Below are 72,089 nucleotides of genomic sequence, written 5' to 3'. Positions count from 1 at the left end.
CCCCACAGGGAATGGTTCTGGCTCCGTTCTTCACCAACTACACTGCAGACTTCTCCCACAACTCCACCCAGTGCTTCCTGCAGAAGTTCTCTGATGACTCTGCAATAGTCGGCCTCATCACTGATGGGGACGACAAGGAGTACAGAGGACTGACTCAAGACTTTGTGGACTGGTGCCAGCTGAACTCCGTCCAGATCAACACCAGTAAAACCAAGTAGCTGGTGGTAGACTTCCGCAGGCACAAACATCCATCACTGCAACCACTGAACATCCAAGGTATGGACATTGAAGCTGTGGATAGCTACAGGTACCTTGGTGTTCATCTGAACAACAAACTGGACTGGACTCATAACTCCGACGCCCTCTACAGGAAAGGGCAGAGCTGTACCTGCTGCGGAGACTCAGGTCGTTTGGAGTGGAGGGCCCACTCCTGAAGACCTATGACTCTGTGGTGGCCTCAGCTATCTTTTACGGTGTGGTCTGCTGGGGTGGCAACATCTCTGCTGGGGACAGGAAGAGACTGAACAGGCTGATCAGAAGGGCCAGCTCTGTTCTAGGATGTCCTCTGGACCCAGTGGAGGTGGTGAGTGACAGGAGAATGGTGGCTAAGCTGTCATCTCTGATGGACAACATCTCCCACCCCATGCAGGAGACTCTGACAGCACTGAGCAGCTTCTTCAGTGGCAGGCTGTGGCACCCACGGTGTGGGACGGAGAGATTTCGCAGGTCTTTCCTCCCCACTGCTGTCAGACTCCACAACAAAGACTCCAACTGATCAAACACACACATCCACACATGTGCAATAAGACTTTTCTGACAAAGTTGTATACAGCATTTGTATTCTATTTTTATCCTGTTGTATATTTTATTCTACTGTATACAACACAGAAGAGCTACCTCGTCAGGCCAGGACTCTGCAGTCTATTTACACCTACAGGCCAGTGGACACTCTTTCAAGGATGAGGATGTACACATCTTGGACAGGGAGGTACGCTGGTTTGAGCTCTGAGTCAAGGACGCCATTTACGTGAAAAGGGAAATGCCATCTCTGAATCGTTTCTCCCACAAAACGCCACGTCCAGATGAACAGAATCAACTTTTGGAGATTCACAGGTATATACACGTGTGCTCACAGACACAAACTGCACCTTTTTTTGGCTCCTATCTCGAAGCACTCTGTACGCTGTCGATCTTACGTGCTGCGCAATAATATTCAATATTTAGTATTTACTGGTATATTCACACTTATATTGCTCTCTCTTTTTTTGCTTGTTTTCTCTTTTTTCTTTCTCAACAGGTGATTGATATATGTATTTTTTGTCTGTTTGTTTTGTGTTTTTTGCCCTTTATCACTGTTCCCCGTTGTTTTTCTTTCCCTACCTCTTTCTTTCTCCCTTTTCTTTCCCCCAGTGAAAAATAGACTCAATACAGCAAGGCCAGGATGGTCCATTTGGTAAAGTAAATCCGTTGGTGATTGGTGGCAAAAATGATTCTGGTGGCAAAAAAACCAAACGGGACAGGCAGGGGAAAAAAAAAAAAAAAAAAAGAAATAAAAATATGAGGCTATGTTGTATGAAAAGCTGCAGGAACATCTGTTGAGGGATGGAATGTGTCTGTTGGATCTTCATATTGCAGTTAGTCGCTAGTGATGTGTCGGTCGCGAATGAAATGGCTCTTAGAGCCGGATCTTTGACGTGAACGACGCGAGCCAGCTCCTTATCGCAAGCTGTGGGGCTACACAAGCCAGTAGGTACCAATGACCGGATTTGGTGTGTGGTAGTAACAGGTAAATGAATATTGTTTTTAAATTATTTGAATATATATGAGTGCTTGTGTATAAATACACAAACAATACACATATGCTTTCAATTGTGTAATTTAAGTGATCTAGGTAGCTCTGTTTTGAAGTTCAGTTAATGGTAGAAACATGTTTTGGAGTTTGTTCGTGTTTTGGAATTTGTACATGCTTTGTCTCTAGAGGCCACCGCATATATTTATATATAAACATAAATAAAACCACTTTTTTTTACATTAGTAATTCCTTTTGTGTATAATTTTATATTATTGTTAATAATACATTAATTAAAGCAACAAAACAACCTGAAGAGCCGGTTCGGAGCCGAGCCGAAAGAGCCGGCTCTCTAAAAAGAGCCGGAAATCCCATCACTATTAGTCTATTAAACTTTTCTGCGAACGTTCGCATTATTCACAGACTAATTAAAGCGGTGCATCATCTGAAAAATGTGGCAAGTGACATTTATCCTCCTTCTCTAAATAAGATAGCCCACAATCTAATGACTGTTATTAAACCAGCCATCCCCAACAGAAAGACACAGACTATGATTGAGGGAAACGCGAGAAACTGGGCTCATACAGCCATTTTGATCCTTCGGGATCACTATACTGAGAGCATAGAGAAGGAAATAAAAGCACTTTCTGAGTTCCCTAAACAGGACTGGGGGGGCCCCATTCGAAATAGTAACGTCCTGGGCCAAGAGGAACCTGGGCCGTCGCCTGCAACCCGAATCCCTGGAGCAGGCCCGAGCGGAGATTGTGGTGAAGCTGGCTGATCTCAGGGCAGCCACTGGAACAGTGGAGGAGAATACTGCCAGCGAACCTGTGCGACAGCCACAGGGGAACGGGGAGATGAGGCAACTGGACGCTATTGAACCCCTTACTGAGGTAATACAACAAACTGTTCTACACACACAACCCGCCCCACCTCAGACCGAGGCCGGCCGGAGGATAACAGTTTCTGCACAGGTCCATGACCCACCTGCAACGAGCACCACATCTAAAACAACAACTGCAACAATGACAGATCACATCATTGGAGATTGGTCACCCTTTTCTGAGAGGGAGCAGGAAAAAGAGAGCGACTCGAGACTTACCTCCCTTCTGGAGACTACACAAACGGCAGAACCCAATCCGGCGGCACCGAGGGACCAGAGGGTGAAGAGAATCCTCATCGCACTCCAAGAGACTCCAATCCAGGAGATACCACCTTCTCCCTCCATCCACCCACCACAATCTGTGGAGGAGATGAACACTGAGGGGCTTGACCTCACACAGGGGGAATCCACCCCCAAAAAGACAAAGCGGGTTAACACAGTAACAGTGGCTAAACCACAACCAGCGACTTATCTGGGCCCGCCTCGCAGCAGCTTAGACAGACTAAACTCCAAATAAGAGCAGCAGAGGAATAGTCTTCTTCATCGTCTTCTCCTCCTTCACCAGCCTCATCAGAACAGCAGGTGCGGACCCCGACGAGACATCCTAACACTCGCAGAAAGCTGAAGGACTGGCACCTACATGTTAAGCAGCCCTGGATCATCATCATCGACGATTCCAATGTCAGCAGACTTCCTCCTTTTGCAGCTGACAGCCTACAAATTGGCAGCTTCCCAGGAGCCAAATGGTGGCATGCGGAGAACCTACTGGAGAGAGCGACCGCTGACACATCGGTGACAAAATTAGTCCTATCCTTTGGGATTGACAACAGGTCCCAAAGAGAAGAATGTGCCAGTAATGGAGCTGAAAAGGGCACTGAGAGCAGCTCGTGAAAAGTTCCCTGAGGCTGACATTTATGTGCCTGAAATTAACTTTTCTTCTGCCCTTCCTCAGGTAGAACAGGACACATTATTGCACCTGAACACTTTTATTGCAGGTTTAAAGGACCACATTCCGGCCCTCACTCCAGATGTGTTCACCACAGAAGGTGATGACCTTCATTGGTCACATGGAACTGCAGAAACAATGTTATAGCATTGGGAAATGTATGTAAATGGGGAATCCCCATAAGCCCTGTACAACAGGAGGGGATTAGTGATAAGAATGTGATTGATGGTGTGATGAACTTATCTAAAGTGTTTCAACCTTCCATCGCTCAGAGGACCCTATTAAATAGAGGCCTTACTTTTATACCCACAAAAGGTTACAGAAATTTCTATTAGTCTCATCATTCATCACAAAGATGCTGTTGACTGTGACACATGTGATGCAGCTGGCCTCGTGTTTGAGATTGGCATGCCAGTGGCCGTTTTCAGTTCATGCCTTGATGACCTGATACTTCAGGAAACTAAAAAAACAAACAAACAAACAAAAAAAAACTTTATGGATGCAGCAGTATCCTGTTAGCAGCATTTCTGTGAGGGTAGGACACGCTGATGTTGACAGAGTGGTACAGTGTTTGTGGATGTTGGCATGAATGTTACAGCTACACTTGATAAGAGATCTGTCAACCTTGGAAGTGATAATGCTGGCATAGGAGTTGGAGCAGAGGATAGCAGTTCCATTAGTAAGAGTGTGAAAGGATCATTTCACCAGGCTGATGATGGATTTAAATATGGAGGAGTTCAGTGTATGGCTGTAGGTTTGGCTAGCCTCTCAAAACATACATTTGATAGCGTCTTTTCAAGGGAGACAAAACGATCCGGATAGAGCTGTAGTTTTAGGTGACCATTTATACGGCGATTTGAGAGACCGCAACATGATCAGCAACTCATCCAGTCTGTTGTGTGTGCCTCATTTACCTATAAGTTCCTGTGTAGATGGGCAGAAGTTTTGTCAGCTGTACACACCATTCTTGATAAGTTCACCATCAACCATATCGACACTAGCCTACAGACATGTATTATACATGGCACAAAAGATGTGTGCCATGTATTGTGACATTGTGTAGCAGCACATGTGCAGTCATTTCTCAGAATGGATACTGTCCATTCTGACATTACTACTCGACTCTCATGCATGCAGTTCTGTGGCTATGGCCAGTGGACATGGAAGTGTTGTTTTGTATTTCAGTTCTCTTGAAGATGTGTTCAGTCACACCTGCCACCTGGCAAATGGACTGAGTCAGAAGCAAAAGCCTTTTTAATTAGCTTTTGAAAGTGTGAGACCCAGAGTGGGAAAATGCGTCGGTATCAGCCTATGTTGGACATTCTACTACGGACACAGGGGAGGACGAGCTAAATGCTAAAGAGAAACATTACACCATGATTTTAATGAAACATGCAAAGGTGACACGGGGACTGGCAGAACTCTTGTGAGTGATGTACTTGAGTATTTAGCAAGTGCAAGTGACTTGTGTCCAAATTTATTTGATGATAATATTAGATCATAATGTTGTATTACGTCTATTGGATATGCAACACTGTGGCCATATATGGTGGTGGGAAGATTAAGATTTTCTAGTTCCTGCTCATTTTATTTTCTCTTTTACAAACCAACATCCCTTTTACCACTCTTGTTCACAGCTAAAATCCCAGCCAGAAAATACCCCTGACATGAATTCTCAACCTGACATTACGGTGCACTTACAATTTGCAGCTTAGAAAAGGAAATCCAGATAATGTTTGATCAATGGCACAAGTACGGTATAATTTAGGATGTAATGGCACTCAAAGATGGTTTACGTATTGTTAATATTTGTCTGCTATATAATGCAATTGAGGACCAGCAAAGCATTCGATCTGCAGCAGGTAGCCAAAAGACTGGTAACAAGTCTTTCAACTAAAACACCTTAACTTCAGCAAGGCTCCAAAAACGTATAGCAACAATTTTGCAGGTTTTTAAATCTTCAAGAAAATAAAGCAGACCAACTATCAGGCCTTCTGGGTCATGACATTCGTTTGCACAGGCAGTATTACCGCTTGCTTCAGGAAACCCTTCAGCTTGCTTTTGGCAGTGGAGAATGGAACTCTTTCACATTATAAAGGCCAAACACTTGAAACACCAAAAATTGAAATTAGCGCCGAGTGTAAATTTTATTAAGATGCTCTGAAACATAATTAAAAGATTAGAATTTAAGATTTTTTTTTTTAATTATAAATTCTCTGGCTGTGTTGTGTTTTCTTTTAACTTTTAGAAAAGTTTGATCTGCAAGTTTCAGATTCCTCAAGGGATGAGAGTGAGTCTCCTTATTCAGGTATGGAGGCAACAAAAACAAGGGAATGAGACTGATCAGGATAAAGACAGGGGGCCAGGGACGTCTTCACATCATCCGCTTCACATTGAACACATTTGGAAGCAAAGTTCTTACTTTAAAGTTTGCTCGTAGCAAGCACTCAGTGGTAGAGATGTGCATTTTTTGTTGTTGCAAGTTTCTGTGCATACATGTATCCATGCTAACTCCTGAAACAACACTGTAATAAAAGCAGCAGAACATTTAAATTGTTCTATGGCACAACAAGTTGGACAGAGTTGTCATTTCTTGAAGATAAATAGAGACCGGAATTATCATTGTTAGATTGGGTAGTAAAAGATGGCTTTTAACATTGTGACACAGGATTTAACCGCCAAGAAATTATTATTATCTTTTTTTTTTTAAGAATGCTGCTACTGCTCGCTTGTTGGCCATCATTAGTGATGGGATTTCCGGCTCTTTTTAGAGATCCGGCTCTTTCGGTTTGGCTCACTAAAAAGAGCCGGCTCTTTCGGCTCCGAACCAGCTCTTCAGGTTGTTTTGTTGCTTTAATTTATTATTAACAATAATACAAAATTATGCACAAAAGGAATTACTAACGTAAAAAAAAGTGGTTTTATTTATATATGTTTATATATAAATATATGCGGTGGCCCCTAGAGACAAAACACGTACAAACTCCAAAACACATTTCTAGCATGAACTGAACTTCCAAAACAGAGCTACTAGATCACTTAAATTACACACTTGAAAGCATGAAAGCATATGTGTATTGCTTGTGTATTTATACACAGGCACTCATATATATTAAAATAATTTAAAAACAATGTTCATTTACCTGTTACTACCACACACCAAATCCGGTCGTTGGTACTTGCTGGCTTGTGTAGCCAGTAGGTAACAAAAGCTCAACACTGCACCTAGCATCCTAGAGCACTTGTGTTGTGTTTTGTACGTGTTTTGATTTTTTATGTGCTTCGGAGTTTGTACGTGCTTCAGAGTTCGTACGTGATTTGTCTCTAGGGGCCACCGTAAATATACTTTTATTTATTCACTCCACACAAAATGTAATAAATAAATCATATAATACAAAAATCAACTATTCACATTTCAACTTTTAACTATTTAAATTTTCAGCTTTTTCCTTTTACAAATTTAAAGTGAAACAACACAAAACACTGCAAACCACAACACAATTAAATATAAATTAAAATATGAAAACAAAAAGGTTCAAGGTTCTTTATTATTTGTCACATGCATAGTTATACAAGTATAACACACAGTGAAATGTAACCTGACACGCTCCTCGACAAGAAGATGCACATTCCTCATCATATGGACCTGCATGAATAAACTTTCTGAATCCTTTATCATCCTCTATCATCTGCAACTGAAAATAGTTGTGGATGATTACTATACCTTTCTAATGTGACGTCGTTGTCCCTGGCTCTCTCTCTCCCTCTGGCTCTGTTCCTGTGCTGAGTGTAACTACCGCCCCTTCCCCCTCTTCCTAGCGTAAAGCACACCGCTCGCCTGCGGAGTGAAGCGGGAAAAAAGTGTGAGAGAGAGGTTGAGAGAAAGGAAAAAAAACAAACAAACAAACAAAAAAAAAAAAAAAAAAAACATGTGCCGGCTCGCGTCGTTCACGTCAAAGAGTCGGCTCTAAGAGCCATTTCGTTCGCGAACGACCCATCACTAGTTATCATTTTTGCGCTCAAAGTGCTTAGCCCGAGTACTCACAACTGCTGTGAACTTCTCAAAGATTTCTGTGCTGCGTTCAATGAGCACATTTTGAGAAGCCACGAGCCGTCCAATCATTTCAATCACAGCGAGCAGCCTTGTGGGGTTTTGAACAGCCGTTTACACTTTTTAAATCTTTTAAAAGCCAGAGCCAAGCCAGCTCTGAGCAGCAAGAACCCTGTTATCATGGCTCCGAAAAGGTAGATGTGTTCAATGTCCTCGTTCAACAGTCCCGCCTGGCACATGACCCTCCAATTCCTCCACCTGTCCATAGTGTATCCGGCATGGAACGTCCCTCCTGGACACTCGGGCTCTTCAGAGCCTAGGCTTCTTGTTTAGAAGAGGTTGTCAATTGCATGGGTGTATTGGTTTTGTTTTTGCTCACAGGCTTTTGAGCGTTTTCCTTATAAAACGCAGTTTTTACTGTTTCTTCCTGCAGTAAATATGAACAACGACAGTATTCAGGAAGGAAACCAAACATTGCAGATATTTTATCATAACTCTGGTTTTACGTGGCCGATCAACACGATTTAAAAACTGGTATAAAGTCCACACTTTTTCCATCAATTGTTCCGTCTGTCCTGCTCACATCTCCAATGGTTGTACACATTGTCATTAACGTGGCTTCACTCCACATCAGCCGCTTTGCTAAAACACCGGTGTCGGCACATAAGGACGCTGTCATAGCCTGTCAGCGACGTTGATTAGCTGCGTATATACGAATGTGAATCGCATCATTGGCTGGACTATGGGATAAGGTGGCATCGTTCTAATCTCATACGGGAGCAGCAAGTCACTTACTGACTCACACTGCAAAACAGTTGTTAAAGTTTTAATTTTAATTCAGGTTCGATTTTTTTTGTGCGCAGAGACGTGCCAGCAGTGCGCAATTGCGCAGCTTAGAGGGAACATTGACTGCACAACTATTCCCCCCATGTCTCCATGTCAGTGTCTCATGCTTCTGTTTTATTTTAATCATCCCTCATCTAGTGTTCAGTGTGTCTAGTTTTGCCTTCTTGTCCCAGCTGGGTTTCCCCTACCGTTATCCTTTGTATATTAACCTGTTAAGCCCCCAAGTGTTTACTGAGCATTCTGCTCTAAAATGACATGCCCAAAATGTATTTCTCTACTTACAAAACTTACAAACTGTAAAGTAAGCCTTTAAGTGCTTCTGTCTGTCACTAGCAAAGTTGACCCCGACAGTAAAGCTAGTTACCAGTTATGAGCCAGACACAGAATCCGACGTATTAGCCAGATGTCTTGGTTCTGATGCAGGTGACAGTCTTACTGCTCTGTCCTCTGTTGGCCAAATTGAAATTTTGACATTTGACGACTTCCTGTGGTCACCTACTGCACATTCTGATGCAATTGGTAGTCTTGATGTTGTGTCCTCTGCTGACCATTTTGACACTCATGAGCATCCACCTTCTAGCGATGATTTTGATGCAGCTGTTGATGTATTAGATAACACGAATGAAAGTGACACTGTGCAGATTGGCGGTAGCTGTGGTGATGGTAGCGGTGGGGTTAGGAGTAGGGACATGCCTCATTTTAATTCCAGAGAACTGCGTCAGCGTCTTGATTTTAAAGAGATCGGTCTAGATAATCTGCAACAGGTTCCCGGCAGGGTGCGAGAGAGTTTAGCTAATTTAATTGACCAAGCCCTAGAAGATGCCCCATCAGGGAGCATGTTGAATGTTGTGTTACGAGGACCATCCCTAACCAGTGATGTGCAGTGTGTGTTACAATCAGATGATGATTATAATACAGATTTATTCCTTGAGGAAATCATGCAAGTGCTTCAAAGTAATGACGAGTCTATATCATCAGAAACTTGAATTTATCGCCACAGTTGCTCATAACAGGAGCGGCGGGGTTCGTTTGAGATTAGGGCTTGGCTACAGGAGGTGGTAAGTGACTCATGTTGTAACTGACGTCAGACGCCGGAGATTTTGGCGGAAAATTAAAGCGAATGGTAGTTTAGAATTGAACAAAGTTTCTTTAAGCTTCAGTATTACCAAATATACTAATTGATTGTCATATAACTAACAACATCTGTCCTATCATCTCTAACACCCTGGAGGACAACGGGGAGAGTTTAGAATTCTATTTATGCAACAACTATGATAATGCATAAATTAAATGTAATCTTAATTGGAAATTGTGCATATTGATATTGGCTGCAGCTTTAATCTTCTCTGCTTAACTTCTATATGCAAGATACATTTAAAAGATAAAGTGACTAGTTACTTCTTTATATTTGCATCTTTATGTAAAGTAATAAATGTTGAGGAGACCTTTAAGTATAATGTGTTCACCTATGGAAGTGTAAAAATGACTATACAAAAAATGATATGAGTCTTTGTGGCTTTCTGTGCTCAAAGCTTTATAATAGTATATTTACTTTTAAACATGAGTTATTATAGTTAGAATTTTCAGTTCATGTTTCACATGCATTATTTGTCTTTATGATTTTAATTGTAATTTAAAATGTGAAAATTTTAGCTGTCCTCCATTCTCCCTGAGGAGTCGAGTTACGGTGACTTTGTATCTTCTACAAGAGACGCACAAGAGCAAGTTAAAAAAAACTGTAGAGGAAAATATGGCAAAGTCCCAAGACTTACAAAAGGAAGCCTATGCCAGACGAGTCCAGAAGAAATACAGAAACCTAGCTGCGGGAAGTTTGTTTTTTTTTTGTTGATGAGTGAGTATAGGGGTGGGATTTAATAAGTTTTCTTCGTCCCACTCCTTTTTCAGGCAAGTTTTGTTTTTTGTTTTGTGTATTTTATGTTCAATATAGGTATTTGTTGTGCCTGAAAATGAATAAATAAATGAATGAATGAATGAATGAATGAATGAACGAACCTTGTGTACAGCGTTGGAGATGAAGTTCTTCTCCTGAACATGAGGAAACGTGGAAGGAAGGGAGGAAGGTTTGATCCAGATTTTTCAGGACCCTACACCATTCAAGACATCGCTGGCAAATGTGTGAGATTAAAAAACACGGAAGGAGCAACTTTAAAAAATCACTACAGCATTGACCATATCAAGCCGTACAGAAGAAGCCACCATGTAAATGTCAGTGACAATGAAAAATACCCAACTCACAGTCAGACAGTGAACAGCAACACAGACCTGAAGATGCCCCCCTGCCATCCTACTGCTAACCCTCAGTGCCAGCAAAGTCCAGAGGATACCAGACCCTCTATTATTCATTATGCACCCAAAACGGCTGACAAAAGTTGTTTCTCCCACAAGGAGTTTAATTCTGTTCCTGGACCGGAAACGCGTGAACAAGAACTTCCCTCCCAGACACGAAGCTCAGAAAATGAAGGTGGCATAGTGAACAACTCTTTTTGGCCCGTTGGTCATTTGTTGCCAGTTTGGCGTTGCAACATGATTGATCATTGCATGACTTTGTTTGCATTTTGCAGTCTTCAACTCATATTGGATGTAAAGAAACATGCAACATGCACTGAGCTTGTGGAAGTCTGGAAATGGATCTGCCTGTCAGTAATTTTCTCTTTTGCCCACCCGCTGTACCTTTCCTATTTCTCTGCGTGAAAATGCATGTTTATTGTGTTGACTTTTTTCCATTTGTGGCCCGTTGGCCTTTACCCGGCTTTTCCACTAAAAATCTCATGCATGCCTGAGCTAACTTATCATATTTTTCTTTTAGTAAAGAGGCTATGGCGTGCAAAGGATACTGGGCGCTTGGAGTCAGTTGTTGGACCATACAAGTTATTTGATTCCTCTTTACGAACACTGCAGGGGTCACGGTGGCTTTCTGATGAGGTAAGAGAACTTATCATTATTGATTCTGATTTTGAAGTGCTGCTCCTTCTGAAGCATCTGAAGCACCATTAATAGTTTAAAATGTGCAGGTAGGTGTGTGTGTGTGTGGGGGGGTTATATAGCAAAACTCTGATAAAGTTTCACCCACTCACTTCAATAGGAACGATTGTTATCAACAACAACACAGATGTTGTGACATCTGTGACATCATAATACCCAGTTTATGCAGAAAGAACCTTTATCAGAAATTATATTCCTTTCCAAGTTTTTGTGTACAGCACTCAAGCAGTTACTTCAGAATTTGTTGCTGCTGGTTTATAAACTCTGACTTTTCAAAACAGGTCATTGATGCATACCTGCACCGTGTCATTGAGAGACGAAAGGTAAGTAAGAAATGTCCTTTGCCCACTTATATTGAAATACAAAAAATAAATAAATAAAAATGTATTTACTGTTCTGTAACATTTTTGTATACTTCTACAGAATGCTGTACACCTGCTCTGTTCAGTAGTTGCAAGCTCGTTGTTTTCTGGGCAGTTCAGATGCCTCACCAAGATAAGTTGAAAGTTAAGAAGTGGTCCAAAAAGTTGACTCATTTCTATTTCTGAGGACAGAGTTCAGTTCCTTTAAACAACACTATATTTGAAAACACCCTGAGATGCATGGTACCCAAGTAAATCGAAATTACTCTGCACTTCCAATCCCACAGATGAAGTTCCCAGTTGAAGACATGTGGTTGTGCCCTGTGAACTTTGGTACGCACTGGATTCTTGTGGTATGTGTTCATATAGTTATTAATTTGCGTAATTTGTTGTGAAGCAGTTTCTTGCTCAGTGTTATTCTTAAATAGGTTTTCAGTGGCAAAAACTATAGTGATTTTTAATTTATTAACTTTTTCCTTTAGATTGTCAACATTTCTGCACAGAAAATACTGCTCATAGACCCCATGGGGAATGAAGGTGTTTATGACAGGAAAATTCTGCGCAACTGGAGGTATGCATGATACTGAGGTATTATTCTTAGATAAAACATTTCTTGTTTCATTACAAACATTTTTGTTCAACTAGGAATTTTCTGAGGATGAGAGGGCATGAAGACACCATGGAGTGGCAGTTACAGACTATGCAACACAACAACCAACAGGATTCCAGCAGTTGCGGAGTTTTGCTGTTAAAGGTAACCCTTATTCAAATGATTCCATTTATTGTTAGCTACAATTAGGACTTTATATTACAATAATGAGAAATCTCAGTTTGCAGAACACTACCTTGCTTTTGGAGAGAGGTCAGTGAAGTATTAACCACTACAGAAGCAGTTGTGCTGGAGCGAATGCAGATAGCTTGCACCCTACTTGAACATCGAGGTAAGTCCAGTAAAGTCCTTATCACGTTAGAGTGTGTACTTCCATTTTAAATAGTGCTTTTTAAACAGCATAGTACAAATAGTGCTTTTCAAACACTTTCAAATAAGTCTAATTAAAAAAAAAATTCAGGGGACTAATTTGCCATGAAGTATTTGTGGAACAAATTTACTACTATTTTTTAATTAATCAATAAATAATGTTTGAGTAAAACCTAACCATGAATGTGTTTCAGGGAACGCTGAGGATTACTGCATTGTTTGCTCTATGTTAGATGCTGACGCTGACCGCAGCATGATTGAAATGGTAAAACAAAACCAAACAAAAGAAACACGTAAGTCTTAGTATCATTACTTGCTAATCATGTTTAAAATGTTGACTAATAGTATTCACCAAACATATGAGCTATTTATTTTTCCTTTCCAGGTGCAGTGTGAATCTTGCCAAAGATGGGCACATTTTGCATGTGCAAAATATAAAGAGCAACCAAGAACATAAATGCAAAAATATGTAAGGAAAACACATAACAACTTCTAATAAAAACAGCTGTCTTTTCCCCTCTATGTCTCTTTGCATTCTTTGTCAACATTAGATGATTGTGTGCTGGAGGCACGTTTTAATAGTGTGATTTGGCCATCTGAACGTCCTACCCATACGACGGAGCCATTAACTACGTAAGGTAGCATATTCTGATAAGGTAGCACGGATTGATAGACAAGACCATAAATTTACGCTACGGTAGGACGTTTTGTCAGAACAGTGGATACAATCTCACTGCACCTAGCCGAATCCTTCATTGCCCTGACGAATTCTGTGGTGTATCTTCATTTACTTTAACAGATTTTACATAGTAAATAAAGTTTTGTTTTTCTGAATGTTCTTTTTTCTTTTAAAAAAATAAATAAATAAAAATTAGATATAGATCCCTCTCGATCTCTCTCTCTCTCTCTATACACACACAGATATTAATGTAGAACAATTATGTGTATATGTTAGTTTATAAGACCTATATTATATATAATTCAGAGGAAAGGGGATGTGTTGATATGTAGGTGTTCATGTAATGATAAGGTTTACCAGCAGGGGGGCGCTGTATTTAAGAAAGCTCATGAATGCCTCCAGGGGAGCACATAAAAGACTGGTCTGTGGTGTGAGAGGATGAATGGTGTTAATAAAATGTTTGGGGCAGTAGCTCGCAAGGCATAAGTGGATGCCGTGTTATTTTTAACAAGCGCTACGAAGACAACACATGACCCTCCTCTCCAAGGACAGAAAATGCAGAGAAGACTCACCACTCAGCAGGCCTTGGAAATGATCCTGAGTGAAGTCAACCCTTGTGACTCGGATGGAGAAGACCTAGAATTGAGCTGTCTGATCAGTCTTCAGGTTAGGAAATAATATGAAATGAAACCTATTTCATTTCAAACAAGTGAAAAATACTAAAAGAAAAGCAGAGCAGAGTGACAGAAATATCTACTCTACCTTTTTTTTATAGTTTCCACTTTTTGTGTGTGCTGGGTTAGGTGTTAAGGTTACTAGCTAACCCCATTTCATTTCAAACAAGTAAGTGGATATAGTAAGTAAGATATTTCAGACATTATTCCGATACAGAGGAGGAGATACTGGAATTATAATTAGTTTCTATGCATGCATTTGTGATTTCGTTTGACCTTCCCACTGCTCACAATTTGAATTTGTTCACACTGCAGATGAGGAGACTGCTTCTCAACCTAAAAAGAGAGCTTGTTTGGTGACTGAGACAGCGAAAGATGGCACAGTGTGGCGTGAAGAACAGGTGGGGACCTGTCTCCCTTTCACCCCAATAGAAGCGTACTCTGCAGATGGAGAGCCAACGGGTAAGGCCAAGAAAAGTATCTCGAGTCGCCTTCAGAGCTTCCTGTGTTTCATCACTCTTGACATGCTTCATAGCATTCAAGAATAGACTATTCAACATGCACAGCAAACGGAGCATGTTCATTGGTTCATGGACCTCCCTGAACTAATGGCATTTATTGCAATTGTCATCTTGCGGGCGGTTACTAGGGTTCCATCACTACGTGACTGCTGGTCAGCAAACCTGGGAAACCCACAGATCATTGGAACTATGCCGCAAAACCACTTCCAAGACATCATGCGACACCTACGCTTTTGATGACAGGTCCACCTGCGGTGATTGAGCAAAGACTGATAAGTTCGCTGCAATTTCCAGTGTGTGGGGATCATTTGTCACCAACTGCATCACGTGCTACAACCCTGGTCTACATATTCAATTCAATTTTATTTATATAGCGCCAAATCACAACAAAGGTCGCCTCAAGGCGCTTCATACATACAGAGAAAAACCCACCAATCATATGACCCCCTATGAGCAAGCACTTTGGCGACAGTGGGAAGGAAAAACTCCCTTTTAACAGGAAGAAACCTCCGGCAGAACCAGGCTCAGGGAGGGGCGGCCATCTGCTGCGACCGGTTGGGGTGAGAGAAGGAAGACAGGATAAAAGACATGCTGTGGAAGAGAGACTGAGGTTAATAACAGATATGATTCAATGCAGAGAGGTCTATTAATACATAGTGAGTGAGATCATATCACTTTGATGGGAAAAGCTGTTCATCAACAGACTCTGTGCTGTTTCCTGCAGTATATTGCAAGTAAACCTGACAAGATTGGGATTTAGTTTTGGGTGGCTTGTGACCTAAAATCCAAGTACATTTGCAATGTCCTCCCATATCTTGGCAAGGACCCCAATCGTCCCAGTGGGGAGAGACTGTCTGAAAATGTAGTGATGAGGCTGATTGATCCTAGACAAGGGCAGAAATGTTACCACGGACAATTTCTTCACATCGCTTTCACTTGCGCAAAAACGGCTTTGACGGAAAACCACCATCCTCGGCACAGTCAACAAGATTCGCTGGGAAATTCCTCAATCCGCTGGACACACAGATCGCAATGAATTCACCACTCAGGTATGTTGCAGGTCTTTTGTGGTTCTCCTCCTTGAACCGCTACCTTATCGTGGTGGAGGGGTTTGTGTGTCCCAGGGATCCCAGGGGCTATGTTGTCTGGGGGCTTTTGTCCCCTGGTAGGGTCTCCCATTGCAAATTGGTCCTGGGTGAGGGACCAGACAAAGAGCAATTCAGAAGACCCTTATGAAAAGAACATCGAGGGAACAGTTTACCCTGTCCGGGATAGGGTTACCGGGGCCCCGCCCTGGAGCCAGGCCCGGGGAGGGTGCCCGAGGGCGAGCGTCTGGTGGCCGGACCTTAGTCCATGGGGCCCGGCCGGGCACAGCCCGAAGAGGAGACATGGGCCCATCCTCCCGCAGGCCCACCACCCGCAGGAGGCACCATAGGGGTCGGGTGCATTGTGTGCCGGGTGGCAGCCAGGAGCGGAAGCCCTGGCGGACTGACCCCCGGCTGCCAAGACTGGCAATAGGGACATGGAATGTCACCTCTCTGATGGGGAAGGAGCCTGACTTGGTGCGTAAGGTTGAGAGGTACCGGCTAGATATAGTCAGGATCACCTCTACGCATGGCTTGGGCTCTGGAACCAGTCTCCTGGAGAGGGGCTGGACTCTGTCTCAGTCTGGAGTTGCCCCTGGTGAGAGGCGGTGGGCTTGGGTGGGTATTCTAATATCCCCTTGGCTTGCTGCCGGTACGTTGGGGTTTGTTCCCTGCAACTTACGGTCGGGGAACAGGTCCTGACTGTCATCTGCGCTTATGCGCCGAGTGGCAGTTCGGAATACCCAGCCTTCTTAGAGTCCCTTGGGGGGGGGGGGGGGGTGCTGGAAGGTGCTCCACCTGGAGACTCTGCTGTCCTGCTGGGAGACTTCAATGCTCACGTGGGTAACGACAGCGAGACCTGGAGGGGCGTGATTGGGAGGAACGGCCTCGCTGATCTGAACCCGAGCGGTGCTTTGTTATTGGACTTCTGTGCTAATCACAGTTTGGCCATAACGAACACCCTGTTCGAGCATAAGAGTGTCCATAAGTGCACGTGACACCAGGACGCTCTAGGCCGTAGGTCGATGATCGATTTTGTAATCGTATCACCAGACCTGCGACCATATGTTCTGGACACTCTGGTAAAGAGAGGGGCTGAGCTGTCAACTAATCCCCACCTGGTGGTGAGTTGGGTCAGGTGGCGGGGGAGGACGCTGGACAGACCTGGTGCACCTAAACGCATAGTGAGGGTGTGCTGGGAACGTCTAGCAGAGGCCCCAGTCCGCGAGATCTTCAACGCACACCTCCGGCAGAGCTTCAACAGCATTCCGAGGGAGACTGGGGACATTGAGTCCGAATGGACCATGTTCAGCGTCTCCATTGCCGAAGCTGCTGCATTGAGCTGCGGCTGCAAGGTGGTTGGTGCCTGCCGTGGTGGTAATCCCTGAACCAAATGGTGGACACCAGAGGTGAAGGGAGCCACCAGGCTGAAGAAGGAGTCCTATCGGGCTTGGTTAGCCTGTGGGACTTCGGCGGCAGCCGACAGGTATCGACAGGCCAAGCGGAATGCGGCTCGGGCAGTGGCTGAAGCAAAAACTCGGGTGTGGGAGGAGTTCGGAGAGGCCATGGAAAAAGACTTTCGGACTGCCTCGAAGAGATTCTGGCAAACCGTCAGGCGCCTCAGGAGGGGAAAGCGGTGCTCTACCTGCACTGTGTATAGTGCTGGCGGAGCGCTGCTGACGTCGACTGAGAAAATTGTCAGGCGGTGGAAAGAATACTTCGATGACCTCCTTAATCCCACTGACACGTCTTCCGAGGAGGAAGCAGAGTCTGGGGATGAGGGGAATGACCCACCAATTTCCGGGGGCGAGTTCACTGAGGCAGTTAAACAACTCCTTGGTGGCAGACCCCCTGGTGTTGATGAGGTCCGCCCCGAGTTCCTGAAGGCTCTGGACGTTGTAGGGCTATCCTGGTTGACACGCCTCTGCAATGTTGCGTGGAGATCAGGGGCAGTACCTGTGGACTGGCAGACCGGGGTGGTGGTCCCCATCTTTAAGAAGGAGGACCGGAGGGTGTGTTCCAACTACAGGGGGATCACACTCCTCAGCCTCCCTGGGAAAGTCTATGCCAGGGTGCTGGAAAGGAGAGTCCGTCCACTAGTTGAACCTCGGATACAGGAGGAACAATGTGGTTTTCTTCCTGGCCGCGGAACACTGGACCAGCTCTTTATCCTCTCGAGGATACTTGAGGGTGCATGGGAGTTTGCCCAACCAGTCTACATGTGTTTTGTGGACTTGGAGAAGGCATTCGACCGTGTCCCTTGGGGTGTCCTGTGGGAGGTGTTGCAGGAGTATGGGGTGTCTGGCCCATTGCTACGGGCCATTCGATCCCTATGCAACCGTTTCAAGAGCTTGGTTCACGTTGCCGGCAATAAGTTGGACTCATTCCCGGTGGGTGATGGGCTCCGCCAGGGCTGCCCTTTGTCACCAATTCTGTTCATAATTTTTATGGACAGGATTTCTAGGCACAGCCAAGTGGCGGAGGGCTTTCGCTTTGGTGGCCTCAGAATCTCATCTCTGATTTTTGCGGATGATGTGGTTCTGTTGGCTTCATCGGGTAAGGGCCTCCAGCTCGCACTAGAACAGTTCGCAGCCGAGTGTGAAGGAGCGGGAATGAGGATCAGCACCTCCAAATCTGAGGCCATGGTTCTCAGCCGGAAAAGGATGAGTTCCTACCCCAAGTGGAGGAGTTCAAGTATCTTGGGGTCTTGTTCGCGAGTGATGGGAGAAGGGAGCCGGAGATCGACAGACGGATTGGGGCTGCAGCTGCAGTAATGCAGACGCTGCACCGGTCCGTCGTGGTGAAGAGGGAGCTGAGTGTAAAAGCTAAGCTCTCAATTTACCGGTCGATCTACGTCCCTACCCTCACCTATGGCCAAGAGCTGTGGGTAGTGACCGAAAGAACGAGATCGCGGATACAAACGGCAGAAATGAGCTTCCTCTGAAGGGTGGCTGGCCCTTTCCCTTAGAGATAGGGTGAAAAGTTTGGCCATGCGGGAGGGGCTCAGAGTAGAGCCGCTGCTGCTCCACATTGAAAGGAGCCAGCTGAGGTGGTTCGGGCATCTGACAAGGATGCCACCTGGGTGAGGTGTTCCAGGCATGTCCCACCGGGAGGAGGCCCCAGGGCAGACCCAGGACACGCTGGAGAGATTATATCTCGGCTGGCCTGGGAACGCCTTGGTGTTCCCCCGGATAAGCTGGAGGAGGTGGCTGGGGAGAGGGAGGTCTGGGCCTCTTTGCTTAGGCTGCTGTCCCTGCGACCCGGCCTCGGATAAAGCGGATGAAGATGGATGGATGTTTGTGTTTCATTTTGTGTAAAAGTGTTATGGAAATAATTTCTTATTTCTTAGGTGTTTTCCACCACTGCTGCCACGCTGATGGCGTATGTGGCCAAACGGAAGAAGACAGTCTATATTCTTAGCAGCATGCACAGCGTGGTTCAGACTGATAACACCACCAAAAAGGAAGCCAAACACTGTCACCCTTTACAACACCACAAAGTGTGGCGTGGATGTGATGGACCAGATGGTGCGGGATTACACTGTCCGCAGAGGAACACGGCGCTGGCCAGTTGCCGTGTTCTATAACATGATTGGCATGGCAGCACTGAATGCACATGTGCTGTATCAAGTATGCACCGGGACGAAGGAAAGACGGGTGGACTTCCTGGTGGAGCTTGCAAGAGAGTTGGCTAACTCTCATATCGCTGGGAAGAAGGCAAGACAGCCTGTACATACTTATAGTTATAGAATATTCACAACATACTTCATACCGTGTACATTATAACATACCATAATAGACCCATTTCTGTAATATACTCACATATCTATATTATTGCTAATATATATTGTAATATATCTATATCACTAAAGCACTTCTGGATGGATGCAAACTGCATTTCGTTGCCCTGTACCTGTGCATGTGCAATGACAATAAAGTTGAATTCTATTCTATTCTAAGAAAAGAACAGTTGCTTCAGACAACCCTTTTGTTTTTTTGTACTATTTTTAATCAATGAATCTCAGCAACAAAGGAAATACACCCATGTGTGTTGATTTCTCCCTAAGATGGCAAACTGAAACACAAGTTTCCTTGTGGCTCAGCATGGCCCCACCTTATTTACATAACAAAATCAGCAGTTCACAGGTGATTAAGGATATTCGCTAAAAGGCTGGAAGGCGGGGGGGGGGTTTGGTAGAAAAGCCAAATGGCCGCTCTCTGATGTTAAGTATTTCCACATTTTCCCATTTAAGGTGAGTTTTTTTTTTTTTTGTTTTTTTAAATGTTTATTATAAAATTCCTTTCCTAAATCTGTTTGGAGTTTTTCCAGGCACCTAACCCATGCATACTTCAAAAAAACACATCTATGCATGTCAATAAATACCTAACATTATCATTATCCACAGAATATTCACACATGTCAACCAAATCAGCTTGAAACTGTTTGTCAATCCCGTTAACCAAAACTCCATTTCTGGGGAAATGTATCCTTGCAGGTTTATGAAGAGCCTGTTGCCTCACTGACAGCAATATCGAGTTTCTTTACACTTCCTAAACCCCCTGGGTGTGCAGGGTTGTGATATATTTTTCTCAGCGTGTATTCCATAATCACTTTGACCAAACACAAATGACAAAAAGTGTTAACATACGTTTTTAAATTTAATTTTGTGTAGTGCACAGTAAGGTTTTTATAACACATGTACATTAAATCTTGTCTCCCAGACCAGTAGTTTCCAATCATGTGGAGCAGCGCTGATTTAACACCGCGGGTGTGATGATTGGTATTTAGCAGGTATCCGACATTCTCATCAATGGTGCATACAATGTGCGGCACTGATCTCAGGTCACACAGAAGACACTCTGCAGTGCTGTTGATTTGTGCTTCAGCCTCACTGATGCTGTATGAGCACACAAACAGACTGATGGCTGGGATGAATCAGCCTCACTGATGCTGTATGAGCACACAAACAGACTGATGGCTGGGATGAATCGGGGCGTCTGGAGCTTTTCCATCACCTCATAGTAAGTCTTGAAGAAAAACACAGGCAATTCAAACAAGCAACTGTGCTGTAACTGGCTGGGGTGACCGGATTGGCATCCATAACATATCTCCTGCACATACTCATTCAGTGCCTCCCCCCACAAAAGGTGCCAGTTATATTCCTCTGAAAGTATTGACATGTTTTACTTCAATAAGAAGTTCACAAGTTGGTCTCGGTGCCAGTGTCATTTTGTAAATGGCTAAAGACTACTGATCTGGGCAAGATGCTTACTTTGGTTCTCTGAAAGCATAATCTAGCGTGGTGATTCAGAGCGGTTTTCCTCCAAAATCAGTTTCAAGCTGACTTATCATATCAACACGTTTAAATATCTGTTGACTGCTATTGATTGATTATCACTAAGGCTTTTGAATCAGTTTTGTTTTTCAAGACCCGGCCATAGCAGGTTTTTTTTTTTTTTTTTTTTTTTAAATTAAAATTTGTTTTGTTTTAACTTTCTGGTTTGAATCCATTTTCAAAACTTTATTTTTTTGTAGCTATAATTATTTTTCAGCTTAAACATGCTCCAGTTCAGTGCAAGGCAGTTGTATCAGAGCGAGGCGTGGCCAGATTTATGTCCTTTTGATGAGGGGCTGCAGCAGCCTTTGAAAATCTTTTCAGGTACAACAACATCTGATTCAGACCTGATCAGAACTGATTAATTCAACATTCAAGTTCATTTTATTCATTCGTTCATCGGGGAAACACTACCGCTTACTCCCCCTGTGTGGCCGTGAGCTCAGCCACCATTTAGGCCAGTGCCTCCCCTGGCTGGCCCAGTCAGTCCAGTTCACCATTATCTTTTTATAATTATTTGAACATGGAAAATGAGGGAGAGGATATCAGCCAGCCAAATTATGATTCACTTTAAGCAATAAACTTTGCTCTAGCTGCGATAAACTCAAATAGCTCTGATGAGTCTGAAAATGCACTCAAAAACAGTGAGCATCCTACTATGCAGAATTGTGATGACACTCTGGAATACCCAAATTTAGCCCTAGCCCAATTAGCTAGGGCGAGCTTCAAAAGTAAAATTAGGATTAAATTGAAGGTCTGCCTGATTCTTTTGAAGAGAAGTCTTTTTGCCGTTGCCACCTTCGAGTTGGATTATAGCAGGTTAAATTGGTACAGTGGGTTATGCTTCTTAACTGAATTACATTGCTGTACTGAAAACCCCATGGTAGCTTTGTGCAAAACTGATAAATGGTCCCTTTTATTTTCCGAGCAATGTACAGTTGTGATCAGAAATTTATACACAAGAATCGCCGTCTTGTGGTGGAGGGTTTGTGTGTCTCTGAAGCTGTGTTGTCAGGGGGCTTTTGCCCCTGTTAGCATCTCCAATGGCAAAAAATGTCTAGTCTCTCATCCAAGACCAGGCAGTGATTCAGAAGCAAGATTGTGGGGTGAGACAAACATACAGGAAAAGACTTGCAGGAGCTTTTAAGCTTAAGACCTCATGAATCATGCCACAGATCTGATTTCTTTCCATGCCGAAGTTGACACCTTTGTCCCATTTCTTTTTTCAGCACAAGTGAGCGCAGATTTGAACTGATGTTGAGTCTACCATTTTAGTTAGTTCTCAAAGAAGAGTCTCCCACTAGGTCTCCTAGTGACTGTGTGTCAGCCATGGCAGAGCTCAGAGACCTGATAACAGAATGGCAGCACAGCATGTTTCGGTACTGGGACTGGTTTTACTGGAAGATTATTTAAACATGCCTTAAAATGCAATAAGTTCTGCATGAGAACCCAGAATATTGTGGCACATGGTGGTTAACAGAAGGCAAGCCCTTTAATGAGCTGAGGAAAAACTAACGGGGGGGGGCACAAGCTCAAACAGTAGTAAACCGTGTGTGCTTGGCAGAGCAGCTACCAGGGACCCTACTAACACTGGGGAACTAAACAGGGTGCTCTGACAAAGTGTGAATGAGACTGAGACAATATATACAGAGGAGGGTGATTAGAGGAAGTGGAGACACATGGGGAAAAACACACAGCTGAACTGAATCCAACTAATGAGAAGAGGAAGCAAACCTCAAGACAACAAATCAGGAATACAATATCCCAAATAAAACAGAAAAAGTAAATGCGGACAGAGGGACTATATGAATCAATAAACTATACACAGACCAAAGGTCAACAAACTGAGACAAAGGCTGAATAAACACAGAGAAGAGACAAAAATTGATTGGACAGGTGAAAGGACTTGAAACTATTAAATAAACATTTTAAGAACTATGCATGTGCATGTTCATGTGAAAATAGACAAGCTCCTTTCAATTACTAATCAAGTTCATTTTACGCATCATTTGACTCCTTGCAAATGATATGTTCTTGTTTAACATCACTTGTTCTAAATCCTATGTATTTGCAAACAACAAATGATGGCACTGAGGGAGTGGTTAAGGTGTGCTTGATTGGCTTTTATCAATCAACTTATTTCAGTTGTAGGAATCTAAAAGAAATTAAAATTTGATGAATTTTCAGCCCTTTCAAAACCATTTTATTTCATATGTTACACAGACTGAGATTTAATGATCTTCTAGCATTGACATTTTCTTTAATTCTCCCCACAATACAGTTCAATTCAATTCAATTCAATTTTATTTATATAGCGCCAAATCACAACATAAGTCGCCTCAAGGCGCTTCATAGATACAGAGAAAAACCCAACAATCATATGACCCCCTATGAGCAAGCACTTTGGCAACAGTGGGAAGTAAAAACTCCCTTTTAACAGGAAGAAACCTCCGGCAGAACCAGGCTCAGGGAGGGGCGGGGCCATCTGCTGTGATTGGTTGGGGTGAGAGAAGGAAGACAGGATAAAAGACATGCTGTGGAAGAGAGACAGAGGTTAATAACAGATATGATTCAATGCAGAGAGGTCTGTTAACACATAGTGAGCGAGAAAGGTGACTGGAAAGGAAAAGCTCAATGCATCATGGGAATCCCCCGGCAGCCTACGTCTATTGCAGCATAACTAAGGGAGGATTCAGGGTCACCTGGTCCAGCCCTAACTATATGCTTTAGCAAAAAGGAAAGTTTGAATCTTAAAAGTAGAGATAGTGTCTGTCTCCTGAATCCAAACTGGAAGCTGGTTCCACAGAAGAGGGGCCTGAAAACTGAAGGCTCTGCCTCCCATTCTACTTTTAAATACTCTAGGAACAACAAGTAGGCCTGCAGAGCGAGAGCGAAGTGCTCTAATAGGGTGATATGGTACTACAAGGTCATTAAGATAAGATGGGGCCTGATTATTTAAGACCTTGTATGTGAGGAGCAGGATTTTGAATTCAATTCTGGATTTAACAGGAAGCCAATGAAGGGAAGCCAGAACAGGAGAAATCTGCTCTCTCTTTCTAGTCCCTGTCAGTACTCTTGCTGCAGCATTTTGGATCAGCTGAAGGCTTTTCAGGGAGTTTTTTTGGACATCCTGATAATAATGAATTACAGTCGTCCAGCCTGGAAGTAATAAATGCATGAACTAGTTTTTCAGCGTCACTCTGAGACAGGATATTTCTAACTTTAGAGATGTTGCGCAAATGGAAGAACGCAGTCTTACATATTTGTTTAATATGTGCGTTGAAGGACATGTCCTGGTCAAAAATGACTCCAAGGTTCCTCACAGTGTTACTGGAGGCCAAGGTAATGCCATCCAGAGTAAGAATCTGGTTAGATACCATATTTCTAAGCTTTTCAGGGCCGAGTACAATAACCTCAGTTTTATCTGAATTAAGAAGCAGAAAGTTAGCGGCCATCCAGGTCTTTATGTCTTTAAGACATTCCTGCAGCTTAACTCATTGGTGTGTGTTATCTGGCTTCATGGACAGATAGAGCTGGGTGTCATCTGCATAGCAGTGTAAATGTATGCTATGTCTTCTAATGATACTGCCTAAGGGAAGCATGTATAATGTAAACAGAATTGGTCCTAGCACTGAACCCTGTGGAACTCCATAATTAACCTCAGTGTGTGAAGAGGACTCTCCATTTACATGCACAAACTGGAGTCTATTAGATAGATATGATACAAACCACTGCAGTGCAGTACCTGTAATACCTACAGCATGTTCTAATCGCTCTAATAGGATATTATGGTCGACAGTATTGAACGCTGCACTAAGGTCTAGCAGGACAAGCACAGAGATGAGTCCACTGTCAGAGGCCATAAGAAGATCATACAGGAATCCCATGCATTGGCCTACAATGGCAAAATGGTGGAATCAGCTGGAATACAGTAAAAATGTCAAATGTCACTACTTTTCTTAAAAATGAAATGCTGACATGCTGACTTTTGGAGTGATGAGCCTACTCCTGAAGACCTTCTATGACTCTGTGTTACCGTGTGGTCTGCTGGGGTGTCAACATCTCTGCCGGGGGCAGGAAGAGACTGAACAGGCTGATCAGAAGGGCCAGCTCTGTTCTAGGATGCCCTCTGGACCCAGTGGAGGTGGTGAGTGACAGGAGAATGGTGGCTAAGCTTTCATCCCTGTTGGACAACATCTCCCACCCCACGCAGGAGACTGTGACAGCACTGAGCAGCTCCTTCAGTGGCTGCGGCACCCACGGTGTGGGACGGAGAGATTTCGCAGGTCTTTCCTCCCCACTGCTGTCAGACTCCACAACAAAGACTTTAACTGAACAAACATACACAAACCCACACATGTGCAATAAGACTAAGTGCAATACTCTTTTCTGACAACGTTGTATTTTTACTCTGTTGTATATAGAATTTGCATTCTATTTTTATCCTGTTGTATATTTTATTCTATTTAATTCTACTGTATATAGTATTTTATTTTATTCTATTCTGTACAGTTGTGTACAGTATATTATTCATATTGTATTCTAATTTTTGCTGTATAACTTTTGCACTGTCCACTTCCTGCTGTGACAAAACAAATTTCCCACTTGTGGGACTAATAAAGGTTATCTTATCTTATCTTATTACAGAATGTATGGTTTTATACTGCAATTGAAGAGAGATTAAAAAATACGGTTTCAGTGGAATTGGAAAAAGGCATTTTTGTCCACAAAGGTGTCGAGAGGGAGCATCTGGCATATGTAAATAATAATAATGCGGTCGAATCAGTTTTGTTGCTGATCTTTGATGTCCAATACTCTAATGACCACGAATGTTGCATCCCCAAACTATTTATTATATGGAAAATATTTAGTTTATATATTTACAACTTTTATTAGATAAAGTCTTTTTAGTAGACTGTTTTCTATCAGTCTAACGCTGAACTTTAGTAGCAAATGTCAGTAATAAAACCACTTATTCATTACAGAACAGTATTTTAGTGACAAAGAGCACAGTATCTATTAAGACGATTGTTATTTCAGCGAAATATTTGTTGTTTAAAGACTTCACTGACAGAAATGTCTGTCAAAACAGGCTGATGTCTTGATAAATCGAGCAGATATTTGAAATTTACACAGCAACATTCTCGCCTGAAAATATCTTAAAAGTTTATTTTGTGACCCAGAAAGAATAATATTAAAACTAAATATCTGCCATTGTTGAAAGCTGGAATTGGCTGGGCCACGGTATGAATTCTGGGATAGGTTGGGCCACGACGGATACACCCGACCCATCTTTCAAATCCGCGGAAATGAATAACGAATTTGTCCGCCGCATTTGGAGAAGCCTTCGAATTGGGACAGCCTCCATTGGCTGGCTGTGACATAATTGGCCTTCCAATGTGGCCTCCAAAGGATAATGTGTATTATCTGTAACATATCAGGCTGATGAAACCGTAACTGATGAACGGTGTTACAGTTGCAGAGAACAGTATAAGTCTGTTGTGGTAAATGTTGTTACAGCATGTATAAATAGCCCGTGTTTGTGGCAGACTGTTGCTTATGGCCATACCACCCTGAACATGTCTGTTCTCAGAAGCTAAGCAGGCTTGGCCAGTACTTGGATAGGAGACTGCCTGGGAATATATTGCTGTAAGCTTTTTCACTTCTGACTGCCTTGCTAAACAATTTAACAAATTATCAAATTAATTCCCATAAACCTGTTTACAACTCCCTACCAACCTAAACATGACTGAACACATCACATAGGGTTGAGCCTCGTTATTACTTTGATGAGAGTACCAGGTGCTGTAAGTTTTTTCACTTCCCTGTACAAACTGCAGAGGGCGCTGATGACACAGGGAAGAATGCATTTATATATGAAGGCAAAATGTGTTTTTTTTTTTTTTTAAATCCAGAAACCAATATTATGAACAAAAATAAATCAATTAAGTAAACTGGTTAATTATGAATATAAATAGGGACTGAGCTCAAAAAATGATCTGAGGCAGCAGGAGTTCAGCTGCCCTGCTACTCCTAGTCTTCACTCCATTGACAAAATGATAAATCAGTCTTCCTATAGTGTGTGTGTGTGTGTGTGTGTGTGTGTGTGTGTGAGTAGTAGAGAGAGATATCGACAGAGAGAGAGTGAGTGAGTGTGAGAATGGCTGTGTGTTTGTTACAAACGCACTTGATAATGAGGGTAAGAAGCTGCAGCAATGCCCCCAAGAAGCCTGGAGGCAGACAGAGATGGAAGCAGGACAACTGTGCCACCCACAGTCCACAAGAGTATCAAAGGTCCAAGGCCACACATCCTGGTGACATCTGCGCATCCATCCCAGCAGGAGAAGGAGCGAGGCCCCAGATGGAGTACCCACGGAATCCCAGAGGACCAGAGGCAACAGGTAGTCAACCCTGCTAGGGAGTCGACAGAGGCCTAGAGCCCCATGGTACAAGTCGAGAACAGGCACCCAGGAGCCCCCCTTACAAGGAGGAGGTCCAGACCACCCTGAGCCACCAAGGGAGCGGGCCAATGACAACATCAGGTAGGGGGCAGTAGTGTCCAGCTGTTTTTGAGCTGCTTTTAAGCATGTTTCTAGCAACCGTATGTTTGTTTTGATTAGTGGCCCAGATATATGGCGCTGCGCTCCCACAATACATTGTGCCATTACGTCAATTCCAAAGCCCTAAGGCAACACACACACACACACACACACACACACACACACACACACACACACACACACACACACACACACACACACACACACACACACACACCATTTTTTCACTCACTGTGACCCACCCACTAGTGACACACAGGAAGACAAGCAGAAAACCAGGATGAATCCATCTCACCACAAACCACCTATAGACCCCTTCCCACGCACGTTGTGAAATAGGGGCATAGAAAGATGCCCTCCCCAACTCAGTGTTAGGGTGCTATGTTGGGTTGGTCCATTGTGAGTGTACTGGATGAGTATGACTGTGTGAAAATGATTATATACAACTTTTAAAACTTAAAAATCAAGTAGATAATAATGGATAAGCAATAGGGAGACAAGAGAAGCTAGTTTACAATCTAACACAGAAACTGACCTTCAGCGACAGAAAACGTTTATGTCAGTGTTACTCTAAATCCTCATCTTTGACTTATTAACACAAAAGGCAACATTTACTTTAAAAACGTTCTTCTTTCATTGTGGAATATGTTCTGAGAATATTCAGCTGGATTTGATTCACACAGCTGAGGTAAAATAAATTAATATAATATAATATAAATCTAATAATATAATATAAATAGCATAAAAACATATTGCTGAGTTACAGTTTAAATTATTTCTCGCCCTGAGGTGTGCTCTCTGTGAGATACTCAAGGATTAACAATGATGTGTTTACCAGAGAATTCTTGATAACCACAACTTAACACCTTATGAGTGCTGCAGAGTGCTGATGCACCTTGTTCCAAAGCTGTGAACAATGGAAACTGTTCTGAGAGCAGAAGAAATCCTTGTATTATTGCAATAATTCTAGATGTTATCACGCTACATAAAAGTGTTATTAAATGTGTTATGTAACACTTTGTTTCTGAACTTGTACATGTCTACCATTTGATACTTCTGACCAAATGGTAAGTAATTAATTTTAAATGTCAGAATTGTTTAAACACTTTGCAGTATTGATTCGACCATGAGCTCCACTCTATAGCAAATTATTCTAGTGTCAAATGTGAAGCCATCTGGCAGACACCCAAAGCTTGTTTAAAACAGTTCACACAAGAGGACAATGATCCCAAACACAGCAGCAAATCTATTACAGAATGGCTGCAAGAAAAGTGTTTCAATAGCCCAGTCAGTCCACACCTCAACCTGACTGAAACGCTGTGATGAGACCTTAAGAGAGCTGTGCATAAACCAGTGCTCACAAACTTCAAGGAACTGACCAAAGTGGTAAAGAAAACTGGAGGAAAATCCTCTATAACAATGTGAGAGACTGATAGTCACATAGAAAACATTCACTTCATGTTTTTGTTGCTACCCACATAGCAAAATTGGTATGGCCCCGATCCCGCCCACACAATGTGCTTACACATGGCCCACATACTGCAAAGAATGACGGCCCTATGGTGGCCCCGATCAGGTTTGCCAGAGGTAATCCAAACATGCGCCAGCACAAGGCCAGTTGCAGACACACTGGTGGTCCCGAGCTCTTCCTCCTGAGCTACAGCCACCCACTGGCACAAATGAGTAAACCACCACGCCACCCTGAACACGCCCGATCTCGTCTGATCTCGGAAGCCAAGCTGGGTCGGGCCTGGTCAGTACTTGGATGGGAGACCGCCTGGGAATACCAGGTGCCGTAAGCTTTTGCACTTCAACACACAAATGACAGTTTAAATGTTGAAACGGATGTGAGGCACTCTTTAAGCTCATTTTCCAATAGGATGGTTAGTGAGTCTTGCGCAAAGAGCTCTTCCGCTTATGTAGTAATGTCAAATTCTTCAAGCGTTACATCAATATCTCTCTACATGCACAGAGCACCTGTAGATGTTTTTGTGCAAAGACTCACAATTGTTTATGACGTGAATATTGCAGCATTAAGTATGCATTATAACTGTGTTGTCATGTGCAGCTATTAAAAAAAGTAGAAACTAATCAATATGCTTCACTCTAAATTGTTTTTTAAATCCCAATAAATGGGTTACAGTATCTACATGAACCCCGTTGTCGAGGAAGCCTCTCACTTACGGCCATACCAGCCTGTTCTCATCTGATCTCTGAAGCTGAGCAGGGGCGGTCCTGCATAGTAGCGTCACCTTCACCTTGCTCCGTGTTAGAAACTCCATGATATCGTGTTCCCTGCTCAGGGTAGCACACTGATGCGCATTTATTCAGTACTCTTCGGGACCGCAGTCGGCAGCCAATAAGAGTTCAAACTGGTTGCACATGGGTGTCAGGTTGACACTGCGCCCGCTGCAAACTACAAGGTTAACAAGTTCCTCTCGACTGAGGCCAGACGGACTAGCCACAGAGATTTTGTACATTTACAGAATAAATAAGTTTGTGTATTTCCTAAATATTTTGTTGTTGTTGTTTTTTTGTTTTGCACAAAAGCGAAATGCAATGAGGAGCGTTGTCATGAAGCTTTTCCTGAAGCTGCCTCCACTGAGTGAGCAGCGGCGCCCTCTGCAGTTTGTGTGTGGAAGTGCAAAAGCTTACAGCACCTGGTATTCCCAGGCGGTCTCCCATCCAAGTACTGACCAGGCCCGACCCTGCTTAGCTTCCGAGATCAGACGAGATCGGGCGTGTTCAGGGTGGTATGGCCGTAAGCGAGAGAAGCCCGCTATAAAAGACCTTTTATACTTGGCAAATGTCACGCACTTTAAAATATAGTATTGTGCTAAGCTTCACATGTTACAGGGAAAACATGCAAAGCTTTTTTGCGAACTGCAGCTTCAACGCTGAGCTGCAAAAATGCTTTTCCCGCGGTAACGTCACCATAATAACACATGTTCGTTTCTCACAGCACAGTGTTAAAGTGACACAGAGCACACAGTGTGTTAGGACCATTTGGAAGTGCAACATTTTTGTGCTTTGGACAATTCAACTTATATACAGGACATTAAAAAAACGTAAGCATGACTGTGTCATCACAGCATGTATAAAGAGGCTGTTTGTGAAGCAGTCCCTCGCTTACGGCCACGCCACCCTGAACACTCCCGATCTCGTCTGATCTCGGAAGCCAAGCTGGGTCGGGCCTGGTCAGTACTTGGATGGGAGACCGCCTGGGAATACCAGGTGCCGTAAGCTTTTGCACTTCAACACACAAATGACAGTTTAAATGTTGAAACGGATGTGAGGCACTCTTTAAGCTCATTTTCCAATAGGATGGTTAGTGAGTCTTGCGCAAAGAGCTCTTCCGCTCATGTAGTAATGTCAAATTCTTCAAGCGTTACATCAATATCTCTCTACATGCACAGAGCACCTGTAGATGTTTTTGTGCAAAGACTCACAATTGTTTATGACGTGAATATTACAGCATTAAGTATGCATTATAACTGTGTTGTCATGTGCAGCTATTAAAAAAAGTAGAAACTAATCAATATCCTTCACTCTGAATTGTTTTTTAAATCCCAATAAATGGGTTACAGTATCTACATGAACCCCGTTGTCGAGGAAGCCTCTCACTTATGGCCATACCAGCCTGTTCTCATCTGATCTCTGAAGCTGAGCAGGGGCGGTCCTGCATAGTAGCGTCACCTTCACCTTGCTCCGTGTTAGAAACTCCATGCTATCGTGTTCCCTGCTCAGGGTAGCACACTGATGCGCATTTATTCAGTGCTCTTCGGGACCGCAGTCGGCAGCCAATAAGAGTTCAAACTGGTTGCACATGGGTGTCAGGTTGACACTGCGCCCGCTGCAAACTACAAGGTTAACAAGTTCCTCTCGACTGAGGCCAGACGGACTAGCCACAGAGATTTTGTACATTTACAGAATAAATAAGTTTGTGTATTTCCTAAATATTTGGTTGTTGTTGTTTTTTTGTTTTGCACAAAAGCGAAATGCAATGAGGAGCGTTGTCATGAAGCTTTTCCTGAAGCTGCCTCCACTGAGTGAGCAGCGGCGCCCTCTGCAGTTTGTGTGTGGAAGTGCAAAAGCTTACAGCACCTGGTATTCCCAGGCGGTCTCCCATCCAAGTACTGACCAGGCCCGACCCTGCTTAGCTTCCGAGATCAGACGAGATCGGGCGTGTTCAGGGTGGTATGGCCGTAAGCGAGAGAAGCCCGCTATAAAAGACCTTTTATACTTGGCAAATGTCACGCACTTTAAAACATAGTATTGTGCTAAGCTTCACATGTTACAGGGAAAACATGCAAAGCTTTTTTGCGAACTGCAGCTTCAACGCTGAGCTGCAAAAATGCTTTTCCCGCGGTAACGTCACCATAATAACACATGTTCGTTTCTCACAGCACAGTGTTAAAGTGACACAGAGCACACAGTGTGTTAGGACCATTTGGAAGTGCAACATTTTTGTGCTTTGGACAATTCAACTTATATACAGGACATTAAAAAAACGTAAGCATGACTGTGTCATCACAGCATGTATAAAGAGGCTGTTTGTGAAGCAGTCCCTCGCTTACGGCCACGCCACCCTTAACGCGCCCGATCTCGTCTGATCTCGGAAGCCAAGCTGGGTCGGGCCTGGTCAGTACTTGGATGGGAGACCGCCTGGGAATACCAGGTGCCGTAAGCTTTTGCACTTCAACACACAAATGACAGTTTAAATGTTGAAACGGATGTGAGGCACTCTTTAAGCTCATTTTCCAATAGGATGGTTAGTGAGTCTTGCGCAAAGAGCTCTTCCGCTCATGTAGTAATGTCAAATTCTTCAAGCGTTACATCAATATCTCTCTACATGCACAGAGCACCTGTAGATGTTTTTGTGCAAAGACTCACAATTGTTTATGACGTGAATATTGCAGCATTAAGTATGCATTATAACTGTGCTGTCATGTGCAGCTATTAAAAAAAAGTAGAAACTAATCAATATCCTTCACTCTGAATTGTTTTTTAAATCCCAATAAATGGGTTACAGTATCTACATGAACCCCGTTGTCGAGGAAGCCTCTCACTTATGGCCATACCAGCCTGTTCTCATCTGATCTCTGAAGCTGAGCAGGGGCGGTCCTGCATAGTAGCGTCACCTTCACCTTGCTCCGTGTTAGAAACTCCATGATATCGTGTTCCCTGCTCAGGGTAGCACACTGATGCGCATTTATTCAGTACTCTTCGGGACCGCAGTCGGCAGCCAATAAGAGTTCAAACTGGTTGCACATGGGTGTCAGGTTGACACTGCGCCCGCTGCAAACTACAAAGTTAACAAGTTCCTCTCGACTGAGGCCAGACGGACTAGCCACAGAGATTTTGTACATTTACAGAATAAATAAGTTTGTGTATTTCCTAAATATTTTGTTGTTGTTGTTTTTTTGTTTTGCACAAAAGCGAAATGCAATGAGGAGCGTTGTCATGAAGCTTTTCCTGAAGCTGCCTCCACTGAGTGAGCAGCGGCGCCCTCTGCAGTTTGTGTGTGGAAGTGCAAAAGCTTACAGCACCTGGTATTCCCAGGCGGTCTCCCATCCAAGTACTGACCAGGCCCGACCCTGCTTAGCTTCCGAGATCAGACGAGATCGGGCGTGTTTAGGATCCTTCCATCGTATTATTCAAGGTGGGGTGGCGGAACCTATTCAAGGTACCATAAGGCAAGTGGTGAGGCACTCCCCAGGACAGGCACCACCACATTTGCATCTTTGGTCCAGTTGGCCAATTAGGATCTCTCTCTCTCTCTCTCTCTCTCTCTCTCTCTCTCTCTCTCTCTCTCTCTCTCTCTCTCTCTCTCTATACATATATATATATACATACATATATACATATATATATATATATATATATATGTACACTGAACAAAAATATAAACGCAACACTTTTGTTACTGCTCCCATTCCCCATGGGATGGACGTAGAGACCTAAAATTCATTCCAGATACACAATATAACCATCCCTCCCAAACAGTGGTCACAAATCAGTCCAAATGTGTGGTAGTGGGCACATCTGCTATATTGAGATAATCCATCCCACCTCACAGGTGTGCCACATCAGGATGCTGATCTGACATCATGAGTAGTGCACAGGTGTACCTCAGACTGCCCACAACAAAAGGCCACCCTGGAATGTGCAGTTTTTTGCGCTATTGGGGGTCTGGGGACCCAGAACCGGTCAGTATCTGGTGTGACCACCATTTGCCTCATGCAGTGCAACACATCGTCGCATGGAGTCTATCAGATTGTCAATTGTGGCCTGTGGAATGTTGGTCCACTCCACTTCAATGGCTGTGCGAGGTTGTTGGATATTCGTGGGAACTGGTACACGCTGTCGTATACGCCGGTCAAGCACATCCCGAACATGCTCAATGGGTGACATGTCCGGTGAGTATGCTGGCCATGCAAGAACTGGGACATTCTCAGCTGCCATCTGCCCTGAACAATGTGAACCATGATTCATCCGTGAAGCGCACACCTCTCCAACGTGCCAGACGCCATCGAATGTGAGCATTTGCCCACACAAGTCTGTTACGGCGACGAGCTGGAGTCAGGTCAAGACCCCGATGAGGACGACGGGCATGCAGTTGAGCGTCCCTGAGACGGTTTCTGACAGTTTGTGCAGAAATTGTTTGGTTGTGCAAACCAATTGTTCCAGCAGCTGTCTGGGTGGCTGGTCTCAGACGATCTTGGAGGTGAACCTGCTGGATGTGGAGGTCCTGGGCTGGTGTGGTTACACGAGGTCTGCGGTTGTGAGGCCGGTTGGATGTGCTGCCATATTCTCTGAAACGCCTGTGGAGACGGCTTATGGTTGAGAAATGAACATTCAATGCACGGGCGACAGATCTGGTTGACATTCCTGCTGTCAGCATGCCAATTGCACGCTCCCTCATTGCTTGTGGCATCTGTGGCATTTTGCTGTGAGACAAAACTGCACATTCCAGGGTGGCCTTTTGTTGTGGGCAGTCTGAGGTACACCTGTGCACTACTCATGATGTCAGATCAGCATCCTGATGTGGCACACCTGTGAGGTGGGATGGATTATCTCAATATAGCAGATGTGCCCACTACCACACATTTGGACTGATTTGTGACCACTGTTTGGGAGGGATGGTTATATTGTGTATCTGGAATGAATTTTAGGTCTCTACGTCCATCCCATGGGGAATGGGAGCAAAAACAAAAGTGTTGCGTTTATATTTTTGTTCAGTATATATATATATATATATATATATATATATATATATATATATATATATATATATAAAAACAAAAACACCCAGCACGCCCCTGCAGGCGGTTTATCCTTCAAGCTCGGGTCCTCTACCAGAGGCCTGGGAGCTTGAGGGTCCTGCGCAGTATCTTAGCTGTTCCCAGGACTGCGCTCTTCTGGACAGAGATCTCCGATGTTGTTCCCGGGATCTGCTGGAGCCACTCGCCTAGCTTGGGAGTCACCGCACCTAGTGCTCCGATTACCACGGGGACCACTGTTACCTTCACCCTCCACATCCTCTCGAGCTCTTCTCTGAGCCCTTGGCATTTGCAGCTGGATAGCGTAGTGTTTAGACTACACACCTTTGGAACACAGGATCGCAAGTTCGATTCCTGCCTGGGGCGTCTGTATCCAGTAAGGGTCCTAAGGCTAGACCCCCTATGCTAAGCAAGCCTACCGCAGACATGAGCGAGACAGATAAATATGAAGGCATGCCGGCTCGGACATCGCCCAGATCAACAAGGTCCTCGTCAGGTGTTGAGGAACCAGGGCACCCTGACGAAAAGTGGGCTACTGGAATAAGAAGGCATCGGTGGGCAAGAGATGAAAACAGGGCGTTGTTGGAATGCTACTATGCAAGTAACCCCGGTGGAAGGGGCTACATGAATAGGATGATGGATATATATATATATATATATATATATATATATATATAAATATGTGTGTTAGGTTAAGCACGACTAGCAGTAATCGCCTTGAGTAGCAAAGTAGTTGTTCAAACATCAAGATTTCATTGTGCTTTCCTGAAGTTTTTAACTTGTGTAGAACTAATTAAAACAAATTTCACTCTAAATACTTAAATAAATCACTTCAAGTCAATGCAAGTATACTACGTTGATCCAACATAATCTGATTACATTAAACCACCAAATACAAACTGTGTTGGTTTGACATGGTCAAAAATGGTTTATTGTACTTGGTTAAATCACGTGGAAAAAGGTGCCATGATTAAATTGTGTTCATCCAACAACAGATTGGATGAACACAGCTCTAAAAGATCTATCACCTCTGGTTTTAAAATATGTTTGAGGGACTACCAACAGCCTTTGATTAGAAGATCTCAGGCTGCGAGAGGGAGCGTGGGGTTCTAAAAGATCAGAAATGTATGCAGGGGCATCACAATTCAAAGCTTTAAAAGTCATTAACAAGATTTTAAAATGAATTCTAGCCAGTGATGAACGTAACACTGGTGTAATGTGCTCTCTTTTTCGTGTCTAAGTTAAAAGCCTTGCAGCAGCATTCTGGACTAACTGGAGACGGTCAAGATTCCTTTTGCTCAAACAAAGAAAAAGGCTGTTATAATAATCTAAGCGAGATGAAATAAAAGCATGAATAACCATTTCTAACTCAGATTTAGACAGCAAAGTTTGCAGTTTGGAGATGTTTCTTAGCTGAAAAATGCAGTTCCTAATTAACTGGCGACAGTGTTGTTCTAGGGACATGGCAGAATCAAACATCACACCAAAGGTACCTGAGGCTCAGGTGAACAGATGAGCCGAGAGAACCAAGATGCTGTTTGATTAGAGATATCTGGTTGTCGAGGGCAATAATTAATGTTCCTGACTTCTCAGAATTCAACTGAGGTATCTCATTGGCTGCTGCAGGTCGTGTGGTTATCCAGAGGCGAGCAGAGGGAAGTAAGTTCCCCCTGTTGAGGTTCGTCTGCAGCACATCTACTGAGGTGGACTTTCTAGGGTCAGTTAAGATCTCAGTATTGTGGAAGTCCAGAGGAAGCTGACACTCATCCAGGCCATCAAAGATTAATATAACCTTAAAGTCTTCAAATCTGCAGATTCCTGCTTTTTTGGTTTCAGTGAAGAAATGATTAACAAATCCCACCAAGCTGAAATGTTCTTCTTTCAGCATATTAAGTTCTCTGAAGGTGATTGGAAATGTGAATTTGATGTCCTGATTGGCTTAATCTTCTGCCCAGTCCAGAGTAAACTGAGTCACTCTCCAACTCTCCTATATCTCTCCCCCACCTGCAGAGTGAACTCCTAGAGAGCAGAGACCCCTGCAAGGATGTAAAAACCTCCCCACCAGCTGAAGAGGCCCCTAGTTCTGCCGATGCACCAGAGACCCCTGTGCCAAGGCTGTGCATGCACCCACCCAAAACCCGGCGATACACCAACCAGAAACCAAGCCCCCAAGGCTCAGCCAGAGCCCCCGCCCAGAGGCAGAGCACCCCCAGAACCCCAACAGTAGTTCTTTAATATTAGTGAAGAAATCATAAACTCTCAAAGTCACCATGTTTCACATTTGACTCAGTTTTCCTGTTAATACTCCATCTACATCTACATCTTTAGTTTCAGTGTCTGAACTATGAACATTTTTGGGTCTGTAGTCTTACAACTGATAATTTACCCTCGCACCCACGCATGCCTCGTGAGCTAAACGTGTATTCACTAGAGTCACCCAAGTTCTGCTGACATGTTATTCTCTCAGTGAATTTGAGTATCTCACATGAACATAGTACTCATCTTAACTTTATTCAAATTAAAGCACTCACCTTCCAGGTATTGAGACTGATAATAGCATACAGTCAATAGCTGAGCATAATAAAGTGTTACTCTTCCCACTAAAAAATGTTCAGAGAGAGAACAAAAGGGAGAGATCGAGATGCAACTAATTAATGCTTGAATATAAAATGCATCATTTCAAGGTTCCCAAGATCAGTCCTCCTAACTAGTCTAATCACAAAATTATCAAAGGAGACGGTTGTTTGTGATCGTGGCTCAAGAGTTCGGTGGTCGCCTTGTAATCGGAAGGTTGCCGGTTCGAGCCCCGGCTTGGACAGTCTCGGTCGTTGTGACCTTGGGCAAGACACTTCACCCGTTACCTACTGGTGGTGGTCAGAGGGCCCGGTGGCGCCAGTGTCTGGCAGCCTCGCCTCTGTCAGTGCGCCCCAGGGTGGCTGTGGCTACAATGTAGCTGCCATCACCAGTGTGTGAATGGGTGGATGACTGGTTGTGTAAAGCGCTTTGGGTCCTTAGGGACTAGAAATAGCGCTATATAAATACAGGCCATTTACCATTTAATCCCTCTTGGATACGTGTAAATGTGTCAATAACAGGAACTATAATAGCATGTGTAAAAAGTTGTAGAAAGCTTTTTTTGTTTTTCAAAATGATCTGAAAAACTGACTGTGAACTGATGTCACTTGAGTTTTTAATGCTAAAATGAAAAATGTGAAAATTAAAAATTGTCTGTGGAGTTATGAGGACTGAACTTACCAGGCCTCGGTAGTCAGCTCCTCCCTCTTTAAAGCAGATTACAAACAGGCTGGATAAGACATGATGTCTGCCACTGGTCCTGTTGCATTATACTTGATGTGGGTTACTGAAATAAGAAACATCACAGGTTCTGCTGTATGGTTGTGTAACATATTTGTTATTGATACTGAGTGAAAAAAAACTGTTATAGTAGACCATTTCTACATTCCAGATGTTATTATCAGAGTAACGTGTTCCGATTACTTTTTTCAAACAACGAGTAATGTAAGGGATTACTTTTGCAAAAAAGTAATTGAATTACTGTTACTTTCCCGTAAGCATGCTGCATTACTGCTTTACTAAACTGTCATAATTTTGTTTTTGAGTGTGTCTCATGATAATGACATAAACACGTGCGATGCCCGTGGCAGCAACAGATCAACAATGGATAATATGGAGTGCGGGAGAGAGTATGACCATGTAGCGTTAAAAGCATGGAAGTATATTACTTCAAGTTTTATTCCATAAAAAAAACAGCATCTGCTGTACACTCAAAACTTCTTTCCATGGCAAAAAATGAAACTTCAAATCTGAGCAAGCACCTAGCACACTGCCACGGTAATGTGAAATTCAAAGAGAAACCCCTGGATCTTTCCACTGACATGACTGCTGCAGCACCGGGTAAACCTCCACTGGCGCCACTCCTGCCTAAACAGGTGAAAATAGATTTAAGAGCGACAGAACTTACAGTGACAGTGCCACCGAGTCTTTGATTTTATTTATTTTTTGCTGTGTTTTACTTGCATCTATCTGAAAGAGCGAGTATAAAAAAAAATTATTTTATATGACATGCTGGAATATGCAGAAAATAGGTTTAAATGTTAAACAAATATCTTCAAGTCAAAGACTGCTGCATGTAATTTAATTTATGCTTAATGCAATGTCCATAAAGTTAAAAGATTAAAACTAACATAACAATTTTTAAAAAGAGACTTTTTCATTCAATTCAATTTTATATGATGGATATTGCAGAAAAAAATTGGGCTGAAAGATCTATTGCTTTAAGTGTTCAGGTTGTGTATCATGTTTTTAAATAGAAACTAAGTAATAAGTAACTAATTACTTTTGAGAATAAGTGATCAGTGATGTAACGGGATTACTTTTTTTGAGAAGTAATCAGTAATAAGTAACTAATTACTTTTTTCAACTAACTTAAACAACACTGGTCATTATACAGCTGTTACACCGAGCTCTACAAGTCTTAAGTTGTGAAAAATAACTGGAGATAACTTATTATATATATGGAGATAGGATCAAATATCACCTGTTAAAAATTGTGTTTTTGCTTTCTCCAGGTAAAAGTATCCTCCAGGTCCAGTGTGTGTGCTGTCTTTTGCTGACATCGAAACAGATTTCTGCAGGGTATAAGCAACTGTGCAACTTCAAGGTGAAGAAGTGTGATATAGTTTACAGAAAGTTTACACCCTCTATTGATTTCTGTTGAAATAAACTTTTTTAAATCCCACCTGGATATGGTTGAGCTGTATTCTTGCTAAACACTTCAGCAAAAGACACAGAGCTCCCACTACAACATAGAGCTAAAGTTTAATATGAGATTACAACAGGGAAATGGTTCTCAGAATATGCTAATAATACGGATGTCTGCTTCTGATTTGAATAAAGAAAAGTACTGTGGAGAAATTTGTGTATGAACAAAGATGTTGCAGTTAGCTCGTTTTGTGAGGTCTAATTTACATAACAGTTCACTGAGTAAGGAACAGCATAACTTTTGTACTGTACCTCCATGTGATCTGACTATAAAAGAAAAATGCTTTAAATTCCTGGATCACATGACATTTATGAGTTAGTTTGCTTTAGCAAATTATATGTTTTGACATTTTTGTCAAATGAATATCAGATCACATGGCCAATATAGGATTCAGTTTTGTGTTACTGTATTAAATTCAAGCACCAAAATGTACATAATGATTAAATAATATCCCCTAAATGCGTAAAGGTTTAAAACAATGACAGGACAATACAGATATACTGGGATCACAAGAGTAATTCATAATGTTATAGCTCAGTTGCCTTTTGTATCAAATAAATTAGCTTCGTACATTAAATGCAGAGCTGTCTGTGAATATAACTGACTTCCACTGTCCAGATATGGATTTAGTCCCATGCTATCCCGATCTAGATTATGTGAGTAGGCAAATTTTGTATAACCTACATATCATACATGCAGGGCTGCCTCTAATGATTTCTGTTGAGATAAACTTTATTTTTCATGCAAAATGTAGAGGCTATCAGATGATGACCTTTCATGCAGACACTATATAATGAATCCACAGTATCCATTTACCAGCTTCAGAGAATTTCTCTTCCTGAAGACATCTTCGTCTACTGGTGTTTCAGACGACTGACTGCCAGTTAACCCACCACTCATCAGTCAATCAAAAGATTAAGGTAGGTGTCCTAACGTGGAAAAGTTTGGATTACTTGGAAAGCTATGAAAGCCAGAGCAGGATGTTTATTCAGAGTAATTACAGAGCATTAACCAAATACAAATAATATTTGAATATAAAAGTATTTAAAAGTCACGTATTGTTCTGTTTAAAATCTTGTTGGTTGACAAAGATCCACAAAGTAGATTTTTCAGAGCAATGTGCTGCATGTTTTTAATGATTATTGAATTAAGTAAAATCAAATAAACTACTGTCAACTGCTCCACTAAAACTAAAATAAAACAGACTAATGTAAATGTTTTTGCTGCTTTTCTTCACCAGGGAATCATGATGGTTCAGTGCACCTGTTTACTGCTGCTGCTGCTCTCCACTGCTGTGTTCTCACAAAATTATGACGACTTCATAGTGAAACACACGCTTGTGAAGGCAAATGGTAAAAAAGATTGTGACACTTTGATGAAAGATGTCAATGCACTGGAAAAGAAAACTCCAGGAAAGTGCAAGGGAAAAAATACTTTCATCGACGAACGTGACGACAAAATATTTCAGGACATGTGTACAGCTGTATCTAAAAAGCAATTTGTTAACTTACCATATAATTGGTTTGACTGTGTGACAAAAGATATAATGGAACCTTGTTCATACACACAAGAAAAACCTAATGAGAAGAAGAGGATACTATGTGAAAAAGACAAATCCAAGAATAAATTTCTACCTGTACACCTTGAGGCTGGTAGCGCTTAGGAGAAGACTCAGCAGTTGATTCCAGTTTGAAACTGTTGTGTTGTCTTAACTACTTGTTCAAAGAATTTCTTAAAATGTGTTGATAATCACTGACTGTCTTCTGACAAACATGAAGAGGAATTGTAAGGATTTGAGTTGATCACATGTAAGAAACCAGAATAAACTTCTTTCATCCAATTTAATGCTGCAGAAGATTTGTTGCAGAAAAGTTGTCTCTTTATTTCTCAATCTCAGGGTTCACAAATTCTTATATGATGTTAAAATCTAAAGAAAAAAATGCTCTGTCCCTCTTGTCTGTGCTATTTTGGGGGGCTTTTAAAAAATAATATTCATAATTTTATATTGAAGAATTTCAGAAATGTTGAGATTAACTTACCAGAATTCTCCAATGCTGCAGTTCACTCACATGTACAGTTCTGGTTAGAAGTTTTTATCCTCTCGTCATGGGCATGAATGCCATGGTAATTTTGGGCTTTTGATGATTTCTTGGAACGATTCTTTTTCCAGGGTGGAATGATTGTGCAGCATACACCTTTAATGACTTTAAGAAAACAAGACTTGGGGGGACAAGTTGGAATTTATTTTGGACTCATCCACACAGGTTCAAAAGTCTACATACAGCCTCAAATATATACATGCACCTCCACCAATATTTGGTAAATGCCTATAGTAAGTGTATGTAAACTTCTGACCACAACTCTATCTGTATTAAAAGGGAGTGACAACAGAATTTCAATAGCAAAACAGCATGCATGACTATTCTTATTGCAGGCACACCTACGAACAGTTCTGGAGTGCATATTTATCCTCATGAAACACAAAAAAAATAAACCTCACTAAATTTCCACTGGAAAAAAGAAATCGCAGCAATGTTCATTTTTGCACAAAGCATGAAAGCTGTCAAATTTTGACCTTCACTGGGGAGTAACGGAATACATGTACCGGCGTTTTGTATTTACAATACAAAATATGACTGTATTCTGTTACAGTTACTGTTTAAATAAGTGGTAATCACAATACAGTTACTCTGTTGAAATAAATAGATTTCACGGCAGTCATTTCCAGTTTCAAATATTATGCTATCCCCTCTCTGTCCTTATCCAATTTTGATGATTTGGCACCGTTGGGTGCAGGTTTAGCTGCCAGCCCGGGTTTGAGTACAACCTGGAGCCCTTTTTTTAATTATAGTTTTTTATTTACTCAATTTCCATCTGGGATGAATAGAGTTTCTCTGATTCTGATTTCTGGAAACCCAAACAAAACATGCAAAAAGAGGCTGTAATGTAAGCGTCCTGTTAATGGGGGTGAGGTCAGTTACACAATGGACCCAGAGCCAGCAGTGCACGGGCAGGAATGCATTTACAACACCACTTCATAAGAAAAATGGGATGGGATGAAAAGTCAGTACCTTCAATGTACTATGCTGTGTGATTTTTGTTACTGTTAATTAAGGAGCTTACATTGTTAGCTGGCATTACACGAGGTGAGTTCATAGACTGCAGACTGTTAGGCCGTTTCTAAATACTCATGTACGCAAGTTCTCGCTAGTCCAGACTTCATAAGTTCACACAGCAGTCCAGACTTCCCAAGAACCCAGTGCAATCGTTCTACAATTGGAAGTGCAGTGTATTGATGACATCGCTGCTTTGGAGTTTTTACTGCTGTCCCTTCTTAATTTAACTCTGATTAAAATTTATTAATTAGGAAATTAATTTCCTGCAATGGAAATTACACATGACATAAAAATAATATACATGATGTAGTAGATTTCTTTGAGAAAAACCAAGATGATTTGAACTGAACAAAAATGTAAAATACAATCTGATCGTTTTTGGAGCAGCCTTCGGGATCTAAATGTATTAATGTGCTGTTTTTAGACTTGATGCATTAACAACCTGCTAGCTGACTTTTCCAGGCAGCTTTTCACCATTACTAACCAGGTTAGTAAACTGTGACAGACAGTTTAGTTAGTTTGAACTGGTTAAATGCAAAGCTGTTTTACTGAAAGCGTACATTAACTTCAAGGAGAGCCAAAGCTAACATAAACAAAATGGCCCCAGTCTAAACAAAATCCCATTAAACTAACTAAATTACAAAAAAAAACACTTTCAAACCTACAACTCAACTCCCTAATATATCAAGGAAAAAGAGGGTGTCTGTCACAGATTTCAACTGTATTTCAGTAGCATTTTTCTCTGCCAAGGACTTGCAGGCGGAAATTAACTAATCTTTAAATCTGGGACAAGCCATCTTTTACTACTGTGAGGTTAACTTACTGTGTGCACGATTCTTGAAAAAATAAATAACATTTGCTCTGACCTTGAGTGATTCCCCTGGCAGCACCATGGGATGTCCTTCCTTGTCCTTCCAGCCTGTACAGGAGAGCAGGGTCTGGGGTTTTCTTTCCATTACTTTATATATAGTAATGAAAGGATGACTGGACTCCCTTTAAAAGGAAAAGGCATGTTGGTACAGCCAAACACCATTAAAATCTAAATCTATTTTTTTTACTTTTGCATTTACCTTTCATTATTTACTTACATGGTATGCTGCTGATATTCCAAACAGATGTATGACGTCAACAAAATCTTTCCTGCCTTGTGGTGTTTGGATGAGCTCAGACTGTGATCTGTCTCCCTCTGTTGGTCAATGTAATATCACACAGACCCTAAATTTACAAAACTATGATAATCTAATGTTTATTTTTCTACAGTTTATTACGGCCAAAAGGTGAAAATCAAAGTCAGATTCCTACATGATTCGTGTTACTTGACTACAAAAAGGTCAAATCAGAGCACCTGCTGTGTCTTCCAGTCAATCCAGTGTCAGTGGTTTAGAAATGTTTTGTTGCTGATCTATTTTTAGGTCAGTATGACTGACACACAGTCACAACAAATGGAAAAGAAACTGTCACCTTGATTCTGATAGACTTTATTTGACAGTCATTATAGATGACAAACATTACAGTTCTTGAGATTCTTTCTATTGTGATATGATACAGCAAACTAGTAAAGTTATTAACTGCAACTTCAATATTCAGAGGTGAATTCTTTTACAGAGATGTGCATCAGTGTTACAGTGACAGGGGTCTGCATCATCTAAAAGTTACATTTGTTAAGGTAAACTATGGTATATGTCCCACCCTGAATACGCCTGCCTACACAAGTGAAATTGTGCTAGGCCTGTTTTTTCACTTCTCTTTACAAGCTGCAGAGGTCGCCGCTGCTCAGGAAGCTGCAGGGAAGAATGTAGGCCATATATATAAACAGGTTCTCAAAATCAAAAAATAAATATATTTTATTCAAATGAACGAAACTCTTTAATTGTGAAAATGAATAGCTGAACCCAAAACAGATGACAAATATAGAAACTGAAACAAACTCTCAAATAAAGTCCAAATACATCAAAATTACACCTAAAAAGGACAAAACTGACAAATAAATGCAAAAACACCGAGTAGGAATTTATTAATTAACCATTAGATTTTGAAAATGTAGAACAAAAATAAACTGCTTCAGTGCAAACATTTCCATCTCGAGACACCTTGTAGTTTTAGGTAATATGATCTTACATTCCGCACAGAAACTGACGTCCAACAGGGATAGAAAAAATTTCTGGTAAATATTTATCAAATTTTTAATCCACTGTTTATATAAAATGTCATTTTTAGTTAAAAATGATTCCTGACACAAAGACGCGTGTTCGGATGACTTTGATTTATTCATCAGAAACTTGTTTACGTAAATTAACTCGAGGCCTCTGATCAACATCTGTAAAAATCTTAGAGTGGAAAACACTGCATGAGAATGCAAAATGTCTCATAAGAAGTGTGCTTTCACAGCATCACACTGTGGCTGGACAGAAGGTTTACTTGTGGTGCGTTACGCCAGTTTAGCAAAGACATGTCTAACCACATTCTTCCTTTCATGACCACAAGTAAGCACCTAATGACTCACTGCAGCCGGGTGATGCATCCTTACACAAAACTCTGTACAACTAACACTTTTTAAGAGCGAAATAGATCCTAGTATTGATATGAAAATTTTAGAAGTCATTGCATTGCATTTGATTTAATATGATATAAGGCTTTGTGCCTTTTTAAAATGTTTACCATGTGTTCCTTCTAACCATGATTGCCATCATTCATTTTAAATCTCACACAGGCAGCTCATGTCATTCACGTCTTTACGTGTTTGTTCTGTTCTGACTGAGCCGTTTTGATTTGAGTTAGGATTTTGTGATCGGTGCATGAGAATGACTGCTTGGTTAGCAGGAAGGTTTACGAGAGCTGATCGGAAAAAATAAAAAAATATACACATTCACGTGTTCCATTTAACACTTTAAAAAAAGTGTTGTGTAGGTGTGAAGACAAATATATTTACCAGCAGGTTTTACATTTCAGAGACCCCAGAGGCAAAACAGACCTGATTCAGAGCAAATAAGAAAACAATGTCAGAAACACTACATGGCAATTAAAGAATATACTGTAATAATATAATAATATGGTGACGGTACATGCAATGACAGAAAATGCTAATCAAATCAGAATGATGGTCACAGGTGATGCATGGTGTGAGAAAATGTGCTGACTCACTCCTAGTTGCTGTATGAGTCTGAGAGATGAAGCAGGGAGCACAGTCTGCTGGTCAAAGACTGCATGTTTGCACTGACACCACACACTATTACACACTATGACTTCATCTGCTAAACTACTTCCAACAACCTTCAAGTAAGGCCTTACTATGGTAAATATGGGTAAAATTGATCACCACATGCAATAATACAGTAAATTATATTAATTAAATAAAAATGGGGATATAGGAAACAATAAAAGAGAGTGGAAAACCCTTTTTATTTCCAAATATCCTGTAATTTAATGATAAATTCTATTTCATTATGTAGCAGGATTGTCACAGCGTTTATTTCTCTGATTGACGTGTTCCAGTGGACTTCAAAGTCCGGAAAGTCATTCAGTTAGAGAGTGGAGCTAAATTATCATCCACTCCAATTACTTACAATTTGGAATCTGTATAATCAGCTCCTCTTAAATATGATAGAGTGTCCTTTTTGTTTCGAGCATGGACGTATGCTGTACATACTTGTGTTTACCTGCTCATGATCTGAGTCATACCAGAATCATAGCTTAAAGGCTTTATTCTTGACAAAAAGTGAAGCAATGATGCTAAACAGTCATTCTGTCAAGATCTCTGTTGGTAGCTCATCACAACCTGATGCATCGCTGCAGCCCCTGACATGGGTCAGAAATGCTGAGTTCAACACTCGTGTCGTGCTATTGAGCGCAAGCTCAAATGTGCCTTTCATAAGGTAAATGTAGTTTTTACTGAACAGTTGTGAAGACATGTTTTGATAGCTTAATGAAAATCACGTCTCTCTTTTTCAGAATACAGAAAGCACTTTAAGGAAGGATAGCATGTAGCAAGTACTCATTTTATATTATTTGATCAGTATGTATATTTTTTTGTTCTTTAGCACAATCGCACGAAAAGTATGTGAACCTTTTAACTGGTTACAAGACACACACACACACACACACACACACACACACACACACACACACACACACACACACACACACACACACACACACACACACGAAGGTTTTTCTGCCTCTTTATTTATCACACAAGCGGATTTCGAATGATCAAAAAACAACATCAGAGAAGCCTTTCAGGTAGCTGCAGACATGCATAGAGAGAACCGATGTCTGGAGACGGTCCTCAGAGAAGTACTCGCTCATTTTGTGCTTTAAAGCAAAATGTGAATGTGGTTTATTTTTCAGAAATATGCAGATAAAACTCAAAAATACTCATTAGCAAATTTCATCACTTGCAAATACATTTTTAACACGTGTAACCCATAAAGGTTACACAAAAAAGTCCAGAAAAATGCATGAATAAACAATGAAACAATCGAAGACAAATAATCAAAATATAGCAATGGCAACATTAAAGGGTTTGTGGCACAGGTAAAATTCTTTGTTCAGTTCCATTCAGATTTATTTAAACAGCGCCAGATCACAACAGCAGTTGTGTCAATGCGCTTTATACTGGAAGGTAACGATCGTACAGCATTACAAAGAAAACTGAAAAAAGCACAACAATCTTTAATTTTCACTGTCATAATCAAAATTGTCATATATGCCCTGCTCAAGATGTACTGGTAGGCCATTTTCACATTTTACCTTCTTCTTCTTTCCTTTGAGTGCTAGAGACTTGTATTTACAAGGCTTCACACTTTTCATCTTACAGTCAATAACATCAAATTTGTGGGTGATGTATTCATTTTTTTTACCTTTACACAAAGCCTTAACCTTTTCTGCTTTCTGGTTGATAAACGTATTAATTCGCTTGCACTGATTAATGCCATTAACGTTTTTCATCATATCATCACATTTACGAGAGCCGTTTTCTGGAAGGATGTGTTTCTTTTTGAAATCATTGTAAGTTTGCGAGAGCACAGCAGCACAGAGCAGCAGCAACAGCAAACAGGCACTCTGAACCCTCATGATTCCCTGGGGAAGGAAAAGAGAATATTTAAAGGAGTCTCTCCTCTGTACTGTTTTGGTTTCGTTGATGTAATTCAACAATCATAAAAAACCTACTTAAAAAGCTTAAGACCAAGATAAAAACCATTTGTAGTAATCTAATCTGGAAAATGAACTATGTGGTTATTTTTCTAAAAGCTTTTAGATTACAGGTACAATAAAACAATACTCACAGAAAAATATGTGTAAAATAATGAAAATAATACTGCATAGACTTACCCTACTCTTTCGACTGTTAGTGTTACATTAGAAACAACCACAATTTTGTTTGCCACACTTCTCAAAATTATCGTAGTTTTTGCTTTACTGACAGCAGACTCACCTTGACTTGTGAGTTGGTTGCTGGTTTGGGCACAAGGTGGTCGTCTGCAGCACCAGCTGGTAAAGATATCTTCAGTCAGTGAATTCCCCTGAATGTGGTGAATGGTTACAGTGAATTAATTCTGTGTCAAACTAGACACAAATCAATGGAGACATTTCAGATATTAAGCTTTAGCAAAATCGACCTAATCACAGAAACCACATCATGTTTATCAGATATGCAAATGCACTGAGACTAGAATATGAGGGGTTCCTGTTGTCTTCCTGTCTTTATTGTCTGAGTAGATTCAAACAGATTAAAAGGATTTTTATTTAGCATTTAGAGGATATTATTTCAAAGTGCATTTTATTAAATACATTTATTATAGTATCACAACAAAAGTATGGAAACCTGTTTAATGTCCCATAAATTTGATCAGGTCTTCATTTTGACACAGAAATTTCACCTCAAAATCCTATGAACTTAAATAATGAGTCAAACACAACTTTTTCTTCATTTGCATTTTAAGACGATGAAACCCCAAATCTGATGTGGATACCGATGTAGACGTGACCAAAGGGCCTAGACCGATTACTGCTGGCTTGGAGCTCTTTGAAGAACAAATACTGAAGAGTTTTCTGACAGACAGAACACCTGACACATACAGATGATGACACCTTTACTTTGAGTGTTTCAGTGTGTATATGTGCTGCTGGTATCAGTATCCAAACACTGGTATCTGATGGCAACACTAAAGCTGGTGTAGTTATTGAACTAGGTTTAACACTAAATTAGCAGGTATTTCAGTCCCAGTGCTCTGATTCCCATCATGGTGAAGAGAGGTTGATTAAATTGGAACATGCAGACGAATGTTAGAACAGAGGAGTTTTTATCCCCCCCCCCCCCCCCCCCAATAAATACATAAATACATAAATGAATAAATAAAAAATAAAATAATAATAATAATATCAGGATGCAAGGAGATTAAATGATGTTTAAGTAGGTCTAAAGATCTCCGTAAATTTTATTACACTTGAGCAAAAAGTTACACGAATGCAAACTTTTGTTAAAATCAAAATAGTTCACAGACTGACCTGTGTGCAGCTGAGGCTCATCCGAAAAGAGAAAATTAGAAAGAGGTTAAATGAACCCCGATTTCTCTGTGTCAGCCCCTTTTATGCTACACAACTTGTACTACTGCCCTGGTTACCACTCACACTAGCACACATAGCTTAGCAACCACATTTCCTGTCCACTTCATATCTGTACTCTGAGCCTTTATGTGATACACACAAAAACCACACCAGCAGAGTCACAGCAATGTGGCTGCAAATGAAGGAAATGCACCTACTTTCTAGACCTACTTTCTTTACAGCACGTACAAATATTTGTTTGTGTACTTTCCAGTTTTTATGTCTATTTACAAAGACATGCTTGCTATATTACTTAATCACATCCTTGTAAATAAACAGTTACAGACACGCAGAACTACTAAACTGTATTCACATTTAAAAATAGTTAGAAAGCAGAAAATAGAGAAGACATATTGTCATCTGCTTTTGCATTCAGACCTGACTTGTTGCCATTTTGGTTCAGGAGGAGAGAGGAGTGTAGTGGTGGCTACTTGTGGTGGCTGAGAGTTACGGTACATTATTATCATCATTATTATTAAAGCTATGCATTATATCAGACAGCTGTAGTTAGCACCCTGCTAATCCAATGTAAAAGCAAATCAAAGATGAAAGTCAGATCATAGTGTTGTACTTTGAATTAAAACGATAGTGTTACACTGCCAGTTACCACCATCGTGGGCATCTCTATGAGTTTATGAACAAAGAAACTGTGAATGCTAATAATCTACTTACAGCATCATGTCACAGTCACAAACCCAGATGTCTACTAGAAAATACCTGAGTTGTTTAAACTGTCACTTTTAACTTTTAAATCAAGGTTTTAAGAGCTCTCATCGTTATCAAGTATTTCCAGGTGCAGCTTCTTCATTGAATGGCAGGAGCGCCCTCTGCCGTTTGCATAGAGAAGGGAAAAGTTCACAGCAACTGGCATTCCCAGGCAATCTCCCTCTCCCACTCAAGATTTATAGTTGAAATGGTAAAAAGGCAAGGGCTAACTTGACAGAATAAAGTGAGAACAGAAAAAATATTTCTTTATTAACAAAAGAAGAGATGCAGTTGTTATTGCTAGATCGAGACTTGGCTACTGTTGGCTCTGATAGGGAAACAGCGAGATGGCAAATGTTAATGTAGAAGCACTACATTAGGAACATCCTAACTGAGTGAGTCAATAAACTAGAGCAGCTGTCTTTAATATGCACACACTTACAAAAACTTACACTTACAAAAACAAAGTAATTCTTGCTTAATTGGAAGACAGTGTCTTTTTACCCAGTGTGTTTTTTATCCTGTCTTCCTTCCCTCACCAATGGCACTTCCACTTCATGAAAGCATCCAGGTTTGCTCCTGCTGGGGGGGTCACAGAGATCAGGTCACCATTCGTCCATATCTCCAACCCCACCAGAGCAATAAAGGTCCTCAGAGGTTTGTAGACCTGAAGAAGACAACATTGGGGATGTAACATTATACTCCAACTGCTAGCAACTACTGCAGAACAGTATGTAGTACAGTGTGTCTGTATTGGTATGGAATCTGTATAGAAATAGCAAAAAAACAGACTCACCATGTTGACAATCTCAAATATTCTCTGTCTCATCTTCTTTTGATCCCTGTTCATCTTCACATACTGAAACACCACAAGACAAATTTCTCATCCTGCTTCTCAGCAGTTTATCTTATAAAAATCTAATTTTGCAAACCAAGGGGAAAAAATGAAAAAGTTAGAAAAGAAGATTAATTTTACCGCGCGGTTATCAGCAACAAGGACGAGCTCAACGTATTTCTGCTGCTGTACAATAGAAATACCCTGAAGAAAATGGCTAGGTCTGGTTCTGCCGGAGGTTTCTTCCTGTTAAAAGAGAGTTTTCCCTTCCCACTATCGCCAAGTGCTTGCTAACAGGGAGTCCTCTGATTGTTGGTTTTTTCTCTTTGCTATTGTAGGGTCTTTGGAATTTGGCTCCCTCTGTTGGTCAATGAGATCTTGTGTACTTGCAAATAGCTGTTGTTATAAATAAGACCCTACTAGACTGGATGTCCTATGTACAATTGTGCATTGAACTGTACTATATGCGTTATTTTTATTTTTTTTTGCACTTGGCAGTAATAATTTGTCATCTCACTTGCTACTTGTCACAGCCTCCTGTGTTTCAGTTTACTTTACATACCACCAATTCACAACCATGGTTACATCAAGGTGCTTTATGCTGTAAAGAATCGACAATATTACAGAGAAAACCCCCCAAATCAGATGACTCCCTATGAGAAGCTCTAGGTGACAATGGGAAGGAAAAACTCATCATGCAAAGCCCACCAAAGCATCGCCTTTTGCAGCATAATTAAGAAATGGGTCAGGATCACCTGATCCAACACTAACTATGAGCTTTATCAAAAAGGACATCTGAAAAAAGACAAAGTGCTTAAACAAACACCACACACATAATAAGGATTTAGTTAACACACCATATAGACGACCAACAACACCTTCAAACGAACCTTTCCGGTAGCTTCAGATCAGACATGCACAGCGTTCAAGAGGACAAATGTGTAGAGATGCTTACTTTAGTTTATTCATGATGTGGGTGTCACCATCTTCCTCACAGGAAAGCAGCTTCAGTTAATAATTTCATGAGTTTCGTCCATAAGACATCAGATGAACATTAGAATAAAACAGAATAAAAAGTATGAGCACAAGGTTCAAAACAAATTTGAATCTAAAAGTGAAATACAATTATCTTTACTTTTTATTTCAAGTTATTTACCAAGTTGTGTAAAAAGTCAGTTTCTGATCAAGAATGTTGTTTACATCCATGACACCCTGAACACGTTCAACCTCATGCTCTCTGAAGCTAAGCAGCATTGGGCCTGGGTGGCACTTGGATGGGTTGACAGGTTCCTGCAAAGATATCAGTTTAATCCTAAATACAAGAAAACAACCCAGCATAACCAGGGAACGTGCTGCTGTGCGGACTGAGAATTAACAACATGCGTCTCCTTATAAAAAAAAACAAACAAAAAAGAAACTAGCAGGAGATCTTGTGAGGGCAACAAGGTAACAGCAGCGCTATATGCAAAATAAGTTTGGAGACATTAAAGAATATCTTTGTCATTCATATATGAATACACCTGTGGATGCATCGGTTATTAAAATAAAACTCTTGTGACAGCCCGTCTAGGGGTGGCCAGACCACAACCATCCTCATCAGACCCCAAGCAGCTACATCACATAACTGGAAAAATTTGATAATGATTTACTTACAATGAGTTGTTTTGTAAGATTATTTGACACAAAGGAAGGAGCTGATTATAACTTCAGGGTGCACCCAATGCCAAAACAACAACAAAGAAAGGAGCCTGTCTCAGGGATTTAACAAACTTACCTACTCTAAAAGATTAAACCAAATGACAGCAACCTGCCTCCCTAAGAAAAACATGAGAAAACGATGAACAAAAAGGCAGTCCACCCCTACATAAGACGAACAGCATTGGGCAAGTAACAAAAGGTCTGCTGGTTGGGATAAGCTGAGGATGAATGACTGGCCGTCCATGGCATTGGAGGAAAACAACACACGTAATCAGGAATTTCTGTGTCTTTATTGAACACAACATAAGCATTCCCAGTATGGTGAAAAATACAAGGGGACTTCATAAATAAATAATCAATCAGCAGCTTCTAACAAGACTTTCTGGTAGCTGCAGACATGCACAGCTTCAGGAGGATCAACAGGTGGACCTTAGAGAAGCAAGTGTTTGTGGCACAGGCAAAGCTAAGCTAATATTAAATGTAACATTGTTTATATCCACTTATTACACATGATTTTATATGGAATCTTTGATCAATCTGGTTGCATTTGATAACATCTGTAATTCAAAGTATAATTATAATTACAATAAGACATAATATGTTTTTTAAAAGGTAATTCCGTTAACATTAAGACTCATAATAACTTTTTACCTGTTAAGATCTGGCTGATCTTTTTTTAACTCTTAAATGCAGTTACAATATTATTTTAGTAACTCATTCCTCTGACTACTCCTTTTGTGTGACTCTGTTAAGAGGCTCCAGCTGCAGCCACAGGCCTCCCTCTGCACGCAGGGCGAGTTGGGGAAGACGGCGCACTCTCCCCGAGCTGCTCCCGAGTTCAGGCTTGACCCCTGGGATCAGTCGAAACCTGAGCAGGGTCAGCGCTACAACAACTCGAAGCTCCGTAAAAGCAATGTAACTTGTGTAACTCAGCTACAGAAATGTCAGAAGGTCAGATTATTACTTGTGTACAGTCTTTAAGGCTTGTTTGAATCGCTTCCCCTGCTGAGTCTTCCAGTAAATCTGGTCCCAGTGGTGAAAAATGTTTTCTCGCCGATGTGTTACAAGGTCACTGAGCTCCAATATGGCTGATACGTACTCACTGGAAGACCTGGAGGGACAATCTTCTTAGAAACTGACAACTACAACAAAAATGAAAGATATCAGTTGAAATCAGTGGCTGTTCTCACTCCTGACAGTTGCTGTCATAGCTGAAGGCACATTTTAGTAAACTGTCCAGAGTCAGCAGAGTGATGTGGTCAAACATCTCCAGATTACAAGTCGACACCACTTGTCCTGAAAACAGAAACAAGGAGGGATTAACAGGATAAAGATATCAGCATAAGCATGGAAAGAAAATCACATTTGGGGGGTGATTCATGCAGTCTAAGTCTTCAACTTAAAGCAGCTGAACTGTTCAGGATCGGTTTAAGATGTTATTGGACAAACAGTTAACACTATGATTTGATCTCAAATATGGTAACATATGTTATACATATGAATTTTAAAGATCAGCTAAGTTCTGTGCAGTCAGTGTAGATGTAGATTGTGCGTTTGCGTGTTCAGCCTCCTCGATAATTTAAGGAATTTTTTTTAAAACTGAGAATAAATAAAAACGAATGAATAAAATACCCTAGTCTATTAGTTCCCCCCCCCCACACACACACACAAAACAAACAAAAAAACAAACAACACCCCTCCATGTAATGTTAATATTACCATGCTTCAACACATTCTGCACTTTCGTGAATCTAAAGTAAACAGTCTTTTTTTTTCCACTCGTCTTTACTCGATCTGTACAAATCTAAGTTATTATTATTATTATTAATAAAAGATATAAACATCTCATCAGTGCCACTGTTTGTGTATTGTTTTAAATGACAGCAGTTTGAAAGCATGTGAAAACGTCGGTGTATCCTATGAAAATTGCTGATAAGGAAACATTTGATCTTCTTGAAAGAGTGGCTGCTAAAAGGTGTGGTGCACTAAAACTCTGGAAATCACTACAGAAAATTATGTGGTAGTTTTGTAGAGGGTGTGTTACTCTTCACCAAAAGAAATATGAATAACAGGCATCACATTGATGAGTCTTATTCTGCTGAAGGTTTCTTCCTGCTAAATGTAACTTTTTCCTTCCGACCACCAGAATGTGCTTGCTCATAGCAGTTCACTTGATTACTGCTGTTTTTTTTCCAATACTGTAAGTTGTTTAACTAACAGTAAAGCATCTTAAGGTGGCTGTTACTGTGTTCTGTGTGCTCTTACTGCAATTAAAACCTGAATGACTAATTTAGAATCTGAAAATAATTGAAAAACGTATTTTTCTGATGGTTGTACCAGTTTTAACAATGTTTGCTTGTCTTGTTTGCGACCGGTGGTACCCCTGTATACACTAATCCTATCAACTTCACAACCCTATGTGACTTAATTTAACATTTTCAGAAAACTTGACCTGTGACCCCTGACTTTGAGGCCGAGGTCACTGAGAATCAAACTTGTCTGAGCTTTTTAGTAGATGCACCTATGGTATCGATTTCAAAACTCCATGTAGCCTACGTCTCAAGTTATCGCATTCACAAACTTGGTTGTCCACATTGCCCGCTTGGAGGTATGACGATGAGCTGAGGGATAAACTCAAACTGTCATGCGATCAGCTTTGTGTGCATTACTGCATGCGTGATTGTGTGTATCTTACATGCATGATTTTAGATGAGGAGTTAAATACAGCAATGTAGCTCCTCAATATATCAAAATGAAAAGCTGGAGTGAGCAGTCGTCTCTCGCGGGACCACACCACTCCATTACTGATCAACACACTGTGTCCTGAAACCAAAAAAAAAAAAAAAGACTTGTAGTTAGGAGCACTGTTGTTTGGCTTTTAGAACAAAAACAATACTGGGAAAGATTTAATTCCAGTAAACTCTGCAACGTATGAGGAAAACTAAAATATTTCACTCACCCAGCCATGGGCGCAGGCGGTGAGAAATTAATTCATCTTTCACTGTGATGCTGGCTGAAGGAAGTAAATGATGAACAATGTAAGCAAACACCAAAAGCTTAGCTTCAGACTGACTGTTGGTGTTTTATAAGCAGAGGTTTGACGTAGTCAGGGTGAAAGAGTTTGACCAGATGGTAGAAAGGACCGAGGAACTAGTAGCAGGAGTGTTTGTATGTCTGCACCAGGTCATCCAACCGCTGGAGGCCTTCTTCTGTGCTCTGCATCTAAAATGTTTTATCACAAAACAAGACTTAAAGATTGGTGCTGATTATAGCAATCAAAGAGAAATAGTAACATAGCAACAAAAAGTACATCCTGTTTAACTGTGAAACCTATAGCTGCATCATGTAGAGATTACAAATATTTAAAATAGTTCATAAAAAAGGAGGATGTCTGTTTGTCGTACCTTCCCAAGATGGTCCAACAGCCATGAACGTGTCTGTGTTTTGCTGAAACAGGACAACCTGTGAGTGTACCAGGCGTGACGCAGCAGCAGCCTCGCAGTCCAAAGTGCAACCACAGCAACCAGTCCAGTACTGAAAATGTACAGGACTGAACAGAGACCTGTCCAGCTGAGGACCAGAGCAAGGACAGTGTGCAGGAGAGTCGTCATTAGGAGAGAGAAATTAGCATCCAGAAGTCCAAGTTTCTCACCACTGGCCCTGCTCTGTTGGTTGTACTTATAGGGGCAAATTGCTCCACCCCCCACTCACACACACTTGATTATAAATACTAAAATACTAAAAGCTCTAGTTCTAAGTTATGAAATGTACATAGTATTCCATTAGTCTTCTCACATTTTAATATAACTCTACAAACTATTTCACTCTTGCAATCCCCCAACGATAATAATAACATGTAGTCTGAACAATATGGCTACTGCACATGGTAATTTAAAATGATAACTGTATAAAAAAGAAATACAGTGGGGCAAAAAAGTATTTAGTCAGCCACCGATTGTGCAAGTTCCCCCACCTAAAATGATGACAGAGGTCAGTAATTTGCACCAGAGGTACACTTCAACTGTGAGAGACAGAATGTGAAAAAAAAAATCCATGAATCCACATGGTAGGATTTGTAAAGAATTTATTGGTAAATCAGGGTGGAAAATAAGTATTTGGTCAATAACAAAAATACAACTCAATACTTTGTAACATAACCTTTGTTGGCAATAACAGAGGTCAAACGTTTACTATAGGTCTTTACCAGGTTTGCACACACAGTAGCTGGTATTTTGGCCCATTCCTCCATGCAGATCTTCTCGAGAGCAGTGATGTTTTGGGGCTGTCGCCGAGCAACACGGACTTTCAACTCCCGCCACAGATTTTCTATGGGGTTGAGGTCTGGAGACTGGCTAGGCCACTCCAGAACTTTCAAATGCTTCTTACGGAGCCACTCCTTTGTTGCCCGGGCGGTGTGTTTTGGATCATTGTCATGTTGGAAGACCCAGCCTCGTTTCATCTTCAAAGTTCTCACTGATGGAAGGAGGTTTTGGCTCAAAATCTCACGATACATGGCCCCATTCATTCTGTCCTTAACACGGATCAGTCGTCCTGTCCCCTTGGCAGAAAAACAGCCCCATAGCATGATGTTTCCACCCCCATGCTTCACAGTAGGTATGGTGTTCTTGGGCTGCAACTCAGTATTCTTCTTCCTCCAAACACGACGAGTTGAGTTTATACCAAAAAGTTCTACTTTGGTTTCATCTGACCACATGACATTCTCCCAATCCTCTGCTGTATCATCCATGTGCTCTCTGGCAAACTTCAGACGGGCCTGGACATGCACTGGCTTCAGCAGCGGAACACGTCTGGCACTGTGGGATTTGATTCCCTGCCGTTGTAGTGTGTTACTGATGGTGACCTTTGTTACTTTGGTCCCAGCTCTCTGCAGGTCATTCACCAGGTCCCCCCGTGTGGTTCTGGGATCTTTGCTCACCGTTCTCATGATCATTTTGACCCCACGGGATGAGATCTTGCGTGGAGCCCCAGATCGAGGGAGATTATCAGTGGTCTTGTATGTCTTCCATTTTCTGATGATTGCTCCCACAGTTGATTTTTTCACACCAAGCTGCTTGCCTATTGTAGATTCACTCTTCCCAGTCTGGTGCAGGTCTACAATACTTTTCCTGGTGTCCTTCGAAAGCTCTTTGGTCTTGGCCATGGCGGAGTTTGGAGTCTGACTGTTTGAGGCTGTGGACAGGTGTCTTTTATACAGATGATGAGTTCAAACAGGTGCCATTCATACAGGTAACGAGTGGGGGACAGAAAAGCTTCTTACAGAAGACGTTACAGGTCTGTGAGAGCCAGAGATTTTCCTTGTTTGAGGTGACCAAATACTTATTTTCCACCCTGATTTACCAATAAATTCTTTACAAATCCTACCATGTGGATTCATGGATTTTTTTTCACATTCTGTCTCTCACAGTTGAAGTGTACCTCTGGTGCAAATTACTGACCTCTGTCATCATTTTAAGTGGGGGAACTTGCACAATCGGTGGCTGACTAAATACTTTTTTGCCCCACTGTAAGTGACTGAATATAAAAACAGAAGTCATGATGGCTATAAAAAGGTAAAATACTATGCAAGAACTGCTGTACCAAAAGTAGTGTTGTCGCAATATTTTGGAGAATTCTGATTTTATTTTCATTGTGGAGATTAATTATCGGTACTTTCTGATTTAATGCAGTAACATCTCCATTCTACAGGCTTTGGATTTTAAGATTACACGAAAATGCCCACTTACTTGGAATTCTCCTTGATGGCAGAGAACCACCTCTTAACCTGATCACCTGCTTACCCAGAGAAGCTGCTCTGAGTTTCATGAAATGAGAAAGACAAAGAGGCCGTCATTTCAATTTGGTTCACTTGCATAAAAGCACAGGGTGGGTCAAACCATGACTTCTGTTTCATTTAGGAGCACTTTGTAAATGAATCAAACTGGATGCTAATTGGTCTGACTGAAGCTAGCTAGCGACTAAAAACTAGAGGAAAGTTGACTCTCAGGAATGAACTTAAGAAAATTCAAACTCCTTCATTATCAGTTTAGTACGATGGACACTTTGTTTATGGTGTTTACACTTGTTTGTGAAGCTCTGTGGAATCTTCAAAGTTGTTTTGTTATAACCTGATTCCTTTTATTTTAAACGAAGAAGCTTCATTATAGTTAAGTTAAAGGATAAACTGGTGCTTTTCTACTCTGAGCACTCAAAGTGCTTTTATACAACTTGCCTCATTCACCCAAGCGCTTTTTTCTAAGATTTACCTATGCAAGTGCTTTTTAATGCTCACACACAATCAAACTCCGATGGATGCATCGGAGAGCACCTTGGAGTTAGTGTCTTGGTATGAAGGATACCTGGCGACTGGAGCAGAGTGACTCACCAACCTTCCGATGTGTAGGCCACTTTCTCGACCTCCTGTGTTTGTGTTTGTTTATATATGTACTGTATGTATATTTGTACACACACACACACACACTACTTTGAAAAAAATTAGACTGTGGATGTATATTTCTGCATCAAAAAGTAACTGACTATTAATATGAAATGGATAATATGGGTGGCTTCCAGGCAGCTCTCCAGTTTGGGCGTCACCCTGGCTGGGCACGCTGCCTTCTGCACTTCAGGCCTTACTGGAGAGGACAGACACTCTGAATCCAATTCATGTTGGGATGCAGACCCATCAGTTCCCGCTCGACTTGCTGTGATAATGGCCTTTTCCCCTCAATCATGTTTGCTGCTGCAAAGATCTATTGACTCCAAGCTCCAAGAGCTTTCTAGTTGTGTAAAGACTTTGCAGAAAGTGTGTACCGCACATAAATAAGCAAAATCGCAGATTTAGTCTATTGAACTTTCCATTCCACGTCACATCTTTCTTCAGGACCAGGCAAACTGAAAAGGGGTGGTGACATTCCACTCTTTATAGCACTTTTTGAGGTCATGTCTCTCCACCCCTCGTGTCTTATCAACATTCTCACTCTTAACTCGTCAAATGTGTGACGCATGGTCAGGCTCCCTCTGCTTCATTTATCGACACAGCCTGTTGTCCAAATCCCATTGTACCGTAACATGAAAAAAAGATAGAAAACTATTACTTATGAAAAAGTTTTTTGTTAGTTCATGAACATGTGGTGATTTTGAATTTCATGCATGCCATGTGCTCTGTCTGGTATTCACTATATTGAGCAGCGGCCAGTTTGTGCAAAAATCTCGACCCTGTTATGTTTTTGATTGTAACGGGGTTGAGATTTTAATACTTTGGATGTTAAGTTATCCAATTATTTAAATTAATTATTATTATATTCAATCACCATTCTTATACTGCATGCATGCTGAATGTGATTTATGTTCCATGTTAAGGATGCGAGTAAGATGGCACCAACAACAGCAGCAGAAGGGCAAAGGAAGTATCGGGAACGCCTTAAAGCTGATCCTGAAAGAAGGGAGAGATACCTGCAGAGTGAGCGTGAGAGATGGAGGCAACTGTCAAGGTGACACTCAAGAAATCTGTGGAGGGCACACAAGAGGACCTCATTGAGCTCTTCCAGAGCTTTGTAAAGAAATTTAAAATTAATCACTTTAATATCGAGCAGCAGTATGCCTGAAGAACAACATGTCAGGTGAGGTGGCTTTGATACATGTTGACTTCTCAGAAAACTACAGCTGTAAATACAGTTCTCAAGTTCAGGTGGTCCACTCTGGGGCTTCACATCAGCAGGCCACCTTTCATACTGGTGTGTTGTCTGTTGGTAAACTCTCAGAACCTGTGAGCTTTAGCAACATCTCCCCCAGTAGACATAAAGGACCTCCAGCAATATGGCAGCACCTAAATCCTGTGCTAGATTCCCTTCAAGGCCAACATCCACAAGTGTCTGTGCTGCACTTTTTAAGCCTGTACGTGATACAAACAACAAAGAAACTTCTACCTTTTCACTACAGAACTGGACAGAAGAGGATTCAAGGCTGGTTCTTGGATTTTTTTCGAGGCCAGTCATGTAAAAGGAGCACCAGATGGTGTCGGGGGAGCCTTAAAAAGAGCAGCTGACATGATGGTAGCAAAGGGGCATGACATCCCAGATGCAGAAGAGTTATTCAGGGTCTTTTCTGAAACAAACACAAGTGTGAAACTGTTCTTTGGGAAAAGTGAAGATGTTGAGGAAGCTATGAAGAAAATGCCAAAGCAGATACCAGCTGTTCCTGGAACCATGAGAATTCACCAGGTCATTACTGTAGCTCCGGGAGAACTGATGGTTCATGATGTAAGCTGCATGTGCACAACATGGAAGCAGTTTAACTGCAAGTGCTTCAACACCAAGTGTTTCACTTTTGGCCAGAAGATAGAAACAGCTGTATCACAGACAGGCAGTGGGGGAAATTCAGAAAAAGAAATCCAGTGGGAAAGTCCAGAGCTGATCGGTAGATGGTGTATTTTCAGATATGACGATGATTTGTATCCAGACATCATTCTAAACATACAAACAACACAAGTCCAGGTCAAATGCATGCATCGTGTTGGGTCAAACTGATTGTTCTGGCCGCATCAGGATGATATCCTCTGGATCAATTGTGTTAATACAGTATGTCAAAATGAAAACATAACTGTAAATCCAGGCACGTGAGGTTGTGCTGAAAAGGATGATACCAAACAAGGCAAAGGAAATAGTTTTTAAATGTAAAATGTGGAGGGAAAATCAAAAGTAGTAAAAAATGGCCAATTACACCCTGGACCCCAGAGGGTTAAACTTTTTTTTTTAAAGTAACGCAATAGTTACTTTTCAAGTAATTAATTACTTTTAGAATATTGTAACTCAGTTACTAACTCAGTAATTTTTTGAAGTAGTAACTAGTAACTATAATTGAATTACTTTTTCAAAGTAACTTGCCCAACACTGCTGATAACTCTAGTGATGTGATCTGATCTGATCACTGGCTTTTTCAAGAGCAATCAGCAGTTTGAGTCAAAATAAAAATAAATTCCCATCTGTCTATCAATACAAAGAGTGCGTTTGTTATTTAGTGCAATATTCACTAGTACTTCAATTTCTTTTATCCCTTCCTCAAAATGAAACAATCTTTGAGCCATGAATACTGAACATTTAGGGAGTGAAGACTGACAACTCCCCCCTCTTTTGAAGGCAGGGGGACGTGCACGGTCCTTGCAGCGTGAACTTGCCTGACTGTCTGGCTCCACCACCAGCTGAGACACAGTCTAATTTTCTCTTTTACACAGCAAAATGGGGTTCTTTAAGTGTAAATCTGCCCGACTTGGAGGACTGGCATTTGCTGTCGTTGGTTCGTCTGCTGGTGAAGCTTCCATAGGGCCTCCTGAAACTAAATAACTGTTCATCCAAGTCCACACTGGTGTCCCTTTCTGAAGGCATGGAAAGCTGTTTGCCAAAAAATTTCTCTTTGCTAGGTTAGCTGTCAATAGTTGGACAGGCAGAGATGTGCTTTCATCGAGTGCCGAGTGGAAAATGAGCTCCTGTGCGAGCTCAGCCTTTTATATTCTCCCCTCAGCTGTGTAAATTCCCATTCGTCTTTTTTAACTTATGTTCGGTAAAAATGAATTAGGGTTTGAGGGTTAGGGGTTCGGGTTAGGTTAGGGGGTAATAGCCAGTAGTTGACCGAATAATATTGGAATAAGTGGAAAAGTAAGCGTGATAGAGGAATGAAAGTGGTGTCTATGGGGGGATTTTGGGGTCCTCCGGACACCCTGGTGAAGACCCCATGTCGATAGCACCAACGGTTCTGGACTTTTTCAAATGGGTCCAAATCTGACCGAATAAAAAGTTCGAAATTGGAGATAGGAGTGTCGGATCAGGCTGATTCGACCACCACTGTACTCAGCAGGGCCTGCCGCGTCGTTAGACCCCTCACATGGCAGGTGTTGGTGACCTACTATGAGACCAAATAGTTTTGTTCGGTTTACTGATGGGTGCTGAGTGACCCATCGACGGATGCAGAATCCAGCCCCCAGTCCGAGGGTGTGATCCTGGCCGTTCTGGGACTTTCCTTCGTGGAGATAAAGTCAGAGGATGGTTGTTCAGTTTGTCACGTTGTGTCCGGAAGTCTAAGTCTGTGTTCCGAGTGTTCGTAGGTAGGTTATGGGGGCAAAAATATAGATAAAGCCTTGTACACAAAACTACTTTCCCCAGATAATCCAAAACAATAAGAGTAATGCCTTTTAACACATTTTTGTTGGCAGTGTAAGAACAGCTTGGTCTTTGGTTTTTCTGTCTGTTTGGTTTTTAAATGCACAACAAGTGTCACTTTGTCTTTCTCTCTCTCTGAGTGCGCCTAACTTTTTTTGTTATGCGCACCATTAAGAAAATTTGGGCGCACCCAAAGCAGCGTTTAAAGATTTATGGCTGCCTGTCAGAGCACTGGCTATGAATTTCAGATGGATCAGGCCTTAACTTAAAAAAGTTATCAATTGTTCTTTTCCTCTTTTCTCATTACCCACAGTCAGTTATATCCACTTCTGTCGGGCCTAGGCTAGTCACTGATTTCTATAATCCACTCGATTCCGATTCACAAGGTCCAGATTCGATTTGGTGCAATTTTTCCTCAGACAGTCAGAATCTTATCATTCTGATCATATATCAGTACTGACACTAAACTTCATCAGAGATGTGAACATCACAGCACATGCCGACAGAGAGAGAAACAGCTGATCAGCGACCAGCTGAACATCCAGGCCGTGAGGGACAGGAAGTATACTGCTCTGTCCTTCACACTTCTCTGTTACAGCTTTGAGGTTCAGCTGGTCGCTGATCAGCTGTTGGACTCTTTGGTTGTATCCCAGAGGGGCACGTAAGCCCTCATGCCAGGTCAAGGCAGAGTCCATGTGAGGGGTGTTTTTTTTTTTTTTTTTCTTAAAATACCTGTATTTACAGTGGAACCTGTGAACAACATAACTGAGATCACACTTCTTCAAGATCAACTACAACAGAAATCAAATTCACACTTGTCTTAAAGTGGATACAAAAGAAACAAAAATGTCCTACTCTGTTAGTTCTAAGCATAAAGTCAAAAAAAAAGAAAAAAGGACATGATTAGAAAAGGAAATCAACTTGTATGCCTATGCATCCCTGAGAAGGTCTCTTCGCTTTCTCCCAAAGCCCTTGTACGACCTTGCAGGTAGTCTTGCTGCTTTGCATTGTCCAACATACTCCTTGTATGCCACGCCAGTGGAGATTGTTGGATCAAGGTTGATAAATCCCTTTTCCTGCTGTGTCCAGTGTCTGCTGGTTTGAGCGGGCATGTACACAGCTCTCATCTGCAATAGGACAGGTTCCTCATCCTCTTCTAGTACAGGCGCATCCTCTTCCTCCATCACCAGGGGGAGATCTGGAGGCAACTTTTTCTCCGTATGGGGTTTTGGGTTCCCCATTCGATAAAGGATATCGTAGTGGAGCTTATAGAGAGTGAAGCCGAAAACTTTTTCACAGACTGATGTTAAAAGTATCTTGTACTTTTGGAGCTCTGCCTGTGTCATCTTCAGCTCCAGGAGTTGGTCCTTCAGTTTCTCATAGGACACAAAATCCTTATTCATGATAAGTCCCACTGAGCTGACCAGCACCAAGACCTTGTTCCGCGTGTGCTTTTCAATCTTCCCCGGAATCCTCTTCATCACTTGGGGCAGCCATTGCATTCCATGCTCTCTGTACCTTTCAAGGGTCCTGGCATAGCACAGTCCACGGCGCTCCATCTCCATGGCCACATCCCCTACTATGGCCATGGCTTGGGACTCGATGGAAGGCTCCCTGCCGTCATTATGCATCTCTACATAATCCATCAAGTTCCAAGAAGCCCTCCTTGTTCCCTTTATATCACGGTACTTAATGTCCGGGAACCACCTGATCTTCAGCTCAAGGAATCCTGCTCTCAGGCATTCTTGTACATTCTTGCCTTCCCCTTCAACAAGCTTCCTCGCCCGGGCAAAGGTGAATGGGGTCGGGAAGGAGTCTCTGGTGGCCAGGTTCTCCGTCAGTGCAGCCAGATTAATGTGTCCCTTGAGATTCTCTGGGCATTTTTCCCCTTGCAACTCTGAGATGAAGATGCCGTCGTTCCTCCTGAAGAGGTCTTTCAGCAGCAGCTTTACAAGTTCAGGTCCCAGCACGGAAGACTTGCACTTGAGAGTCAATGTGAGAGCAAATAGCCTCTCGATTCTTTTCATCTGGAGTGTGTCCCTTATCCAGTGTGCCAGAGGTGGTGGGCAGTCCTCAATAGCTGCACCAGTTGCTGCACCCAGGCCCATGAAGCCCCTCATGTTGGTTGCACTGAACTCATGCTGCCGAGTACTGTCTGTCCATTTTGTACAAGGGGTGCCCGTATAATGCCTCCTCCAGCGCAAGCTCCAGCTTGAATGTCTTCCACACTGGGAGAAAGCCGCCTTTGCCTATGTGCTTCTCCCCGAGTTGCCGGAGCTGGTCAGCCATATACTTTAGACAGCGAGACAGTATCTCATTCACGCTTGGCTGTTCCCGTTTAAAGGGGACAACGAGGGGGAAGTCCATCAGGCACTTATGCAATTTCCTCAAGTTGAAGAATGAGCATGCAAAAACGTCTGTAAAGTCTGCCAGTTCCTTCCCTTCCATCCCCTTCACGATCTCTATTCTCTGGTTATAATTACCTTCCTGGCCAAGTCCATCATGTGGATGTAGTAGTCCTCAGCTCTGGTGGTCACCGCCTGTGACGTAATTTGGGTGGCCGAGGCCACCAGTGACGATCAAGCCGCTAATGGGGTGCCGGAATGTGGACATATAATGAGTGTGTGGGCTGTCCACGTAAACTTGCCAGAAGGTGACATTAGGCCGAGTGACAATCTCTGCCAAAGCTGGCAAGATGTCCGGTGGGTGCTGGTCGAGTTCTGTCTGCACGTTAACACACTCATGCATGGACATGCACGTGAAGAGCCTAGCTCTGGGTCCAAACATCCTTTCCAGTCCTGCTCTTGACCAGAAAAGTGTGGTGTGAGGGTCCAGTAGTATTAAGTTGCAGGCCACGTACAGAGAACACCGCACAACATCATCAGGGTTAGCCATTTCCCTCAAATGAAAGGGGTTCCTTGTCTTTTGTCAAAATTTGTAGACAAAGAACCAGACTTCCAATGTTGGATGCTCCGGCAACATCCTCTTCGCTTCATCAAGTTTGGAGAGCATGAACGTTCGATCCTGCTCAATACGTTCATGCTCCCTTTGTTTTGAATGATGGTCTTCTGCAGCGTGGGTCTGGTCAGGTCTTCCAGTGGAAGGTCTTTGAGCAACTCAACAAATTTTGTTAAGATGCCATTAACAAGGTCCACCGTGTGCCTTGGTAAATAGTCAGGCATTTTACAGACTCTGTCCACCACCACAAGGGACTTGGGAATTACTATAGCTTCTAACTTGAATCCCCCGTCCAGGTAGGCAAAATCAAAGCCTCTTACCTTTCGCAGCAATTTTAAGCCCTCCACAGACACCTTACTAAGGTCAAAGTGTTTCTTTATGGTGTGCCAGGAGTTTTTCAACTGGTGCATTTTGAAGGGTGCCATGTTCAACCTAGAAAAGGGTATATGCAGGCCTTTCAAGTTTTTTTTAGTTCAACCACCACTCCGTCATAATCAAATTTACTCTGAACAAGTCTCGTGGGATCCTCAACTGTCGTTGCCTGCAATGGAATGAAAATGTTGGGGTCCAGGAGGAAATCCTCAACGCTTTTAGATCTGGCGAAAGCATCCGCCAAACCCTTCATATTTTCAACACCAACGTCCTCCATGGCTGTTGTGTTCTGGAAAGAACAGAAAGTATAATCAGGTAAGTAAAAAAAAAAAAAAAGAAAAAAAAGTGAAACAATGTAATTAAAAAACTGTTAAACCAGGAAAGGCAAAAACAGTGTAATCATGTAAGTAAAACACATTAAAATCAAGTAAGTAAAGAACAGGAAATAGCAATTTGCAACAGTTAAGAATATGCAAAAATATTACCTGTACTGTAAATACAGTCTTTAAAGAGAGCAGATAAAAAGGTTGTGTGTCTTAGTTAACCAAGACGCTGTGGTCAAAAATCCAGAGACACTGCTACTCTGAGTTTCACGGCCAGAATGACTGAGCTGAGCACTGATCCCCTTATATAGGGTCTGTTTGGTAAGTGTAAGAAATCACTTTTGAAAAACTTCCCGGTCAAAAGTTGCCGCCATAGAAAATGAATTGGTATCCCACTGAATGGGTCGTTCAGTGAATGGGCTACTGAACGACACCCACTGAACGACACTCACTAAATAAGCCACTGAACAACCCATTGAATGAACCTGTGAACAATACAGGGAGTGCAGAATTATTAGGCAAATGAGTATTTTGTCCACACCATCCTCTTCATGCATGTTGTCTTACTCCAAGCTGTATAGGCTCGAAAGCCTACTACCAATTAAGCATATTAGGTGATGTGCATCTCTGTAATGAGAAGGGGTGTGGTCTAATGACATCAACACCCTATATCAGGTGTGCATAATTATTAGGCAACGTCCTTTCCTTTGGCAAAATGGGTCAAAAGGAGGACTTGACAGGCTCAGAAAAGTCAAAAACAGTGAGATATCTTGCAGAGGGATGCAGCAGTCTCAAAATTGCAAAGCTTCTGAAGCGTGATCATCGAATAATCAAGCGTTTCATTCAAAATAGTCAACAGGGTCGCAAGAAGCGTGTGGAAGAACCAAGGCGCAAAATAACTGCCCATGAACTGAGAAAAGTCAAGCGTGCAGCTGCCAAGATGCCACTTGCCACCAGTTTGGCCATATTTCAGAGCTGCAACATCACTGGAGTGCCCAAAAGCACAAGGTGTGCAATACTCAGAGACATGGCCAAGGTAAGAAAGGCTGAAAGACGACCACCACTGAACAAGACACACAAGCTGAAACGTCAAGACTGGGCCAAGAAATATCTCAAGACTGATTTTTCTAAGGTTTTATGGACTGATGAAATGAGAGTGAGTCTTGATGGGCCAGATGGATGGGCCCGTGGCTGGATTGGTAAAGGGCAGAGAGCTCCAGTCCCACTCAGACGCCAGCAAGGTGGAGGTGGAGTACTGGTTTGGGCTGGTATCATCAAAGATGAGCTTGTGGGGCCTTTTCAGGTTGAGGATGGAGTCAAGCTCAACTCCCAGTCCTACTGTCAGTTTCTGGAAGACACCTTCTTCAAGCAGTGGTACAGGAAGAAGTCTGCATCCTTCAAGAAAAACATGATTTCCATGCAGGACAATGCTCCATCACACGCGTCCAAGTACTCCACAGCGTGGCTGGCAAGAAAGGGTATAAAAGAAGAAAAACTAATGACATGGCCTCCTTGTTCACATGATCTGAACCCCATTGAGAACCTGTGGTCCATCATCAAATGTGAGATTTACAAGGAGGGAAAACAGTACACCTCTCTGAACAGTGTCTGGGAGGCTGTGGTTGCTGCTGCACGCAATGTTGATGGTGAACAGATCAAAACACTGACAGAATCCATGGATGGCAGGCTTTTGAGTGTCCTTGCAAAGAAAGGTGGCTATATTGGTCGCTGATTTGTTTTTGTTTTGTTTTTGAATGTCAGAAATGTATATTTGTGAATGTGGAGATGTTATATTGGTTTCACTGGTAAAAATAAATAATTGAAATGGGTATATATTTGTTTTTTGTTAAGTTGCCTAATAATAATGCACAGTAATAGTCACCTGCACACACAGATATCCCCCTAAAATAGCTAAAACTAAAAACTACCAAAAACATTCAGCTTTGATATTAATGAGTTTTTTGGGCTCATTGAGAACATGGTTGTTGTTCAATAATAACATTATTCCTCAAAAATACAACTTATTAACAATATTCTACATTTGGACACCACGGCGCCAGCTGCAGGCCCAAGGCTGGAGCCCACCAAAACAACTCCCTGATAACGACTGTGTGATGACTATTCTTCCCGTCCCATGAAGGCCACCTGGGTTGGCTGGCAGACTGTTTACTTAGCCTGATAGAGCGAAGGACACTGTCTCCGCTGAACTCTGGACACGCACACACATACACTTACACTGATAAGCACACACTCATCCCCCCTCCCTTCCAAACGCCTTCGATGCTTGTTTCCTGAAGGGGCAGCACGGCGGGTCTGTGTGCCACGCTGGAATGGTAGCGCTGTGCAGGGTGGCTGCTGTGTTCGCTTCGGATTACTCCTTAACCCCCACCCACCCCTGTGGCTTGTCATGTCTTCACAATGTTGTGCTGTGGACATTTATGTGCTTCTTGTGCAGAGGAGTTTTTTTTGTTTCCTGTTCTCATGCTGTCCTACCATGGAAGCATAGCATGAGTAGGGGTCTCTTTTTTTCCTCTTGTACTTTCCCCAGTGTAGTGTACATTTCAATGTTTTTTTTTCTGATTCTACCAATCTCTGACCTGTATCCCCATGTAATGTTTGTGCTATATGTGTAAGGTCGGGGGGGGTCCTATTTCACTGCAGGGCAACCTGCATGTGACGAATAAAGCTTTGATTGATTGATTGATTGACTTGCCAAATAATTGTGCACTCCCTGTAATTGTTACAATAATTTTACTTTTTTTTTAAAATTTTAACAGGTTCAAGTTAGTGGTGAGCAGCTATAATGCGGAATACTACAACTAGGGTTGCCAACCGTCCCTTAAAAAACGGAATCGTCCCGTATTTAGAAACAAAAGTACACGTCCCGTATTGAGCTAATAAGGGACGCACTTTGTCCCGTAATACAGTGAGAATCAAAAGTAGTCTATAAATGTTAATGGAATTAACGCTTTGTTTGAAAACATAATTCCCAGCCCCTCTCCTGCTTTGTGACCAATGAGCTGACAGCACACTTATGACAATTCGAGTATGACAACTCAGATTACTGCTCATCTCATTGGTCGAGGAAAGGTCGCTTACAGAGAAAATACCGGAAGACAACAGATGACCACAACAAGAAGCATGGCCAACAGGGGAACAAACGCCGACACTGCGGTGCAAGTCTCGGACGACAGTACACCTAAAGCTGGGCAGACACTGTGCGATTTTTTCAGTCACGTTATTCAGCTCCTGCTCAAACTGCACGATTGACTCGCAGGGGTTAGAAGTTCGTAGGTCACGACGCAGGTCTCACACTATACGGCCCGATGCTCTGATGCGACCTGAGTGCTCACACTGTGCCTCCATAAAATGAAGGTTATAGCAGAAAATCTGTCGCTCGCTCTCTCTGTCTTTCACTCACACAGACACACCACCACCATCAACTTTGCTAAATTGCTAATGAAAAACATTGATCAGGCAGCTGTGAATGAGCAGCAGTGTAAATCCAACTATTTTCATGGTTGTTGTGGTCGTGATAATTTTGTGATGCCACATCGAAAAGGCTCGGATGAGCTTTCCAAAGTTCTACAAGTTGTGCCTCCATCACTCGTGTCCAGATCACACGCTGCACTGCTGTGCTGCTCCGTCTTTTTCACCGACGTTTACGTGTTTGCGCGTGCGCAGTGTGAGCGGCTGCGGTGACACCCTCACGAGCGATTGATGATCGGGAGCTGGTCGTGAGGTGTTAATCGCTTCTCGTTACCCCACGTATACTACACGACGCACGATGAAGGCCAAAATCGGGCCGATCACCAAATCGGTCGCACGAATCAAAAATCGGCTCATATTGGGCCAAAATGTTTGTTCCCCTCAGAGAAAGAAAAAAAAAAAAGGCTGCAAAAGTACAGGGAGGAATGGGAAAAGGAAAACACCTAGCTGGAAAAGTGCACGATAACACCTATAAAGCGCACTGCACTGTGTGCCGGCGCACTTTTTCCATAGGCATGCTTCTAGTGGTGGGCACATGAAGAACATGAGGGGCGTGAAAGCTCGGGGAACCCTTAACCAATTTCTTGTCCACCAGGCCACGGCAGAAGCCGTTTTTAAACCCTCTGGTTAAGGTTAATATGGGCATGTGCAGTGAATATCATATGGGCTCAAAATGTGGTCATAAATATTTTGTACTTGTAAAAAAGATTTGTGTGTGGACTTAAAAAAAAAAACAAAACAAAAAAAACAACCCTGCAAGTTACAAGTACGGATTTTGACCCTATTTTTCTTCCCTTCATCTGATTGGTCAATGTCATGTCAATCACAAATGTAACAATCCAATCAGAGAACAGATGGGTTTGGCTGTCGAGGGGCGCTTTTTTTGAACTTTTCATATTCTGTTGCACTGTTTTTACTTGAAGCTCTGCATTCCCAGTGATTGCATTTCCTTTTGTAAGCGTCTGTGGAACAAAAGTCTCTGCATCCGCATTAAGAATTTCAAGGCTGTTTCCCTTTGTTTTAAAATATGATTCCATTCCATTAGATTTCCGTGGAGCGACGCTCCGCATAGTGGATCCAGTTCTCAGCACGTTCACCTTTGCAACAGTTGCAGCTATATCTGCTTCAAGCTGAAGTTGTTCTTTCTTTCTCCTCAATTGTTCCTCTTGTTCTTCAAGAGAGTGTTTTTCTTTCAGCATATGTTGACGTGCAAGCAAGGCGGCCATTTCAGCTTCTGCCCTGAGATGTGCAGATGAAGTAGATGATACTCTTGAGCTGCCTTGATTTGACACACTGTCGGATGGCAACACGTCACCATTAACATCATTCTGAGGATTAAGAGATGATTGAGGTTCTTTTCCAGTGTGCTCTCGAACCTCCATTTCTCCTCCCAGGGAAGTTTCCTGTAACTGTGCTTTGTCAGGTGATGGCCTCCCCGAACATTTATCAGTTTCAGAAAGCCATATGTTAACATCCTCCATAAACCCTTTATTGTATTTAGCGATGCTTGAGAACCATGTATTTTGTTTATCTTTCTCATCAAATGAGATTAGAGAAAGTAAAGATTCATGCAATGCACTGGCATCCTTAAACAGGTGTGTTAACTCAACAAACTGTGATTTGACTCGTGAATGATTTTTATCATCTTTCATTAGCTCTTTAAGAGACATAATAACACTTTTCATTTTGTTTACATGCCTTTTCCAATCTGTTTGGATGGTTTCAATTTTGTTTGCAAGAGCTTTCTCAGTGAGGGAAATTAATCTTTTATCCTTTTCAGTTTTTCCAACAACAGATGCAGCCTGCGATCCACTCATTTTAAGCATTCAACATAAGCAGCATGCCAAAATCCAAAACAAAGGCAACAGCGATTCCTTCAAACTCAGTTGAACGCCTGCAGAGCCACGAGCCACAACACACAACACACAACACACACACACACACCAAATCCAACAGCAAACGTAGCGGTGGGCGTGTCACAAAAACATCTTCGTATGGTCAGAATCCAAACTGCGTTCAAACAAACAACATGCAGCACAAAAACACAGTTTACATAC

The 72,089-nt window shown here is 42.0% G+C and overlaps 1 protein-coding gene, 2 long non-coding RNA genes, 5 other non-coding genes and 2 pseudogenes across 8 annotated transcripts; 5 read left to right on the top strand and 5 right to left on the bottom strand.

The window, feature by feature from the left end:
- Positions 1–10,396: 10,396 nt before the first annotated feature.
- On the top strand, positions 10,397–12,050 carry LOC143415026 (uncharacterized). Its single transcript, XR_013095632.1, has 3 exons — positions 10,397–11,458; positions 11,800–11,841; positions 11,942–12,050. It is a non-coding gene; the product is annotated as an uncharacterized LOC143415026 (long non-coding RNA).
- A 487-nt stretch (positions 12,051–12,537) lies between these two features.
- Positions 12,538–13,406, top strand: LOC143414920 (uncharacterized). The gene is made up of 4 exons (XR_013095525.1): positions 12,538–12,634; positions 12,711–12,821; positions 13,054–13,152; positions 13,245–13,406. It is a non-coding gene; the product is annotated as an uncharacterized LOC143414920 (long non-coding RNA).
- A 15,990-nt stretch (positions 13,407–29,396) lies between these two features.
- Positions 29,397–29,515, top strand: LOC111500381 (5S ribosomal RNA; annotated as a pseudogene).
- An 846-nt stretch (positions 29,516–30,361) lies between these two features.
- LOC143415251 (5S ribosomal RNA) lies at positions 30,362–30,480 on the bottom strand. Its single transcript, XR_013095889.1, has one exon. It is a non-coding gene; the product is annotated as a 5S ribosomal RNA (ribosomal RNA).
- Positions 30,481–30,840: 360 nt separating this feature from the next.
- On the top strand, positions 30,841–30,959 carry LOC143415298 (5S ribosomal RNA). Its single transcript, XR_013095936.1, has one exon. It is a non-coding gene; the product is annotated as a 5S ribosomal RNA (ribosomal RNA).
- Positions 30,960–31,805: 846 nt separating this feature from the next.
- On the bottom strand, positions 31,806–31,924 carry LOC111500380 (5S ribosomal RNA). Its single transcript, XR_002721075.1, has one exon. It is a non-coding gene; the product is annotated as a 5S ribosomal RNA (ribosomal RNA).
- A 360-nt stretch (positions 31,925–32,284) lies between these two features.
- Positions 32,285–32,403, top strand: LOC111500379 (5S ribosomal RNA). Its single transcript, XR_002721073.2, has one exon. It is a non-coding gene; the product is annotated as a 5S ribosomal RNA (ribosomal RNA).
- An 847-nt stretch (positions 32,404–33,250) lies between these two features.
- LOC112430590 (5S ribosomal RNA) lies at positions 33,251–33,369 on the bottom strand (annotated as a pseudogene).
- A 13,691-nt stretch (positions 33,370–47,060) lies between these two features.
- Positions 47,061–49,477, bottom strand: LOC101469596 (uncharacterized). The gene is made up of 3 exons (XR_002721074.2): positions 49,403–49,477; positions 48,330–48,417; positions 47,061–47,974 (listed from the first exon to the last, which is right to left on the bottom strand). It is a non-coding gene; the product is annotated as an uncharacterized LOC101469596 (transcript).
- Positions 49,478–52,738: 3,261 nt separating this feature from the next.
- LOC101482856 (ultra-long-chain fatty acid omega-hydroxylase-like) lies at positions 52,739–56,168 on the bottom strand. Its single transcript, XM_076880579.1, has 6 exons — positions 56,144–56,168; positions 55,699–55,752; positions 55,435–55,562; positions 55,282–55,291; positions 53,930–54,035; positions 52,739–53,850 (listed from the first exon to the last, which is right to left on the bottom strand). Exons 1-6 carry the CDS (start codon positions 56,166–56,168, stop codon positions 53,700–53,702), a joined length of 474 nt encoding a protein of 157 aa, XP_076736694.1. The 3' UTR covers positions 52,739–53,699.
- Positions 56,169–72,089: the final 15,921 nt, after the last annotated feature.

The sequence above is a fragment of the Maylandia zebra genome, linkage group LG23 (genome assembly GCF_041146795.1).
Source record: "Maylandia zebra isolate NMK-2024a linkage group LG23, Mzebra_GT3a, whole genome shotgun sequence".
In the NCBI taxonomy this organism is placed as follows: domain Eukaryota; kingdom Metazoa; phylum Chordata; class Actinopteri; order Cichliformes; family Cichlidae; genus Maylandia; species Maylandia zebra.
The sequence above is the reverse complement of the archived record's forward strand: the minus strand, read 5'-3'. Positions and strand labels throughout refer to the sequence as shown.

Coding starts and splice junctions, on each gene's coding strand:
- LOC101482856 (XM_076880579.1), bottom strand. CDS start 56,168: ATGGCTGTTGGACCATCTTGGGAAG. Junction 55,753..56,143: donor TGTTGGACCATCTTGGGAAG/GTACGACAAACA, acceptor TACTTCCTTCAG/CCAGCATCACAGTGAAAGAT. Junction 53,851..53,929: donor TATGACAGCAACTGTCAGGA/GTGAGAACAGCC, acceptor TTGTCCCTCCAG/GTCTTCCAGTGAGTACGTAT.